Below are 72,089 nucleotides of genomic sequence, written 5' to 3'. Positions count from 1 at the left end.
CCCGATGGGGAAACCCAATACGCATCCCAATAGGGATTCCGTAGACGGATTCCGATGGGGAAACCGAATACGGATCCCGATGGGGAAACCGAATACGGAGCCCGATGGGGAAACCGAATACGGATCCCGATGGGGAAACCGAATACGGATCCCGATGGGGAAACCGAATACGGATCCCGATGGGGAAACCGAATACGCATCCCAATTGGGATTCCGTAGACGGATCCCGATGGGGAAACCGAATACGGATCCCGATGGGGAAACCGAACACGGATCCCGATGGGGAAACCGAATACGCATCCCGATGGGGATTCCGTAGACGGATCCCGATGGGGATTTCGTAGACGGATTCCGATGGGGAAACCGAATACGAATCCCGATGGGGAAACCGAATACGGATCCCGATGGGGAAACCGAATACGGGTCCCAATGGGGAAACCGAATACGGATCCCGATGGGAATTTCGTAGACGGATTCCGATGGGGAAACCGAATACGAATCTCGATGGGGAAACCGAATACGGATCCCGATGGGGAAACCGAATACGGGTCCCAATGGGGAAACCTAATACGGATCCCGATGGGGAAACCGAATACGGATCCCGATGGGGAAACCGAATACGGATCCCGATGGGGAAACCGAATACGGGTCCCAATGGGGAAACCGAATACGCATCCCAATGGGGATTCCGTAGACGGATCCCGATGGGGAAACCGAATACGGATCCCGATGGGGAAACCGAATACGGATCCCGATAACTCAAATCTTCTAAATATTAATTTCTTTAAATTAAATCAAGAATTTTATTATTCTCTTCCGCAATCGTGGGGATGGGAGTGATAGGGCTGCAGATAGCAGAGGTGGGGGACTTGGTGACTAATCCGATGAAACTGTTACTTCTTGAAGCTAATCTTTTTCGTGTTTCTTTCATTCTCTTTTCGCACTATGCATATGACACCATCTATGTACATTGATATCTACATATCTACATTGATCCTACATTGATTCAATGATGTGTGGAGAGCTCATTCCGAATGATCAGTGGACCAGCCTCATCCTAGATGACCATGGCAATGCAAGAAAATTAGTTTTCATTGAAGGAAGTATCACAACACAGGTAACTGCTATTAAATATTTTTGCAGACAATGACAGATGGTGAACATGACGATCCAGTTATGCTGTTATATAGTACTATACGTACATTTAAAATTAACCATCAATCGCAGAAACTATACGAATTATCGCGTATCTCTGTTGTTCATTACATATCAAGTGAAAACCTAATCATATGTTGTCGTGGAATGTTGTGGTTTTAAGATGCTCGATAACCCTGGAGGGACCGTTTTTACTTACCGAGCAGAAAATCATGGGTTTGAACCCAAGCCCTCCCACAACAAAATAAACCGCCATCGCTAGTCTAAAGCGCCGTAATAATAAAAAAAATTACATGTATGTTTAAATAATTTTTAATTTTTAATATAAATGAATATTTAGTATTAAATAATAACAAAATATTTCGTTGATTTACGCCAGTATTTTTTCTGCATGTTCAATAAAATTAGCCGATTATTGTAAACGTTACAACAGACTGTACACTGATAAAATTTCAAAGATTGTTTTTATGTATACCATTTTTGCAATACAAATTATATCTACAAAGCAAAAAAAAAATGTTATATCGATCAATGTAATTCAAGCTGATGTTTGAAATAATGATGTAATAACACAGTCCGCATCGTGCTCTCTTGCCGTGCGGATCTATTTGCTTTTTGCTTAAGGAAGTGTTACTACTACCTAAAGCTACAACAAATTTAAACAGCACTTTTCAGTGCTCAACCTGTAAAAATTTTCTACCTTTTTCAACTCCTCTTATTCCTCTTCGATCCTTGTTTGGACCCTACCCGAGGTAATCCTTCTTGGATATCGATTTGGAAAATTCCTCTTCGATCCTTCAGATTCTTATAGTAATCTGCTTGGAAGTCGATTTGGATAAAAAATTTACTGCCGCCATGGCGCCTAAACGCAAAAGAAAGGGGCAAACTCTTGACCCCCCTTCTGATGAAATTAATTTGAGTAATCAATTTGATTTGCTCACGGATGATGAGAATGATCCATCATCCAAGAAAAATTCTAGTAAACTTTCCCGGCTTAATGCCAAGAAGGAAAAGATTCCCCCTATTGTGATAACCACTACCGATTTCCATGCTCTTCGCATGGAACTTTTGAATTTCGTGAAAGTTAAGTTTTCACTACAAATTGGACGTCGGGGTGAATGCCGTGTATTGGCTGAAACCTTGGACGGATTTAAATGTCTTCTCAAGTATCTTACTGAGAAGAAGCACAAATTTTTTACTTACGACACCAAAACTGAACGTGTGTTCAAGGTTGTCATGAAAGGACTGCCCAGTGGTGAATCCCTGGATCAGATCAAAGATGAACTGGCAAAATTACTTGGAGTTGTGCCACTCCAAGTAATCAAAATGAAAATGAAATCCCGTCCTGGCGATTCGCGCAACGGGATTTCTAATGATTTTTATTTAGTTCACTTCAAGTCTAGTGAACTAAACAACCTTAAGGCCTTAGAAAAAGCTAGCCTTATGCTCCATGTCCGAGTGAAGTGGGAACACTTCAGGAAGACTGGAGGAAATTTTCAAAACCTCACTCAGTGCCGTAAGTGCCAGGGATGGGGTCACGGAACTAAAAATTGCTACATGCCAGCTAAATGCATGAATTGTGGTGATTCCTCTCACGCAAAGGACGACTGTCCTGTGAAGGAAGATCCTAAGAAATTTAAATGTTCAAATTGTGGTGAAAACCACAAATCCAATTTTTGGGAATGTAAGACTCGCAAAGCGATCCTACAATCTCGTTCTAACCGACAGGTAGGAAACGCTCCACGTTTCCGACCAGGTATAAATTCCTCTGCTGTTAACAACGGTCAGCGAGGAACAAATTCTACATTCGTACCCGTAGGTACAAATATCACCCCTGCTTCAAATGTTTCATCTGTACCTACTCCCCTCGCTGCTAACAATGTTCAGCGAGTTAATGGAGCTACCTATGCTGCTATTGCAGCGGGTAGAAATCAAAATACTAACCAACGTTCTAACGGAAATTTTGACAATTTTGACTTAGGAAGCATTACTGCTCCTAAAATGGAATTTTTACAGAATTCATTAATTGACATGATTTCTGATATGCTTAAATCTAACTCCATGTTTGATGCTATTCAAACTGGAGTAAAATTTGCTAATAATATTGTCATGACTTTAAAATTCAGTAATGGATTTTAAAGCATTAAACATTTTAAATTGGAATGCTCGATCTCTTAAAGATAATGAAGACGAGCTATTTAATTTTTTGAGAGTTCATAACGTGCATATTGCCGTTATAACTGAAACTTTCCTTAAACCTGACCATAAGGTTAAGAAGGACGCAAATTACTTGATTTATAGAAATGATCGTCTTGATGGACCCTGTGGTGGCGTTGCCATCATTATTCATAGACGAATCAAGCATAAAATTCTTTCTTCATTTGAAACCAAAGTTTTTGAAACTTTGGGAGTTTCTGTTGAAACAAAATTTGGACAACTTACGTTTATAGCTGCCTATTTGCCATTCCAATGCGTAGGCCAGCAAAAGAATTTTCTCAAGGGTGACCTCCAGAAACTTACCCGTCATAGGTCTAAATTCTTCATTATTGGTGATTTTAATGCAAAACACCGCTCATGGAATAATGCTCAAAGCAATTCCAATGGTAATATTCTGTTTGATGATTGTTCTGCAGGTTATTACACTATTCAATATCCAAACAGCCCAACATGCTTTTCTTCTGCAAGAAATCCCTCAACTATTGATTTGGTCTTAACTGATTCATGTCATCTTTGTAGCCAATTGGTTACCCATGCTGACTTCGGTTCTGATCACCTTCCAGTAACTTTTGAAATATCCCAAGAAATAATTTCTAATCCCAACAGCTTTACTTTCAATTACCATAGAGCTGATTGGGAGCAATATCGAACATTTATGGAATATAACTTCGATCCAAACATTCCTTTGCAAACCAAAGATGAAATTAATTATGCTCTTGAATCTCTGACTACTTCTATAGTTGAAGCAAGAGCAGCCTCAGTACCAAAATGCGAGGTTAAGTTCGATTCAATTATAATAGACGATGATCTTCAGCTCTTGATCCGTCTTAAAAATGTCCGCAGGAGACAATTTCAAAGAACACGCGATCCTGCCATGAAAGTTATCTGGCGGGATTTGCAAAAACAAATTAAAAAGCGATTCTCTGCCCTGAGGAACAAAACTTTTGAAAATAATGTTTCTAAATTAGACCCGAGTTCCAAACCCTTTTGGAAACTCACAAAAATTTTGAAAAAACCTCAAAAGCCAATTCCAGCGCTTAAAGAAGGTGGTAAAATTTTGATCACAAATTTGGAAAAAGCTCAGAAACTTGCTAAGCAATTCGAGAGTTCCCATAATTTCAGTTTGGGTCTTACTAGTCCTATTGAGAATCAGGTTGCTCGGGATTTTCGGAATATTTTCTCTCGGGAAAATATTTTTGATGATTCCTGGGGGACTGATTTGGACGAAGTAAGGTCTATAACTAAAAAGTTTCAAAATATGAAAGCTCCAGGTGATGATGGAATTTTCTATATCCTCATCAAAAAACTCCCAGAGAGTACCTTGTCTTTCCTGGTAAAATTATTTAACAGATGTTTCCATTTGGCATACTTTCCTGATAAATGGAAAAATGCAAAAGTTGTTCCAATTTTGAAGCCGGATAAAAATCCAGCTGAAGCTTCTAGCTACCGTCCAATAAGTTTGCTTTCTTCAATAAGTAAACTTTTTGAAAAAATAATTTTGAATAGAATGATGCTTCACATCAATACGAACTCAATTTTTGCAGATGAGCAGTTTGGATTTCGCCATGGGCATTCAACTACTCATCAACTCTTGAGAGTTACCAATTTAATTCGTTCAAACAAATCTGAAGGCCACTCAACTGGAGTTGCTCTTCTAGACATAAAAAAAAGCATTCGACAGTGTTTGGCATGAAGGTTTGATTGCTAAATTGAAAAAGTTTAATTTTCCACTTTACATTATGAAATTAGTTCAAAATTATTTAACTGACAGAACTCTGCAGGTAAATTATCAAAATTCCAAATCTAATCGACTACCTGTTAGAGCAGGAGTTCCTCAGGGTAGCATTCTTGGGCCTATATTGTATAACATTTTCACTTCGGACCTCCCTGATTTGCCTCAGGGTTGCCACAAATCTTTGTTCGCTGATGACACAGGCATTTCCGCTAAAGGAAAAAGTCTTCGTGTTATTTGCAGCAGACTTCAGAAAAGTTTAGATATTTTCTCTTCTTATTTACAAAAATGGAAGATTTCTCCCAACGCTTCCAAAACTCAACTTATAATATTTCCACATAAGCCCAGGGCTTCCTTTTTGAAACCTAGTAGTAGTCACATAGTCACTATGAACGGAGTTCCAATTTCCTGGTCAAACCAAGTGAAATATCTTGGATTAATACTTGACCAAAAATTAACTTTTAAAGATCACATTGAGGGCATTCAAGCCAAATGTAACAAATATATAAAATGTTTGTATCCTCTTATAAACAGGAAATCCAAACTTTGCCTGACGAATAAACTTCTAATATTTAAACAAGTTTTTAGACCGGCCATGCTTTACGCTGTGCCAATATGGTCTAGTTGTTGCACTACCAGGAAAAAAGCACTTCAAAGGATTCAGAACAAAATTCTGAAGATGATTTTGAAGTTGCCTCCCTGGTACAGTACTACCGAAGTACATAGAATTTCGAATGTTGAGACTTTAGCACAAATGTCCAACAAAATAATTAATAATTTCCGGCAAAAATCGTTACAATCCTCAATTGCAACGATTAATTCCCTTTATACTTAGATAAGATTTAGTTTTAGTTATTTAGTTTTAAGCTATCAATTGTTATACTGACATGCAGGTTTAAAAAACCTGTTTAAAATACTGAATTGCCAAGACAGGAACAATGTAAAAACACTTAGATATATATCATAACAATTAAGGCTGGTAAGTTACTGTAGTAACTGGAGCACCTAGGTTAAAAATGAAATGTAATTTATTTTGAATTTGGAACAAATAAAGAGTTAAAAAAAAAAAAAAAAAAAAAAAAAAAAAAAAAAAAAAAAAATGATGTAATAGCAAAAAACAGATACAATATAACATAAATGGATGTAATTTTGTTCGCAAAATCGATGTACATCGTACAACGTTGTATTACACAACCGATGGATTGACCTGGTTGCAGCAGTTTGGATGTAATATTCAACAACTTTTTTTCTGTGTATGTATCGGACACATACTGAATATGTGTACACATAAAAGCCATGTGTAACCACGCATACTATTCATTTGACTGTGTGCTTCTGGGTGAATTCTGTTTATGTGTCACATATAAATCATGTGGAATTTTACATGGAAATTCGTGTGGAATTCTATTAGCACAAACGAAGTGACAGACGGAGCGGCTCAAAATTTGATTTGACGCACTTACGTTTGAAATTTCCGAGTGTACCTCACGGCAACACTATCTACTCATATGTACTAGCTTAAAGTATATAGTTGATGCTATTGGCCTTGACGGCGAATCTATAGCTCTTTACTCCTATGGTAAAATCCGTAAGCAAACGTCAGACTGTGCGTGAAATTTACTTTCAAAAACGAATAGGTTCGTAAGTGGTGCTGGTGCTGAAGAGTATGAACTGCTGTTGGATGATCAGATTGATTTCGTCCGAGCACTCCGACTGGATGGAACTAAAGAAAAGGACCGGAAAGCACCGGTATCTGAGGCGGAAAGGAAGAAGATGGACATTGAGGAAACGAAGAAATCACTTCCAGTTTTTCCATTCAAGGAGGATCTCATAGCCGCTATAAAAGAACACCAGATTCTTATTATCGAAGGAGAAACGGGTTCGGGAAAAACGACACAGATTCCACAGTATCTCTATGAAGCTGGGTTTACAAACGACGGCAAGAAGATTGGATGTACTCAGCCTCGTCGCGTGGCAGCGATGTCGGTGGCGGCACGTGTTGCACAGGAAATGGGCGTCAAGTTGGGCAACGAAGTTGGTTATAGTATTCGTTTCGAGGATTGCACATCCGAGCGGACTGTCATTAAATACATGACAGATGGTACGTTGCACAGGGAGTTTCTTTCGGAACCGGACCTAGCTTCGTATAGTGTGATGATTATCGATGAAGCTCACGAGCGTACGTTGCACACGGACATTCTGTTTGGATTGGTGAAGGACATTGCGCGGTTTCGGTTGGATTTGAAACTACTGATTTCCAGTGCCACGTTGGATGCGGAAAAGTTTTCGGATTTCTTCGATGATGCGAACATATTCCGTATTCCTGGTCGTCGTTTTCCGGTACGTAGTTAGATTTGACTTGCTTTGTGTTTTGCTGTAAAATCTAACTTTTTCTCTTCTAGGTTGATGTCTTCTACACCAAAGCACCGGAAGCAGATTATATCGATGCATGTGTGGTGTCGGTTCTACAGATTCATGCCACTCAGCCTCTTGGAGACATTCTTGTATTTTTAACTGGTAAGTGGGTCTATTTCTATGCGATGTTAAAAAATTACATTTTTTTTTTCGTTCCAGGACAAGAGGAAATCGAAGCCTGCCAGGAGATGCTCCAGGATCGCGTCAAGCGGTTGGGTTCCAAACTCAAGGAACTACTCATCCTTCCCATTTATGCCAATCTGCCGTCGGACATGCAGGCGAAAATTTTCGATCCAACTCCACCGAACGCCCGGAAAGTCGTACTGGCCACCAACATCGCCGAGACATCACTAACCATCGATAACATAATGTACGTGATCGATCCGGGCTTTGCAAAGCAAAATAATTTTAACTCCAGAACCGGGATGGAGACCCTGATGGTCGTGCCCATTTCGAAAGCGTCTGCCAATCAACGTGCAGGTCGAGCAGGGCGCGTTGCCCCTGGCAAGTGCTTTCGTCTGTACACAGCCTGGGCATACAAACACGAGCTGGAAGACAACACCGTCCCGGAAATTCAGCGCATAAACCTGGGCAATGCCGTGCTAATGCTCAAAGCTCTTGGAATCAACGATTTGCTTCATTTCGATTTCCTCGATCCTCCACCACATGAAACGTTGGTTTTGGCATTGGAGCAACTTTACGCCCTAGGAGCATTGAATCACCACAGTGAACTGACCAAACTTGGACGACGGATGGCGGAATTTGCGGTCGATCCCATGATGGCAAAAATGCTGCTTGCTAGTGAAAAGTACAAATGTTCCGAGGAGGTGGTGGCCATCGCTGCAATGCTATCGGTGAATGGAGCCATCTTCTACCGACCGAAAGATAAAATCATCCACGCAGATACGGCCCGGAAGAACTTCAACCACATGCACGGGGACCACTTGAGTTTGCTGCAGGTCTACAACCAATGGGCCGAATCGGACTACAGCACTCAGTGGTGTTACGAAAATTTCATTCAGTTCCGTTCGATGAAACGAGCTCGCGATGTCCGGGAGCAGCTGGTTGGGTTAATGCAGCGAGTCGAAATCGAAATGGTTTCCAGTCTGCCGGAAACGACCAACATCTGGAAGGCTATTACAGCCGGGTACTTTTATCACGTCGCTCGGCTCTCCAAGGGGGGGTCACTACAAAACGGCCAAGCACAATCAGACGGTGATGATCCATCCGAATTCGGCACTGTTCGAAGAACTGCCTCGTTGGGTGCTGTACCACGAGCTGGTGTTTACGACGAAGGAGTACATGCGGTCGGTGATTGAAATCGAAAGCAAGTGGCTGCTGGAGGCGGCACCGCATTACTACAAACCGAAGGAGCTCGAGGATTCCACCAATAAAAAGATGCCGAAAACGATCGGTCGGGCCACGCTGACCGAGGCGTAGGTTGTGATGAGACGGTTTGGGGTAATTCAAGAGCATTTTTCGCACTATGTATTCAACGGGAATTGTTGTTATTTGCGATGACATTATCCTACCTAGGGTGTTGGGTGTAAATTAGTGATCTTTAGGGACAAATAGGTGAAATATAAGGTTGCTGCAACCATGCTATATTGTATGTCAGTAGAGAGCTTCATAAGGCTAGCCCGTCTAATCCCAGTCGCGCTCCTTTCCGTTTCTTCTGGTCCGGTTAGGTGGATTAGGTATTCTCTGGCACGCCGTAGCCAACTGCAGGGCTGTTACAAGTGTCGCAAATTTTGTGCGGTTTTATAGCTTTTGAAATGCGGATTTTGCGGAAAGCTTATCGACATTGAACACATTTTTTTAAATGATATTTTAGCTTGCCCAACCAACTATTAATAACTTTACTGCTTTACTTCTTTATTAAATAATAGAAGGTCTTTCTAAACGTAGATTTTCCTGGAGTCTTCAAATAATTAGAATCGAAACTTAGTTGAATTAACCCTAAGTGGAACTAATCCGCGCCAAAGCAAATCTGAGATGGCAGTCCACGAATACCTCAGATTTGCGAATTTAGCGTAGTCGTAACAACGCCGTCCTTGACGGGAACTAACAAAGTTTATTCTATTTCAAACAATCGCTGATAGGAAGTTTTTTCGCCAAGTGAATGATGAAATACTCACAATGATTTCACTTTCTAAGATTTATTGCTGTCTCTAATAGCATATGTAGCAAAGCTATACATTATTTTTCTCTCGTCTAAATACCTACTTACTACCAAAAGTGGATGTGTTAATAACACAATCAATGATTAACAATTAAAAAAAAAAACCCTCACTGAATTCAACCATACACAGCAGAACATACAAAATCAAATCTCTCTTTAAAATATGCCCCGACCCGTCCGCTCTAATGCTGCGACCACTGAATCGACTTGATGTCGATACCTTCCTGGACCATCTCCCACAGCGGGGACATCTCTCGGAGTCGAGTCACGTGCTTGATGCACTTTTCAGCTATGTAGTCGATTTCCTCGATGGTGGTAAACCGTCCGATGCCAAAGCGAATCGAGCTGTGAGCCAGATCTTCGTCGGCACCAATCGCACGCAGCACATACGACGGTTCCAGCGAAGCCGAAGTGCAAGTCGACCCACTCGAGAGGGCAACGTCTTTCAGCGCCATCAACAGCGATTCACCCTCAACGTATGCAAACGACAGATTGATACATCCGGGATAAGAATGAACTGGATCGCCATTGCGGATGACTTTCGGTAGCGATGCGAAGATTTGGTCCATCAGGCGTTTCGAGAGGAACTCCATCCATTTGTGATCGTACTCCATTTCACGGCTAGCGATTTCACAGGCTTCCCCCAATCCAACGACCAGTGGAGTCGGAACGGTTCCACTTCGAATGCCACGCTCCTGGCCACCTCCGCTCTGAATGGCTTCCACACGAACTCGAGGACGAATGCGAGTTGAATGCGAGAGGCTCCCAAACATACAAACTTTGCTCTTTCATTATCACGACGTTCTTATGCATAATCTAGTGTGACGTAACGTTGGATCATGCGTAAGAACACCGTGAGAACGAAGGAGTCGACTACATTCTTTCTGCCGCACCTATAGTACCGCACACGGTTCCCGCGCTGACTGTTCCTTACTTTCTCACTCTAATCAAAATTTCCTTCGATGAGTGAGAAAACAGCACCCCGTCAACGCGAGTGAGAACGCGAGTTGCCAGATCATTGCACACAAAACCAACTTGAATTAATTCAAATCAAAAATACTAGCGAACCTGGCGGTGAGCGGCGGAAAGTGGCATAAAATTCTATTACAGAGAACCACCTTATTTTAATTAATTTCTTCGGAGAAAGTCGTCTGTAACTTCGTTTGTGCTATTAGTGTAGTGCCATTAATTTTCGTTTCGTGTGGAAAACCTGGAATTGGGTTGTATACACAGCAAAAAAAATGTAATATCGATCAACGTAATTCAAGCTGATGTATGAAATAATGATGTAATAGCAAAAAGCAGATACAATATTACATCAATAGATGTAATTTTGTTCGCAAAATCGATGTACATCGTACAACGTAATTAAAAATCGATGTACATCGTACAACGTAATTAATATTAATATTACACAACCGATGGAATGACCTCTGTGCAGCTGTTTGGATGTAATATTCAACAACTTTTTTTTCTGTGTAGGTTCGAAAAACAAACAAATTTTTATACATCATCTGAACCTCGATCTGAACGAGCTTCGTTTTTTTAGCACAAATGTATTTTTATTGTTCCCATAGACATTCATCTCGATTTGTAAACCAAGATACGAATTTGTGTTGAATAACTCTGTCGACATCAAAGCAGCCGGACATACTTGATCGGTATTTAATCCGAGGATAATACCGATTGGAGCTTACCGCCATAAGTGATTTAATGAATTCGCTGATTGCGACTCTCTGAAAACTAAATGCACAGGTTTAATACGTCAAACTCATCCTTTGCAACGTCCTCTTGTAACTTGAAAATACAAAATGTCATAATAACGTATAATGACTTCATAATTCCGAAAAAACATGTTTCCGGGCGGAATAAGTTTCATCAAGCCTTATGATGATACACAATATGGGTCACAAGTTTATATAAAATTTAAAGTGTGGTTCGCAATCAGGGAAAGACTGAGATTTAAGAAAGTTCAGTTATAATGTAAATTTTTCATAAATAATGCCAATTTAGAATTCTGTGCTCTAGGACTTTGTTTACCCCCCTGACGATAATAGGTTAAGGTATTGCCGAAGCCAACATATCCCCTATCTAATAACTATTTCTTCGAACTTTTAAGCAGTTTGGATAACAATTTGGCAAACGTATAAGATACTTACTTTACTTTTGCTGGTCCGACGTCCCTCAAGATTTGACCTGTATAACAAAGTTGCGCCAACTAACTCGGTCCCTGACTGCTTGTCTCCAATTTCTCGAGCATCCCACACTTCCTACATCTTGCTCCACTTGGTCTAACCACCTAGCACGCTGTACTTTTCTGCGTCTTGTACCGGCCGGATTTGAGGAAAACACCATTTTTGCGGGATTGTTGTCCGGCATTCCTAAGCACGCGTCGTTCGAAAACTCCCAGTGTTCCTCGAGCATTGTACATTGTCATATTTTTCATGCACAATAATTTTGTTTATTATATATTTGCAGTTCGTCAATTAGGTAGAAGACTGGTAGCCCAAAACTTTCCGCATTTGTGGATCATCCCGATCCACGTCCAAAGTGTCATGCATTATTGACAAATTGGCACAGCGGGTCGATTTAAAGGGAGATCTGGAGGCGCAGCGATCTTATTGTCATGATTGTCTGGTAGTTCACTCAAAAATGCTATAACAATCGCCAAGCTCGCTGTAATGTCACCAAGTGCCTCGTCACCCATGAATAGGCGTCTATGTCAGTGGTCTAACAACTCTTAGCGCGCTAATGGCATAGTTCCCCTGCCGCATAGAGAGTTGCCACAATGATATTAGGTTAGCTAAGGTCAGTTAACTGACTGGTGGGAAACGGGAGCTTAAGCAATGGCTATTCTGTATGCATTTAAGAGATAGTCTACCAGAATGGATGATTTTTTTTTGTACTATTTTATGTTTTCTGATGGTTTCGGTTATGCAAAACATGAGAATTAACTTTTCCAATGCTTCCAATTGTACAAAGCATTAGAGCTAGAAACATGATCTTGTAAACACTACACACCTTAACTGGTAGTTTGCTAAAAAAATGCTACAACAATCGTCAAGCTCGCTGTAATGTCACCAAGTGCCTCGTCACCTACAAATTGGCGCCTATGTCAGTGGTCTAATAACTCTTAGCGCGCTAATGGCATAGTTCCCCTGCCGCATAGAGAGTTGCCGCAATGATATTTGGTTAGCTAAGGTCAGTTATCTGACTGGTGGGAAACGGGAGCTTCAGCATTGACTATTATGTACGCATTTTTATGATGTTATCTAACAACAATGGTGTGTAGTGTTTACACGATCATGTTTCTAATTCTAATGTGTTGTAAATATAATTGAAAGCATTTGAAAAGTAAGATTCTAGTGTTTTGTATATCTAAAAACATTAGTAAACATCTACATTTGAAAACATTCAAACAACGTTTACTTTAAACGTTTTGTACATCTGAAAACATCAGAGAACAACAAACACGAAGTACAATTGAAAACATCCGAACAACGTTTAGTTGTTACGTTGTGTACATCCGAAAACATCCAAAAAACGTTTGGTTCTAGCAACGGGAAACATCTACGTTAGAAAACATCAGAATACATTTACATATAAAAACATCCGATCAACGTTTAGTTCTAACGTTTTTTACATCCGAAAACAACCGAAAAACGTTTGGTTCTAACATCAGGAAACATCTACATTAGAAAACATCAGAATACATTTACATATAAAAAACATCCGAACAACGTTTAGTTCTAACGTTATGTACATCCGAAAACATCCAAAAACGTTTGGTTCTAACATCAGGAAACATCTACATTAGAAAACATCAGAAAACGTTTACATTTAAAAACATCCGAACAACGTTTAGTTCTAACGTTTTTTACATCTCTGAAAACATCCTTAAAACGTTTGGTTCTAATGTCAAAAGATTGAAATTTTTGACGTCAGACCGACATTAGAATGGCAAAATTTTGTTCCAAAATTTCTGATGTATACACCATGTTACGTTGCTTAAATACAACTAAATCATAATGTTTTCTAATGTTTGACATCAGGCATACATTTGATTTCGATGCTGATGTAGACATCAAAATTAAACGTTGGGCTAATGTAAATTTCTATTCGGGATACTAAAGTGGTGAGCCAATTTAAAATCGTTAGTTTCGTATTGATTGTTGGTATTAGTGTGATGAGATCAAATTTGTTCGAGAAAAATCTCTTTTTTTTTTTATTGTTAAGATGCTTAACAACTCCCCTCTTTTACTGTAAATTTCTCAAAAACGATGATTTTTTATTGTTGTGAACCATGAATTTCGTTTTGATTTTATGGTAATGGACAAAAATGTCCAATGTTTTGACAATAAATATCATGGTTACAATGACAATGAAAATCATTGTATTTTTATTGAACTTTTTTTTTTACGGGCGATAAAGCCATAGTCTGTGGGGTATAAAACAAACTACACGGTGTTTCGCGAAAACCCATTGATGGGTATAAAAATACCCATTTCCGCTAAAAGTGCCCCTCCTCATTTAATGGGTAAACTATGGTTTACTCATAAATGGGTAAATGGGTGGTCTGTCAATAAATGGGTGTTTTTTCACCCATTTTCTTATATTGTGTTTACCGTAAAATGGGTGAAAAATACCCATTTTTACAAATGGAGAATGCAAGCGCTCGTTGATGTAAAAATGTTTCTAAAACATTGAAAATAAATGCAGGTGTTCCGCTCAAATTTTTCACGAAACATTATAATACAAATTATCAATTGTATTGACTTATCCGTAAGCCTCTCCAACGTTTTTGATTCTAACATTTTCCGGAGATCGTCTATTTTTGCCAAATATACTGCGGACAGTTAAGTAACTGTTTGCATTGAGGTTTGCATTCCCAACGAGCCGGTGACGGAAATGAGACGATAAAATTTCGAAGTGTTTTTTTCACCCATTAATGGGTAAAAAATATACCCATTATTCAGCCGTGAACTGATTCTTTAAATGGGTATTTTTTCACCCATTTTATGATTTCAAAATTCCCCCATTTTTTGACAGCTGCATACATGGTTTGAAAATGGGTATTTTTTTACCCATTAATGGGTTTTCACGAAACACCGTGTAGTAAAAAGTAAAGTCCTGCAGAGCTTTAGTAAAAAGGTCATTCAGCAGTGAAAAGGTTTGGAGTCGAGCTATATGGGTGTAATCAAGCAATTCGCTACCAACCTTTTAAAAGAGAAGCGAAAAATAATGACAGCAAGGGAGTAATCTCAGGAGTAATTTAATGATGGCCTCTTCGGTAGTGGATAAAATACAGTCTTGTTGTATCAGTTAAGGTGTGTTCGCAAATATAGTTCAGTCAACACTAGTTTTTGAAGGCTAGCTCATGATATTTGGCTAATATCTGTCATGTGATAAATGATATGTGCTTTCTATTTCTGTCACAAATTAGATATGTTACATGAAGTTTCATCGATAGGGACTTGTCTTATAATATAAATATTGCTAAAATTGAGTGTCACTGATCGCAAACAGAAAAATGTGGAACATGATGTGTGATGTTATGCCCACAATCTCGGAGGATAGCATCTCGCAGAGATCATCCCAATTCAGCGGCGAAGATGCAAACTTTGAACAGCTCATGGTATCGATGCTGGATGAACGAGATAAGCTGATGGACAGTCTCAGAGAAGCACAAGAGAGACTTGGAGAGACGGAAAACAAATTACAAGACATCGAAAAGGAAAGAGACAGTCTACATAGACAAATAGCTGCTAATTTACCTCAGGTTAGATTATAATTTTATTCAAATGTTCAATGAACAACCCACACAGTAGTGATTGTTGTTACAGAATTATGTCATGATCAGTTTACATTATAAACTATGCGTGATAGTGGTTGACCTGCCAAAAGTAGTGTTGATTGTCTACCGGCAAATAGATCAATATATTAAAGCAGATTTTGAAAATCAATAATAAACACAACTTAGCGATAAATCTAAAAAAAAGAGTTGTTCAATAGAGGTATAGAAGAAGAATAGAACTATTCTGATAAGGAAATATGTCTGGTACAAATCTGTCAAACTAAGATGTTTTACTAGTGTTTATATCAATACAAGCAAGCAAATATGCTCCATACATCGACACCAGCGCTATTCTCCCTCTATAGTATTGGCTCTATTAGTTTTCAACGTTAATAACTAGTTCACATTGCGTGAGTTTTCAAGAGAAGGATGTGACCACATTCACATTACTGTTAAATAAACAGCACTCTTACACTAACAAAATTCCACACATTTTTATTGACGAATTTCCATGTGAAATTCCACATGATTTTCATCTGACCAAACATAAACTGAATCCACCCAGAAGCACACATGAAATATATGAGTCAAATGAATAGTATGTGTGGTTACACATGGCTTTTATGTGTACACATATTAAGTATGTGTTCGACACATAGATATCATTTGTAGATCACATTGCAAAAAATCATGTGTGGGACACATAAATACAATATTTGAAACTTTTATTAGTGTAGCTATTCTTTTTTGCTTATGGTTTGTTATTGTTTTCGCAACGGATTACCGGACGGATGCAATGTGCGTGGGCCTTTTGGAGCCAAATGTATGCAAGGTAGGCGACGATTATTTGTTTGTGATAGGCACATGCCTGTCTTTAAAATGTTATGTGGTAAGAAAGAAGTAGGTCCAATTTTTACTTACTTTTTAATTGCTTGTTTGCCCATATTTTCATGAAAAATTTATAGAAAAATTACCTAAACATAAGTATAAAAGTAGGACCAGTGACTAAGTACATGAAAATTAAAAGTTTAGTTAAAAAATTTAGCGTAACTAATGACATAACATTCCAGTATAGAAGATGTGTATTTTTTTTTTAATCAAACGTATCATTCTCCGAGTTTAAAAAAAATTTCGGTCTTGGAACACGATTCTACGTTTTTTGATTGACGAATAAATAAATAAAATTTTGCTTACGTTCCACTTATAGTGGTAAGGTCCAACCGGTATTATTCTCAGATTAAATCACGAATGTCGGGCTATCTTGTTGTCGATGTCGATGTTGAACAATACGAGCCTCACAAACATTTGACTGATCCTCCAATCAGGGCCGGTATTCAAAGTTAATGCGAGTTAGAGGTTACCGTGAATAATGGTGGTAAGCTCCAACCGGTATTATCCTCGGATTAAATTCCAATCAAGAATGTCCGGCTGGTTGATGTCGACATCAGAGTTAATCAACACGACTCTATGAAGGACGGACAACCCGCAGGTAGGCGGAACCCGAGTAATAACGGAGGTTTTCGATAAGCTAAATAAAGTCGCGACCGAACTCAAGCGAAATGTGTTTATTTACATATATTCATAAGTACAGTGTGCAAAAAAAAAGAAAAAGATAGCACTCAAGATGCATTGCGACAAAGGTGGTACAAATTCATTTTCTCCGTAGTTCCCTTTTGTAGCAAGGTGTATCATACTCCATCATTCCTCCTGGATGAACACCGAGTCTAGGGTTTCAGTCCGACTTGATAAATGAACTTCTACAATCTCGCTTGGTTAGTGCATCAGCGACCATTTCGTTGGTCCGACAGTACACCAACTTGATATGACTTTCTGTTCAGACAGATCTCGTGTGTAGTGCTTCTTGGTGTCAATGTGTTTAACACGACCACTAGTTCTATCCGACGTCTCAAAACCTCGAATATGATCGTTGATTGTTCTTCGGGTATAGCCAGCTCTGATAATAGCCGCCTTAGCCAAACGGTTTCCTGGCAAGCTAGCGATAGAGCATTGTACTCGGCCTCAAGGGATGAAAGAGCCACAGAACTTTGACCCTTGCTCGCCTAGCCGCTTCCATAGAAAAAGATAAACCCGGTCGTAGACTTTATTGTCCGGCAATCTCCGGCCCAGTCAGAATCGGAGAAGACTTTGAGACACCATCCTTTACCTGTTCCGAATTTCAATCGCCAATCTCTCGTTGTGCTCAAATATTGCAGCACACGTTTCGCTGCACTGCAATCCTTACAACATGGTTCGCTGACTTTTCTCCCAAGCAATCTGACGCTCAAATACTAATCAGGTTGCGCGTTAACGGCCAAGTATAACAACACTCCTACGAGGCTTCGGTACAGCTTTGGATCATCCAACCGCTTAATGTCTTCGTTAGCTGACGTGTATCCAGGATCCATTGGAGTCTTGGATTGCCGACAGTTCTCCATGTTTTACTTACAAAGCAATGTTTCGATGTACGCTGACAACTTTAACGTGTAGAAGCATCCCTCTCTCCCAATCTCAAAGCTCAAAAAATGACGCACGGAGCCTAGCGAAGTAAGGTCGAATTTCTTGCGGAGACTATCATATACCTTGGCTATATCGGACTCACTTGCGCTGCCAATCAACAGGTCGTCAACGTAGACTAAAATGACGACAAACGGCTTCTCATATCGTATGTAGCGACATGGGTCTGCGGCGCTTGACTTGAACTTTAGCTCGGGGAGTACAGAGTGTAATGCTTTGTTCCAGCACCTTGCGGACTGGCGCAGCCCGTATATACTTTTACGAAGTCTACATACCTTTTGCTCGTGCCCCGGAACTGCAAAACCTGGAGGTTGCTGCATATACAGCTCTTCTTCGACGGTCCAGTTTAGGTAGGTCGTTCGAACATCGTACTGCTTCAGAAACAGCTGCTTCTTCCCTGCAACGGCAAACAGTGCACGCAACGTAGCTTGCCGCGTGACTGGTGCCTGCACCTCCGTGAAATCCACATTGAAACACTGTGAATATCCTTGTGCGACAATAGCGGCCTTACGCTTCACTATGCTGCCCGTCTCATCCCGCTTTAGTTTGAAATCCCATTTTGCACCAATAGCCTTCTTGCCCGGTGACAGATCCGATATTTCCCACGTACTGTTCACTTTGTGCGCTTCAATTTCTTCCCGCACACTCAATGCATCACGAAAGTCGCTTGGTTCTTCGCCATGTAGCACTTCTCCAACAATAAAGTCCTCATACCTGCTTGGTAACACAACACGCGTACGCTTATATTGGCGGTCCAACAATGATCCATCTGGCACTTCCAGTTCATCACGCAGTTCTTCAAAGCCAGGAAAGTCATTTTCAACCGTATCTTTTGCATCTATATACACCGATTGACGCTCTTCTTCCTGCGTCTTTCTATCTTCACTCTCCGTCACTGGATTATCCGGATCACTCCACTCATCTAGCTGCATATCCGGAAGCACTCTTGCTTCCTCGCGCTGCTCCGATCCTTTCGGGAATTCCAGAAACTCAGCATCTCGACTAACGACTATACGGTTGGTTTCGACATCAAGATGGCGATGGCAGCCTGAATAGCCCACGAGCACAAACCTCTTCGATCAAGGATCAAACTTCTTGCGGTTGGCGTCTGGTATATGAACATACGCTTCACATCCCAAGATTCAGAGATCCGTCAAGTTTGGTTTGTTGCCTGTCCACAACTCAAATGGCGTCCTATCAACAGCTCACCGAGTTCCACCCCTGCATTGTCGAGGCGCTCATATAAACACTCAATTTCATCGAGATGTTTCTCGACATCACCACCCTCGTACAAATTCTTTGAGCATAACTGCTGTAACAACATTGCCTGGCTACCGATGGTGGCCTTTTCATGGTACACTCGCAAATTTTCCCACATCTGGTGAGCCGTTTCACATTTCTTTACAAAGCGGAGTTGACTGTCCTCGACGAATAGAGCGATGGTAGCTCGCACTTTGATTTCATTTTTCTTCCACTGTGGAAATTCGTCATCGATCTCTTCCGGCTTCGGTTGACCGATCGTATCCAAATCCTCACATTACAGCAAAGATCGCATGCGGAACTTCCAAGAGGCATAATTTCCACTGCCGAGCTTAGCAAACGATGCTTTCCAGCCGTCGACCATATTGTCTTTTCACTTCCGCACTAGGTATCGTGCTGCAACAAATCTCTTCAGAAAGCATACACAGAAACTTCCTGGAATACCAGAACTCCACCGAAACACTTCACTACTTTACACTCTCGGATGACTGGGTCCATAACCTGAAGGACGGACAACCAGCAGGTAGGCTGAACCGGAGTAATAACGGAGGTTTTCGATAAGCTAAATAAAGACGCGACCGAACCAAAGAAGAATACTAAGATGAAATCAGTCTTGGGAAAACACCCACCGGCACTACGAGCCGTGCAAGAATATTGCTCCCCGTTCAAAGCTAACACGCACTCGGTTTCGGTACCTCCTGTCGGCTCGCCACCGATACGAACACGAAACCTGAACGCGGAGCCGGTTTATTCAGCTTGGTGCCGTGCTATGGTTATTCGGTGCGGCTCCGTGCCAGGGTTCGGTGCCAGACAGAATACCGTGCTTCTTTTTCTTCTTTTTCCATTATCGCAGTCTACCTGTAGCTAATTTTTTTTTTCATTTCTTTTCTGATTGACCTTTCCGGCGATACTGTACCTCTTTACTCCTATGGGGAAACCCCACAAACAACTGTAATTCTATGCGTGAAGCATGGCAGGCTGTTCCGTACTCTGTTGCTCAAATGAAAAATATCAAAGGGGCTGTTCATTAACTACGTATACAGTCTTTTGGGATTCTTGACCCCCCTGAAATTTTAAAATTTGTATGGACCGGTTCTTGTTCACCCAGGTCGAAAGAATCGGTATTAGCCTGTGTGTCCATCTACCGTTCTTTGCTGCATCCCACTCCTGCTACCACTTAGCTATCGACACCGTTCTCACCATTTTTCGTACTCATCTAGTTTCTCTCGTCATATTGCACTCGTAGTCCTCCACCAAGGTGATGCCGATTGGGATCATACCGGCGATAACGCATCTGCCTCCATCAAAATGGTTCTGTACGCACTCACGACTCGCATGGACATGAGCCGGAACGTACTGCTCAATTTCCTTTGGTTCTGCTTCGTTTTCAGCGCTTCAATCCAGGCTGGACCTCCGTACCTCAGTATCGATGAGGACACACTACCCAGAAGACGCCTCTTGTTGTTGTTTGGACCAGAATTGTTCGGCATGATTCTGGCTATTGCGTTGATGACCTTTGCCGCCTTCTCGCAAGCATATTCGATGTGGCTGTTAAAGCTTAGCCGGTCGTCGATCATCACTCCCAGATACTTAAGCACGCTCTTCGAAACAATGGTGTGCTCTCCAACGGTGATTTCTGCCCACTGCACTGCTTTGCAGTTACTGACCAACATCACTTCTGTTTTGTGGTGGGCTATCTGCAGCTTCGCTCCTTGCATCAAGTTACCAATCGTATCTATCGCCTCGGCCGCCAGCATTTCCACTTCTTCCAGCGTCTCACCGGTTACCGTCAAGACGACATCGTCCGCAAAGCCAACGATCTCAACTCCTTTGGGCAGCTTGAGCGTCAGCACGCCATTGCACATTCCGTTCCACAGCGTGGGACCTAGAATGGAGCCTTGTGGAACTTCCGCCGTGATTCTAAGCGATTTCTGCCCCGTGTCTGTCCGTCGTGTCTGGCGGTTTTCCGGGCTTCGGCAACAGCACAAGCTTTTGTACCTTCCACCTATCAGGGAACTGACCCTCGTTCAGACATTTCTGCAGCACCATCCTGAACATATCCGGGAACGTCTGGATCGCCGCCTTCAACGCCACGTTGGGAATTCCATCCGGGCCGGGAGCTTTATTCGCCTTCAACCCTTTCTCTGCTGCTATGAGTCCTCGTTGGAGACTTGTTCAACGTTGTCTTCATCTTCCTCGCTATATGGTGTAAGTGGCCATGTCGTTGGGTCATGCTGTGGGAAAACTGCCTTCACGATGACTTTCAGCTTGTTAGGACACATTTCAACCGGCATCGTTGGACCTCTGATCTTCGCCATCGCGACTCGGTATGCGCTGCCCCATGGATTGGCATCGGCATCGTGGCACAGCTTCTTGAAGCTGTTTGACTTGCTCAGCTTTATCTTTCGTTTCAGTGCAGCCCTGGCCTTTCGGAACACCACCCTGCGCTCCTCTCTGTCTGCTTCCGTTCTTGCTCTCTGAGCGCGCCTTCTGGCTAGAAGGTAAGTAGCACGGAGGGTGCTAATTTCCTCGTTCACCAGTAAGCTGGACGCCGCCTGTTCGTTGGCTCCAGTTTTCTCGGCATAGTTGTGTCACATGCCCTTGCTAATGATTCGGTCAACTCGTTCGCGCTTAGGCCCGGGACGCTGCTGAGCTTCGATGAAGAGATCCTTATTGAGTTCCTTCGCCTTCCGCTCGCTTACTTTCGTCCTCCACATTTCCAGCGGTGTTTGCCGATACTGTACCGGATCGCCTGATGGTCTCTATGGGTGTACTCTTCTTGCACTGTCCAGTGCATATTTGCCATTAGCGACGTACTGCAGAAACTGACACGTCGATAATGGATTCCCTACCATTTTTGCGGAAGGTGTGTGTGTGTGTGTGTGTGTGTGTGTGAGTGTGTGTGTGTGTGTGTGTGTGTGTGTGTGTGTGTGTGTGTGTGTGTGTGTATGTGTGTGTGTGTGTGTGTGTGTGTGTGTGTGTGTGTGTGTGTGTGTGTGTGTGTGTGTGTGTGTGTGTATGTGTGTGTGTGTGTGTGTGTGTGTGTGTGTGGGTGCGTGTGTGTGTATGTGTGTGTGTGTGTGCGCATGTGTGTGTATGTGTGTGTGCGTGTGTGTGTGTGTGTGCGTGTGTGTGTGTGTGTGTGTGTGTGTGTGTGTGTGTGTGTGTGTGTGTGTGTGTGTGTTTTTTATACTAAGGTTTAGGAAAGCTTCAAGAAGCCAGGCCTGTTGTGAAGTTGGAACGGTGTGGTATCCACTAGTTGCCTAGTGCAGCTCCACTAAAACCAATTCCTTACTCTCTGCTCTGCCTGGATCCCCCCGGGACCACTGTGAACCGACTACTTCGGGGGGTGGCTGTGCTCATGCACTTGTCGTACTCTCAGCGCTAGCTGGCGTTGCTAGATCGCTGTTCTTCTCTCCATTTACGCTGCAGCTCCGGCATAATATGCGTGACTGCCCTGCTGACGGCATTCCAAGTGCCCTCCTCTCGTCATATTTCAACGACGACACTCTCCACGTTAAGGACGGGCATCTCCGTTCGCACTGCCTCCAACCTTGGACAGTCGAAGACCACATGCTCCGGCGTTTCATCGACGTTGCCACACTCCGGACAGATGGGTGACGCTGCGTGTCCGAACCGATGCAAGTATTTCCTGAAGCAGCCGTGGCCAGACAGGAACTGCGTTAGGTGGAAATTGACTTCTCCGTGTTTTCTGTTCACCCAGGTCGAAAGAATCGGTATTAGTCTATGTGTCCATCTACCGTTCTCCGTCGTGTTCCACTGTTGCCACTTAGCCAATGACTCCACTCTCACAACTTTCCGTACTCTTCCGGCTTATTTCCGCCTGTAGCACTCGCTGTCCTCTGCCAGGGTGATGCCGATAGGGATCATACCGGCGATAACGCATACTGCTTCCGACGAGATGGTTCTGTACGCACTCACGACTCGCTTGGCCATGAGCCGGAACGTACTGCTCAGTTTCCTTTGGTTCTGCTTCGTTTCCAGCGCGTTTCCAGCGGAACCCAGGCTGGACCTCCATATCTCAGTATCGATGATGACACGCTGGCTAGAAGATGCCTCTTGCTACTGCTGGAACCAGCGTTGTTCGGCATGATTCTAGCTATCGCGTTGATGTCCTTCGAAGCCTTCTCACAGGCATATTCGACGTGGCTGTTGAAGTTTAGCCGGTCATTGATCATCACTCCCAGGTATTTTAACGCACGCTTCGAGGCTATGGTGTGCTCCCCGACGGTGATTTCTGCCCGCTGTACCGCTTTACTGACCAATAACACTTCCGTTTTGTGGTGGGCTATCTGCAGCTTCGCTCCTTGCATCCAGTTACCAATCATGTCGATTACCTCGGTTGACAACACTTCCACCTCTTCCAGCGTCTCGCCTGTTACCGTCAAGACGACGTCGTCCGCAAAGCCAACGATCTCAACTCCTTTGGGAAGTTTCAGCGTTAGCACGCCGTTGTACATCCCGTTCCAGAGCGTTGGACCAAGGATGGAGCCTTGTGGAACTCCCGCTGTGATCCTAATTGATCTCAGTCCCATGTCTGTCTCGTAGACCAGAACCCGGTTCTGGAAATAACTCCTCAGGATCCTGCACAGGTAGTCAGGGACCCTCATTCTATGCAGTGCTTCGGCGATGGCCTCCCAGCTGGCGCTGTTGAACGCATTCTTGACGTCGATTGTTATCACGGCGCAATATCGATCTCCGCTCCGCTTCTGTTTGAACGCCTTCTCAGCTCTCTCGACCACTGTCCGAATTGCATCCACCGTCGATCTCCCTTTCCGGAATCCGAACTGCCTCTCCGACAATCCGTGCTCACTCTCGGTGTATTTCGTCAGCCTGTTTAGGGTGATCGTCTCGAAGAGTTTTCCGAGTGTATCCAGCAGGCATATAGGCCTGTACGATGCTGGATCCCCCGGCGGTTTTCCTGGTTTCGGCAGCAACACTAGCTTCTGTATCTTCCACCTGTCAAGGAAGTGACCCTCGTTCAGGCATTTTTGCAGAACCATCCTGAACATGTCCGGGGATGACTGGATCGTCGCTTTCAACGCTACGTTGGGGATTCCATCCGGACCGGGAGCTTTCTTCACCTTCATTCCTTTGGCCACTGCTACGAGTTCCTCGTTGGTGAATTCGACGTTATCTCCCTCTCCTTCTCCGTACGGTGTAGGTGGCCAGTTGGGTCGTGCTTCGGGAAAAATCCTTCCACGATGACTTTCAGCTTCTCTGGGCACATTTCCGCGGGCATCGTTGGACCTCTGATCTTCGCCATCACGACTCGGTATGCGTTGCCCCAGGGGTTGGCATCAGCGTTTCGACACAGCTCCTTAAAACAGTTTGACTTGCTCTGCTTTATCTCTCGTTTAAGTGCGGCCCTGGCCGCTCGAAATACTTCTCTTCGTTCCTCTCTGACTGCTTCCTTTCTTGCGGAGAGTGCTAAGTGCTTCGTTCCACCAGTAGACTGGACGCCGTCTGTTATTTGGCTCCAGTTTCCTCGGCATGGTAGTGTCATATGCTCTCACTAACGTTTCTGTCAGCTCGTCCGCATTTAGATTTGCGAGACTCCTGTCCACACGAAGTGCCTCAACGAACAGATCCTTATCGAAAGCCTTCGTTTTCCACTTTCGGTCACAAGTTCTCGTCCTCCGTACTGCCACAGTATTCCGTTGGCCGATGCCATATCGAAAAGTGCTGCTGGTGCCTTTATTGGCCAGCATAACTTCCAGTTTTGCCATTGGAACATCTGCTTCCCCACTCCACTGCCCAAGCATTGAAGTCTCCTCCGATGACTACCGGTCGTCGTCCGATCAGCTCTTCGGTAAACCCATCCAGCATCTCATGGAACTTCTCCATCGTCCATCTGGGGGGTGCGTAACAACTACACATGAAGATTCCGTTGATTTTGGCGATCACGAAACCTTCGTATGAGCTCGCAACCACTTCTTGAATGGGGTATCTGCCCATAACTTGTATAGCAGCCATCCCAGCTCTATCCGCCACCCAGTTACCGTTATCGGGAGAGACTCGATACAGTTCCGCAATGATTGCAACGTCGCACTTTGTTTTTGTTATCGACTGCCACAACAGTTGCTGAGCAATGTCGCAATGATTGAGGTTTATTTGGGTTACCTCCATTACTGTTAGCCTGCCATCGCCTTTTTGTATGCTAGGCATTTGAAGCCTCCCGTCGTATGATCGTTACCGTCCTCTTTTTTGCAGAGCATACACCTCGGTTGCTTCGTGCAGCCTCTTGCAATATGGCATTTCTCTCCGCATTTCCTGCACAGATCAGATCTGTCAGGGCCATTGCAGTTCCTCGCCTAGTGACCGAATCCCATGCACTTGAAGTATCGCTCCAGTTGCTTGGTAACCCGAGGAGTGGCTTTCAGCGAGCACAATGACCAGCCCGTCTCCAACAGTTTATTCGTTGTAACTGTCGAAAGCCGTATAACCGCCGTTTGCATGCCGCCGTACCCTTCCTCATGCGGATTGACATCGGTTCTGTGGTGATCTAGTCCAGGTCCCTGCACTCAACCACTGTCTCCTGGGATAGAGCTCTTAGGCTCGCCCCTTCGCCAAGAGACTTTTCGACGAGCTCCTTGAAGGCTGAGCTCTTGATGGCAGGATCCTTCTACAGCTCAAAGAGCATCTCGCCTTTCTGGGTGCGCCTGATTTTCACCACGTTATCTCCTAGTTGCTTCAACTCAGGATCCTCTCGAACCTTCCGGAGGAGTGCTGCATACGACGTTTTGTCCTTAGCTTCGACGATCAGAGCATCGCCCTTACTTCGTTCCCGACGAGTCCTGGGTATCTCCTTCTTCTGTTCAGCTTTCTTCTTCACTTTTTTTTCCTTCCGTTTTTTTTCACTTCTCCTTCGGCTTCTCGACGGTACGCCAGCCTTCCTCCTTTCACTTTTTTCAACTCCTCTTCCTCTCCTGGCGTTTCCCTTTTTCTCTTCTCCGAGCGTGGATTTCGAGGTCCCTTTGCCGTCTCCTGTATTTCAGCTGCTGCTTTCTCCTTGGCCTCGATCAGCGCCCTTTCGGCAGTCACGGATCTCGTCCTCAGTGCATCCTGTTCACGTTCGGCAGCAATCATCGCGGATTTGATGCCCGTCACCATTTCCTTTATTGCCTTGTGGACGTTGCTCTTATCCTTGACGAAGTCATGTAGTGCATTGATCCTCCTCCTGACCTCCATCAATTTGGTCTTCCCAAGCTGCAATCCTTCTTGGGGTGTGCTATTGCTGGATTTCGGTGTGAACATCTGGCTTAGCATAAGACCTAGCTCTCCTTGGTGTCCTTGCTGCTCACCTTTTGGCTTACTGCTGCTGCTGGAACTCGCGGTTCAACACTGGTAGTCTCTGCAATATCCCGCTCCTTGCGAACACGTTCGCTCCTCCGTTTCTGGCGTCGTGCAGTCGTCCTTCATATTTTTTTTGGGTTTTCTCATTTTCTTCGTTTTTGTTTTTTTCTCCGTTTTTCTCCATTCTGTTGGGTCCCCCCTCCAGGCCGCTATCTCCACTCGTTGTATGTAGTCGCCTATCGTGATCCCATGGTTATCTATGCAAGCAGGGAGGCCATGCTAATGTTGACACGGTACTTCATGGGGTCATGTTCAGAGCCAGATCGGCGTAAGTCAGGAATGTTACATCTGAGCCTACTACTCACCGACCACCAATTGGTGACGAGTTTTGAACGTATCCGGAGGCCTGCCAAGGTTTTACCGGGACGGGGGCAGCCGCACTATTAGCCCACTCGCCATTTCAAGAAGGTGTCACCCTTCTTTGCTCAGGGAGCAGAATAGCACGACTGTCAGCCCTGTAGCGTGGTATCCAATCCATTGTGCCGTGTCGTGTCCATAGTTCTATGCCGTGTCCAGTATGCCGTTATAAGGATCTTACTGGCAACGATCCTAATGTGCCGGTTGGCACTCCTGCGGGTTGACGAAGCATTTCCTCTATCACCGTGCTATGGTTACCGTGCCAGAGTTCGCGTCGCACCCCCTCACTTTGCTATTGTCGAAAGAACAACATTGCCCAAGCTACACCACGGGGAGGTGTGAGGTATGAACTTGTGCGGACCAGAGCTAGATCAACTCACCGTTTGTAGCCCTGTGTGTGTATGTGTGTATGTCTGTGTGTGTATTCCCTCTAATCCCTGTTGACCGGCAGTGTTAATATGGAAGAAGCGTATTTATGGTCATTGTAGACAGTTTTAGTCCGGGAGTTGGTTTTAGTCCGGGAGTCAGTTTTAGTCTCTCACGCTTCGTATGTCATTCCGTGCTTCACGGGCAATTTCCTTTCTTAGATCGTCCTTGGTTGGTTCTAACATGATTCCGCCTTTTTCGGGTTTTTCTTGTTTTCCGAGGGAGATAAATCCGCATTAATTTCCGTTCCTGGTTCGATGTTGACTCCTTCCACGCTGGTTGTGGTGAAGTCGGTTTCATGTCTACCATCTGTCACTAAATTGCCATGGTGATCTGGGACGAGGCTGATGTGCGAAGTCGCTGGTCCACCGAGCGCTCCGTGTGCGAAAAGAGAATGAAAAAAATACGAAAGGGATCAGTTTCAAGAAGTGACAGATTTATCAGATTCCCCAACTAACCATACTCAAACAAAGTAAGAATATACAATCTATATTACGACTTTATGGTTACTTGGGTACTCATATGGCCGCCAGAATGGGAGATGAGATTACAGCGCTTGCAGAATAAAATAATGCGTTTGATTTTGAGATGTAATAGATTCACTTCCTCAACTTTACAACATTACAATGGTTGTCGGTGAAGCAAAGAATTGTATATTTTACTATGGTGTTCATTTTTAAAGTAGTTAACGGTTTGCTACCTCGATATTTGTGTGATCGAATTGAAAGAGGAAGTGACTTTCATAGATATAATACTAGAAACGCGGTTGAAATAAGAACACCACATTTCTTGACTTGTGCTTCACAAAATTCATTGTATTATAAAGGAATAAATGTTTTCAATTCGATGTCTAGACATATCAAACGTTCAGCAACACTTACAGAATTTAAAAGACACTACGTTTCACACGTTAAAACTGTCTTTTGAACAGTTATCCAGCGATTTTTTTATGAATTGACAAATTATGTATCTTGACGAAGTTATCTCTAACGGATTATTTTATATGGATAGCTGTCATAACGACTTTTATAATAATTATGTAGCACTGCAAAAACTATTTCTGTTCGCCACGATGGTAATGATAGATTTTTAATATTTGATTTAATAGTAGTAGATTTAAAAAAAAGTAGTCTACAAAGGTTTGAGCCTCGCGCTTGTATTACGGATATAGAGGACTGAATTTAACATTTGATAAAACAAAATGCAATTTTGAAGCTTATTTGGAAGATTCCTTGAGTTAGTAGTGTAAGTTTTGTGGCAAATGTTGGGGGTTCGTGAGCATTCCTAACATTGCTGAAAATTATGATAGCATCAGATTGCGGGGTTGCTAGTGTAATAGGATGTTGATTGTTCATTAACTCTTGATTGCTTAAAACTTATGAATATTTTAGTTGGACAAAAAGGCGAGCTAAGAGGTGGACGCCTGAGCTTTTCCACATTTATATCGCTGTGAAGCAACTGTAAACTCTAAAGGGAATTTACATATATCTGTAACTGTAACCAGTTCGATTTTGTTTGCTAACCTGGTTAAAATGTCATATTTAATTATCTTAAAGATAAATCGTCCAGCTCAAACCTTTGTAGGGGTAAGAGGTGGGACCATTAACATCATCTTTCATCGGTTGCGAAGTGAAGTATTTCTGAATGTGATGCGTTATATTCTTTAATGTTTTGATTTTATCCTAACGTTTTCTCAATGTTATATCACTGACAAACAGACACAACACATTGAACATTTATCATTGTAAACCCTTCCGCCATCTGTAGTATACACTAAACAGATGACTGTAGTGTGTAAACGTCAAACGCTAGGGAATTGATTATGTTCATCACAACTGGCGATACTACCAACTAAGAAACATTTAAATTGACCGTTAAAAGCGATTTTGGTGAACGTTTTAAGAGTGTTATGTCCGCTTGTCTGTGATCATACCTTCACTGTCGCAATTTCAGGTAATCTGCGAATGTTCTTGCATTTCTCTCAGGAACTTTTGATCTAACTGCAATTACTCTCTCATACTCGAAATGTGGCACGACCAAATTGGCACAATGACGCCCTATACACTCTCTGATCGAAGCGCAGGGATATTCATAAGTACAGTGTGCAAAAAAAGGAAAATTATAGCACTCAGATGCATAGCAACAAAGATGGTACAAATTCATTTTCTCCTTAGTTCCCTTTTGTAGCAAGGTGTATACGATGTACATCGATTTTGCGAACAAAATTACATCCATTGATGTAGTAGTTATTGTATCTGCTTTTTGCAGCTATTACATCATTATTTCATACATCAGCTTGAATTACTCCAACTCGGATTAACTTTTAATACCGTCCCTGTTTGTATTATCTGCAAAATGTTTGCTTAGAGTGATGGAGTATGATGAGCACCTCGCGAGGCCTCCGGATACGTTCAAAACTCGTCACCAATTGGTGGTTGGTGAGTAGTAGGCTCAGATGTAACATTCCTGACTTACGCCGATCTGGCTCTGAACATGGCCCCCATGAAGGACCGTGTCAACCCTAGCATGGCCTCCCTGCTTGCATAGATAACCATGGGATCACGATTGGCGACTACATACAACGAGTGGAGATAGCGACCCGAAGGGGGGACCCAACAGAATGGAGAAAAACGGAGAAAAAACAAAAAAGAAGAAAATTAGAAAACCCAAAAAAATATGAAGGAAGACGACAAGACGCCAGAAATTGAAAACGGAGGAGTGAACGTGTTTGCAAGGAGCGGGATATTGCAGAGATCACCAGTGTTGAACCTGGTACAATAACTATTACATCAATGGATGTAATTTTGTTCGCAAAATCGATGTACATCGTACAAGTTATATTACACAACCGATGACCATGACCATCTATAAACTTCAGGAAATACTTTTAACCTATTCTACGATTTTTTCTATACATCTAGCCGAAACAAAGTTCCCAAAACTTCCAGTAAGTTCACTAATCGAACGAATCGAAAGTTTTAAGATAAATACTGTACATTTACAATACTCACTGAGCTTCTATAATTTTGGAAAAACTTCAATGAAGTTCCTCGAGCTTCTCAGAATTCCTATAAAGTTCACTGCACTTCTTCAAAGCTCTCTTATTTTTTTTAGAATATCGATGATTTCCTGCGAAAGATCTATTGATTCAACTTTAACGAAGTACCTTGAAGCTTAAAGAGAAGTTTACCACTTAAAAAAAATAATTTCGATTCTATTTTTCTAAAAATATTGGAAAAAAAACTATCGAAAATTAAACAAAAAACACATTTTTTTTCTAATTTTCTAAAGAAAGTTTATGTGCAGAAATAAAATTGTAAGTCATCATAGCATAAAGTTGGACTCAAAATCCCACAAAACATCGACTTTTTCGGTTTTGCTGAGAATCCAATTTATTTTTCATGATGAGATAGAAAACAAATTTTTTGCATGTAATTTTTTTCTATCTAAAGAAGAAACTGATTTTCTTGGATTTTTGATAATTTTTCCCAATTATTTTAGAAAAATAAAAACGTGCCGAGAATATTTGTTTTATTTCTGGGGCGGTAAACATCCGCTTAAAGATGTTTATGATGTTTCTTCGAATAAAACAAAGTTCCCTTAACTTGTATTAGGTTCTTCGAAGTGTTTCAAAAGTTTAGAATAAACATCTAAAAATCCCTTAAGTTTAAAAAAAAAAGTCTTATTAAGTTAAAAAAAAATCCTTGAACTACAAACTTCGCTAACTTTCTCGCTCAATGTTCATCAAAGGGGTCCATTTGGTTCATAATGACATTTTGAAATGCTCAAATTTGACAAAGTCCTTTAACTGAACCTTCTTATAGTTAGCGGACTAGTTATAATATGTTTAAGTTAAAATTTTATCCATTAACGAACTAGATATGGATAATAAAATAAGAAGTATTAATGAATTATGTGATCATCTATTAGCCTACGATTACCGTAATATATGTTTTGAAATGAGTAATAATGATGTTTTGAGGTAGTTTTTGTAAGATTGAAAAACTCAATCATATTGTCATTTCTTACAGTCACTAGATTTCTGCTAAATGCTAGTTCCTAGTGCTACAGGTTTTTAGTACAGGCTCTAGACTCACCCTTTATGATAATGATTAATTCCGTCACGAGTAAAACAATCCCCCAGACTAAAACGTATTTGTTTTAATAAAATTTATGTTTTCCATCATTTCCGAAGTAATGAGCTGAGAGCATCCTACGCATTTTTTTTGTAGGGTAGCCATCACTTCCATAAATCAGTATTAAACAAGAAGTATATAAATAATTGAGTAAATCGATAAATCAATTCATAAAATAAATAAATAGGGGAAATGGATGTAATATTGGCCTAAATTCCCCTAATTTGGGATAAATTCAGCAATCGACTAAATTTTCAATAGTGACCAAAACTATCCATTAGTACCGTCCCAATGACGCGTTCATCTTGATAAAATTGATACATAGCAGATTTTTAGCGATGGACCCAATATTTGATCCATAGGCCAACATTAGAGCAATTTCTCCTACTTGAATAATAAAATAATAAATACATAGATAAATAAATAACTAAAAATAAAAAAATAAACTTATTTCTATTTTGGGTCATAATCATTGAGACCAACACATTGATTGTGATGTATACAACAAAAACATTACAACAACTCTATGTGGAGCCAGAGATTTCTAGGTATTCTAAGACAAAGTTGATTTCTATCACCAGCATAATTTGGCATTTTATTCAATAACTTTCTGATATTTCTACCGTTCACATAGTCTGCACTATGGATGGATGGAAAAATGTTTGATTTACTATATAACGTATTATATATAATATATATCTATATCTTTTAATTATTTTTAGGAGTTTTCGACATTAACAAAAGAATTGACACAAGCACGAGAGGCGCTGCTAGAACGAGATGAAGAGATAGGAGAGCTTAAAGCGGAAAGAAACAACACACGGGTACGTGATGCTCTAGAATAAACCAATTTAATAAATGCATGAGTTAGACGTATGTATATTAGTCAGCAAATAAGCAACAACTTTTTAGATCGGTGAATCTGCTTTTGTAAACAATGACTTCAATCACAAATATCAGCCTTGTATTGTTTAAAGCGAAATAATGCCCCTGTACCTGAGACATGCTCTGCTATGTTTTCCATAATTTAATTCGTTACTCAAATTAGAAATTTGTGGAATATGTACTGGCAAAAAAGAAAATTAAATGAAATATGCATTCATCGTTGCCAATAGATTTGTGATTAGATTTAATAACGTTATTCAACTACTATTTATTTTCAGCTGTTGTTGGAGCACTTGGAATGCTTGGTTTCGAGGCATGAACGATCGTTAAGAATGACAGTAGTTAAAAGACAAGCAGCGTCTCAAAGTGGAGTTTCCAGTGAAGTGGAGGTCCTCAAAGCGCTCAAAAGTCTATTCGAACATCACAAAGCATTAGATGAAAAGGTAATGCTCTAATAAAATAAAAGAATTAATTTAATTCACCTTCTCATAATATTATCGAATGCAAAAAATGTGCACAAGTTGCACAACAAAAAATTTTAAAATCTGTAGGTATTATGAACAGCAATCTTAACGACAACAATGATAATTTCGAATATGGGATCATGTGCTTGCTCACTATTATCTGGTACATTGAAAACAAAACGTACCGGTATAATTTAAATCGCTCTTATGGCTTTCACGGTGACGACCATTCTAATGAATTTGAATGTGAAATATACAATATAGAAGTAAGCCCGAGCAAAGTAAAATAACAACCTGATATCATTTTGAAAACAAGTCTTGTTATTCCAGATATTTATCAAGGATTGTTGCAAGCAAATTTCTTCCATAATACCACTGCCGGCCAGTAGGAGTTAGATTGAATACACACACACACACATACACACAAGTCTTGTTATTCCAGATATCATTTTGTTTTCAGTTTTTATCGCATAACTAATTTAGTTATCAACATCGACTAATTTTGTTATCAGTTATCATGAAAGAATATGAAATTATGCAAGGTTACTTTAAAACTTCAAATATTATCCGCATGGTAAGAAAAAAAAACACACTGCCAATCATCTTTCAAATCAGTTATTTTTTTTTTTTTTATATCCTATGAGTAATTTTATGTTATAATTTGTGTTGTGTTGGCTGCTTATTCAACTATGTTATCATATTCAGTCATCAAATCTTTGCTCGGGAGGTCATTGGAGTAAGGTGAGCAGAGGGCAAAGCAATCAGATTCAACAAGTGATTTTCATATGATTTTAACAGCCATCTGCCTTCACATTCACTTCCACGTGAGAGGTTGAATTTTTGAAAAATAAATAAGTCAAGTCACTAACCGCAGAGCCGTGTTGTTACCTACTTTTTGTTTTCATTGGCTGAGCATACATTCTATATTAAAGATTTCTCAATTGGGTTCTTCAAGGGAGCAAAATGACCAAGCTCTAGCAAAAATGTCAATCATTGTCCATAACAAATAATTATGCAAAGTTTCATACAAATCGGAGAAGGTCACGTTTCCAATTCGTCATTTGGCGTTGAACTGCTCAAGGGTAATTTCTTAAATTCTACTGCACTGGAACTATTGTAAATAAGTTCGATTACATTAACATAAATCAGCACCTTAGCGCCCCTCGCTGGCGGCAAGCTGTCAATTAATTAGATGTGTGTCAAATATCGAAGCTTTAAGTCTTGATACATGAGATCGATACATAATATCGTTGTGCTCAGAAAACGAATCTCTTAAAGATGATAATGTATTAAAATATATATAATTTTCTAAATTCAAGAATCCAATACAATGCTATAGTGATTAAAGGCAAGCAGTCTGAGTCACGTCTTCTTGAGTGACCGAATGGTTTTTGTTTGCTCTTTCCGAGGGGTTTCTACCTACATTGATTTAGTCGTTAGTGGTTTACGCACTTTGACAATTTGCAGTGAATTTAGTAGATTTTTCCTCGCAGCATTGATGATGATGATGATGGTCCCACCTCTTACCCCTACAAAGGTTTGAGCTGGACGAGTTATCTTTAAGATAATTAAATATAAACATTTTAACCAGGTTTGCAAACAAAATCGAGCTGGTTACAATTACAGATATAAATGTCCTGTTAAATATGCTATAGGCATCAACCAAAAACATTTCAAGGGTTAACTAGTTATCAAAAGTCCAAGTATAGTCCTCGACAATACTTCCATTTACACGTGACCTGGGATTTACACGTTTAAGCTTCCGCAGTGCCAGGACTATATCCAAGGAAACGACTTCCAGCCAATCCTTTACTAATTCAGGCTTTTGCCACAAAGCATTCAAATATGGACTCAGATTTCACGCAATATGTTCAGTTTTTCACGAAAAAACGTATTTTCATGGATTTATTTTAGTGCTCTAAAGTTCGATTTCAGCTCACTGAAAAATATGTTTGAATTTTTAAAATCAGACCTGAGTGAATTGATGCGTGAAAATATATTTTATGGAGCACACACAAATTTGGAGAAAAATGAGTTTAAATTCACGAATTTTAATCGGCTGTTCTACCAATGGATTTATGTTTCACCTTTTAAGAAAAAATATTGAATTTTGTAGAACAGACCTGGCTGAATCAATGCGAGAAATCATATGTTTTGAAGCACGCACATTTGTTGAGAAAAACGATTTAAATTCACAAAAAAAAAAATATTTTCTTGAAAATGTTTATTATGCTCTGGTTAGTTGGATTTTATCCCGCTCATTGACAAATATGATTGAATTTTGTAGAACAGACTTGGTTTAAGCTATGCGTGAAAGTAGATTTTTGAAGCATGCACAAAAAGTTTACTACTCAGTATGGTATCTTTAGCTCGATTTTGAATTGATCCTGCTGCCCAGCTAGAAGACTTTTTCAGTGTACAGCTAGAAGATGTATATATTTTATGGACCGCTCCCTTCAAGTTCTGCTGTGGTATATTAAATTTCACGGGCATAGCGGAATTAGGTGGGCTAATGAGCACACGGAGCGAAATGAGCACCCATAATTTTGATAAAACTATGAAATCTTAAATTTTTTCACCTAAGCAAATCCAGTACACAAACCAGAAAGCTTCACTATCAGATAGTGCTGTTGGTATGCGAAGATGAGCTCAAATTCGCGAGAAAAGGCCACAAGAAGTTTGTTTGTAAAAGTTTTGAAATCTTTATTGAAACCTAGTTTTTTTTTTGTTCTAAATAGAATTTGACCACTAGATGGGTTTTGTTGGATGTGGTGTAGAAATGGAGAGAGGAGTTTTAGACATGGAATCGATCTCCTGCAGGTGGCGATTGACCAGAAGCGCGTTGCATGTTATCGCCGGCAGTTGCAGCTTCAATCCACCCTGCTCTCTGCTGCGCGCCAACTGCTGCATCGGGACTCTTGCCGGCAGCCCGCGAAACAGAAAGGGCACCATCGGCGCTGTCAGTTTAACAGTATGTACACATTGTGGTGGAATCACCGACTAGATACCATACATTTGTAGTAATGAAGGTGATCAGCAGTAGTACCAACCGGTGGAAAAAAACGATTTTAAATTGACTCACTACTTGAATAGCCTATTGGTCCCAAATACATCCATAACCGTACCCCATTCTAGTCGAAATTCTAGTACTACACTATGTTTATTTTGATTCACTATGAAAGTTTGACAGATAAAATTCGTGGATTTTCCTTTGTTTCGAGGGGTGCATCGATTAGCTTGGGACCGAAGAGAGTACCAGAACTGAGCCAACAAGTTGAGCACGTTTCTTCGGGACCTTCTGGTCTTATGGTAGTACTTTCTGATAGAGGGTAAGGGAGTACATGCATCCATATAAGTTATGATATGATGGATACTAGAGCATCCCAGTTTATATTCACCATCTGCCGCACTGAGTTTGCAAAAATAACACCCAGCACCTTCACATTCTCTGTGGTCTGCAATCCTGGTATCGCTAGTGGATCCCCATTGATGAACCCGACATCGATAGCCAGCTATTTCCTGCAGATTTAGTTTGCCCCGGCCACGATCTCGAAGCTGCCAAACAGCTGATAAATCAGGTCGATCGTTTGTGTTGAGGTGGCAACCACCGTGATGTCGTCTGCACACGCAACGCGATTCAGTAACTCATGAGAGACCCAATCGAAAGCGTGGTCGAGATCGAAAGAGATCATCTTCTCTTTCTGCTTTCTCACGATCAGTTGGGCCACAGGAGCCTTGAGCGAGAGCGTAGGTTGAAAGATGGATCGATAGGTATTTGCGCACTTTTGCGCGACGCTCAGTACTCGATGTATCAGGAGTATGTGTTCCAGTCGGCTCTTCATCACGCGGAATTGGACGGTACGATCTTGCTGTCTCATCTCTTCTTTACTAACACGATTTTACCATCGGCAAACTCTGAGGGGAGCTCATCCGTCATTGCTTCATTGATAACGAAGTAGAGCCAACAATCAATACGAAACTAACGATTTTAAATTGGCTCACTACTTGACTAGCCTATTGGTCCCAAGCAAACGATTAACGTACCCCATTCTAGTCGAAATTTTAGTACTACACAATGTTTGTTTTGATTCGCTATGAAAGTTTGACAGATAAAATGAGGGATTAGTGGATTTTCCTATGTTTCGAGGGGTGAATCGATTAGCTTGGGACCGAAGAGAGTACCAGAGCTGCGCCAAAAAGTTGACACATTTCTTCGGGTCCTTCTAGTCTTAGAGTTACCACTATGGTAGAGCCCCCGATAGATGACGTCAAAAGGTAAAACTACCGGCAGGGCATCTATGCCCGGTGATTTTCGTTTTTGTGACGTTAGAATGGCGTTTTTCAATTCGCCGATGGTGATTTCTGCCATCACGGCAGCATTGGCTTCGTCGTTTTCGGGTACTGCTCTCTCGGTTTCAAAAACTAAATCTTATCTAAGTATAAAGGGAATTAATCGTTGCAATTGAGGATTGCAACGATTTTTGCCAGAAATTATTAATTATTTTGTTGGACATTTGTTCTAAAGTCTCAACATTCGAAATTCTATGTACCTCGGTAGTACCAACAATCAATACGAAACTAACGATTTTAAATTGGCTCACTACTTGACTAGCCTATTGGTCCCAAGCAAACGATTAACGTACCCCATTCTAGTCGAAATTCTAGTACTACACAATGTTTGTTTTGATTCGCTATGAAAGTTTGACAGATACTATGAGGGGTTATTGGATTTTCCTATGTTTCGAGGGGTGAATCGATTAGCTTGGGACCGAAGAGAGTACCAGAGCTGAGTCAAGCACGAAGCACGTTTCTTCGGGACCTTCTAGTCTTAGAGTTACCTCTATGGTAGTACCAACAATCAATACGAAACTAACGATTTTAAATTGGCTCACCACTTTAGTAGCCTATTGGTCCCAAGCAAACGATTAACGTACCCTATTCTAGTTGAAATTCTATTACTACACTATGTTTGTTTTGATTCGCTATGAAATTTTGACAGATAACATCAGGGGTGTGTGGATTCATTCAGAACATGCAGGGGTGAGTGAAATAGCTTGGGACTGCTTGGGACCGTTGTTCTGGTACTGAGTGAGCCAAAAATAATAATGATTTTCTTCGGGACCCAGTGGTCTTAGAGTTACCTCTATGGTAGTACTGTACCATGGAGGCAACTTCAAAATCATCTTCAGAACTTTGTTCTGAAGCCTTTAAAGTGCTTTTTTCCTGGTAGTGCAACAACTAGACCATATTGGCACAGCGTAAAGCATGGCCGGTCTAAAAACTTGTTAAAATATTAGAAGTTTGTTCGTCAGGCAAAAATTCGATTTCCTGTTTATAAGAGGATACAAACATTTCTTATATTTGTTACATTTGGCTTGAAAGCCCTCAATGTGATCTTTAAAAGTTAATATTTGGTCTAGTACTTCACTAGATATTTCACTTGGTTTGACCAGGAAATTGGAACTCCGTTCATAGTGACTATGTGACTACTACTAGGTTTCAAAGCTCTAGGCTTATGTGGAAATATTATAAGTTGAGTTTTGGAAGCGTTGGGAGAAATCTTCCATTTCTGTAAATAAGAAGAGAACATATCTAAACTTTTCTGCAGTCTGCTGCAAATAACACGAAGACTTCTTCCTTTAGCGGAAATGCCTGTGTTAGCAGCGAACAAAGATTTGTGGCAACCTTGAGGTAAATCAGGGAGGTCTGAAGTGAAAATGTTATACAATATAGGCCCAAGAATGCTACCCTGAGGAACTCCTGCTCTAACAGGTAGTCGTACAGATTTGGATTTTTGATAATTTACCTGTAGAGTTCTGTCAGTTAAATAATTTGGAACTAATTTCATAATATAGAGTGGATTTTTTTTTTCAAATTTAGCAATCAAACCTTCATGCCAAACACTGTCGAATGCTATTTCTATGTCTAGAAGAGCAACTCCAGTTGAGCAGTATTCAGATTTGTTTGAACGAATTAAATTGGTAACTCTTAAGAGTTGATGAGTAGTTGAATGCCCATGGCGAAATCCAAACTGCTCATCTGCAAAAATTGAGTTCGTATTGATGTGAAGCATCATTCTATTTAAAATTACCTTTTCAAAAAGTTTGCTTATTGAAGAAAGCAAACTTATTGGACGGTAGCTAAAAGCTTCAGCTGGATTTTTATTCGGTTTCAAAATTGGAACAACTTTTGCACTTTTCCATTTATCAGGAAAGTATGCCAAATGGAAACGTCTGTTAAATATTTTTACCAAGAAAGACAAGGTAGTACTCTCTGAGAGATTTTTGATGAGGATATAGAAAATTCCAGCATCACTTTCATATTATGATTTTTTTTTAGTTATGACCTTACTTCGTCCGAATCAGTCCCCAAGGAATCATCAAAAATATTTTCCCGTGAGAAAATATTCAGATAATTCCGAGCAACCTGATTCTCAATAGGACTAGTAAGACCCAAACTGAAATTATGGGCAATTGCTCAGCAAGTTTCTGAGCTTTTTCCGAATTTGTGTTAAAAATTTTAACACCTTCTTTAAGCGCTGGAATAGGCTTTTAAGGTTTTTTTCTCCTTATTTTTGTGAGTTTCCAAAAGCGTTTGGAACTCGGGTCTAATTTAGAAATATTATTTTCAAAAGTTTTGTTCCTCAGGGCAGAGAATCGTTTTTTAATTTGTTTTTGCAAACCCCGCCAGATAACTTTCATGGCAGGATCGCGTGTTCTTTGATATTGTCTCCTACGGACATTTTTAAGACGGATCAAGAGCTGAAGATCGTCGTCTATTATAATTAAATGGAATTTAACCTCGCATTTTGGTACTGAGGCAGCTCTTGCTTCAACTATAGAAGTAGTCAGAGATTCAAGAGCATAATTAACATCATCTTTGGGTTGCAAAGGAATGTTTGGATTGAAGCTATGTTTCATAAATGTTCGATATTGCTCCCAATCAGCTCTATGGTAATTGAAAGTAGAGCTGTTGGGATTAGAAATTATTTTTGGGATATTTCAAAAGTTACTGGAAGGTGATCAGAACCGAAGTCAGCATGCGTAACCAATTGGCTACAAAGTTGACATGAATCAGTTAAGACCAAATCAATAGTTGAGGGATTTCTTGCTGAAGAAAAGCATGTTGAGCTGTTTGGATATTGAATAGTGTAATAACCTGCAGGACAATCGTCAAACAGAATATTACCATAGAGGTGCTGATATTACCATTGGAATTGCTTTGAGTATTATTCCATGAGCGGTGTTTTGCATTAAAATAACAAATAATGATGAATTAAGATCTATGACGGGTAAGTTTCTGAAGGTCACCCTTACCAGCCTTAATTGTTATGATATATATCTAAGTGTTTTTAAATTGTTCCTGTCTTGGGAATTCAGTAATTTAAACAAGTTGTATATACCTGCATGTCAGTATAACAATTGACATCTTAAAACTAAAAACTGATACTAAATCTTATCTAAGTATAAAGGGAATTTTTGCATGAAATTATTAATTATTTTGTTGGACATTTGTTCTAAAGTCTCAACATTCGAAATTCTATGTACCTCGGTAGTACTGTACCAGGGAGGCAACTTCTGCTGGCCTTTGCATTGAAATGGCAAATAGGCAGTAGATTATCAAACGTTGAAGTAGCACGATACTCAAGCAATGTGGCTGGGGGACCTCCCACCTTTTACGGAGATGAACTATCCTACGGCTAAAAAATTTCTGAATAAAGCAAAAAAAACAAGCTATAAACGTTAGTTGTCCAAATTTTGTTTCAACAGAAACGCCCAAAGTTTCAAATGAAGAAAGAATTTTATCTTTGATTCGTCTATGAACAATGATGGCAACGCCACCACGAGCTCCATCAAGACGATCATTTCTATAAATGAAATAATTTGCGTCCCTTTTAACCTTATGGTCAGGTTTAAGGAACGTTTCAGTTATAACGGCAATATGCACGTTATGAACTCTCAAAAAGTTAAATAGGTCGTCTTCATTATCTTTAAGAGATCGAGCATTCCAATTTAAAATATTTAATGATTTTAAATCCATTACTGAATTTCAAAGTCATGACAATATTGTGCGCAAATTTTACTCCAGTTTGAATAGCATCAAAGTTTAAAAATTAAAAAAAAATCCGCTAAGCGAACCCCACACGTATCAATATATTGACGCGAAGGGTAATTATTGACAATAATATTGATGATGTGAACACAGAAATATTGTCAATATCGATGTATTGACATCAATATAGAATGTATTGACAATACAATTATTGTCAATAAAAGCAACAGCGTAGGGTTCACTTTAGAATTACGTTGGTTAGTATTTTGATTTGATTGATGCAATAGCAGTACAGGTAGCTCGATTTACTCGCTGAACATTGTTAGCAGCGAGGGGAGCAGGTATAGATGAAGAATTTGAAGCAGGGGTGATATTTGTACCTACGGGTACAAATGTAGAATTTGTTCTTCGCTGACCGTTGTTAACACCTCCCGTCCCTCCCGCTCCCCTCACTCATATCAATCGAAGTAAAGATGCAAACTGATATAAAGTCGGAATTTTTTATCTTATTAGCTCTTGAAATACACTGACCTATTGGTAGTTTATCCACAAGTTGCAAGTAAAAAGCAACTTGGAGAACTTTACGAGAACGATTTAATTTTGCACCAGCGGCACGTTCGAACCGATCAAACAAATCATTGATGCGTTCTATTACCTCTGTGTTGGTGACTATCACAGATACATCATCTGCGTATGCCACCACAAGGTCGGGACCGAGTTGTCGCTCTAGCTCTTGCAGGAACGGGTGGAGGTAGATGACGAAAAGTAGCATCGATAACGGGTCTCCCTGTCGCACCGACCGTTGGATGGGAAAATGCTGCGAAAGATGTCCATTTACAAGCAGCCGAGATGAGGATTGTTCGGCAATTCGTACCAGTGCAGTAAGCCGACAAAATCTGGGTTTATTCCCAGCTGCCGCATGGTTCCGTGAAGGAAGGAAAGGGATACCCGATCAAAAGCGTGATCGAGAAAGTAGCTTATCAGTTTCCCTTTTCGTTTCCTCGCTATCAGCTGTGCATTACGATCTTCCAGAGAAAGAGTGGCTTCGAAGATTGAGTACCCTTCGTTTGAACACTTTTGTACATCACTCAATATGCGGTGAGTCTTCATCACGACCTCGATTCTGCCGAGAATTTTAAAGTCCGCATTCAGAAGGCTGATCGGGCGGTATCCTCGAGCGGTATTTGCCGTTCCTCTCTTTCGTACCAACACGATTACTCCGTTGGCGAATTCAGAGGGAAACTCCGTTGTCATAGCCTCGTTTAATACAAGGTTCAGCTCTCGGTGGATGACGTCGAATGTACGTTGGTAGAATTCGACGGGTAACCCATCGCTTCCCACAGCCTTCCTTTTTGCTGATGTACGAATAGATGACAAAATCTCTGATGTTGTTATCTCAGCCATGCAAGAGTCGTTGCTCTCGTCGTTTTCGGGTACCACTCTCTCGCATTGGAAGGAGTGCTGTGCTTCCTCATTTTCCTCTGTCGCAGTGTATAGCTCTCTGAAGTATCGGAGCAGATGCGTTTCGATTGCTTCGGAAGTGTTTAGAACTTCGTTGTTTTCGCCACACAGCTCTGTGATGACGGTTTTTTTCCTTCGTCTTTCTCCCAGCTGGAAGGTACTTATGCTTTCACCTGCAATAAACGTGTCGTTGATACGCATAAAGTTCTGCGAGAAAGTGCGCTGGTGAGCAAGCATTTTTGCTTTCACACGATTGATGGTGACTATCATCTCTGGATAAGGAAATATCCATCATACACTTGCTGAAGCTGTACATACAGCCGTTGGTGTTGTGCATGAAACTCACTGTATGCCTCGTGAGATTTCCATCAAAAAAAGGACTGGATTTTCGGTTTAGCGTAGGATAACCACCACGTGATCCAGTTCGGAAAATTTCGTCTTTGTCGGGTCACATATTGCCATCTGATCTGGAATTCGTCAACGTTCTCTGCTGTCAGAAGATGGGGACGTAATGACCAATAACCCGCGACCAGGTTCGCGGCCTAGGCTGCCCAAGTAACAAATCTAGAGCTGCTTGGCTATATTCAAAATTTATAAAGGTTTTATTGCAGCTGCAACCATTACCTACAGCTTTATGACGGTCATATACAATGCAAGTCATGAAACATTCTTATAGCTATCTACAAAACCCCTATAAAGCTAATGTAAAAACCAACTGATGCTTATGCTATTTTCACTTATGAAAGGTTTTATGATTGCTCTGAAGTATAAAAAAAGTAATATGAATTGCCCTTATAAAACCAAAAAATAAATCCTTTTGTTGCTTTATAAGTAAGCGCAATAAAACTAGTTGGCCATGAAACAGTTATTTTAAAACAATTATAAGCATTCAGTTGCAACTTGTCAGAAATGTAAATAGGTGGTTTATTTTTACAACATAGAAAAAATCAAAACTTTCCGGTACTTCCAAGTGGAGCTCAAAGAAAATCAACAAAATTGTTGGCATGAGCATGAAAACATTTCGTGTATACGTATACGCGACGTAGTGTGCGTAAGAAAAACGTCAGCAATCTCCATGATTCTTCCGTTCTCGCTCGCATATAGATGGGGTGACACGGTCGAATCTTGGTCGAAATACATGGAATGGTGACAGTCCTAGGGCAAAAAGGTTGAAATCACGTATAACTTTTCATAAAGGTTAATGTACCATTCAAAACTTTTCTAAATGTTTGTAAAATTCATCGGTTGCACCCGTAGAATAGGAATATACATTTGCCCTCAAATAAAAAATTGAATTCAAGTTGAACATTGCATTAGGTCCTAAGTAATATTAACAGATTCTCTTCGTCGACTTTTTCTTTGCATCCCCACGGTCATGTAAAGACATTCCCAGGTATTTTCAGCACATAAATCGATAAAAGAAGCTTTTATCTAGCATCCAATACGACAAACACATCAAGAAACGGTTCTGTGAATAAGTTATTAACGGAAGAGAATCGATCAATGTAACTTAGGACCTAATGCAAAGTTCAGCTTGAATTGCTCTTGTAAAAAGAAAATAGTTCTCGTAATGAAATCATGCATTATGCTTTTCTGTTCTGCTTTCATCCTATGCACACTGGGCCAGGAATGCAACCTAGCGGAACAAAATTAATAACTCCGAAACGAAGCATTTCCGCGACTTGGTGTCTTCGGCAAAATTTCTCGTCATAATAAGGACCATCTATTAACATAAACAAATAGTTCAAAACTCTTTCGCAAATATGGTGTCACAATCTAACTTCTTTCTCTGACGTATATATTGACCAATGTCGTGTTTTCAACCCGGAGAGCAACAAGTCGTCCATCCAAGCTCTTCTCTACATGGGAAAAGCGTATATACTCCTTCAGCGCTATTGCCGTCCCTCGCCTTTGAAGATCCACATTTGCGACGATATTGTAGCCAGGAATGGAGAGCTGCGCGTTCTCTACTTCTTGCAGAAAAACGATGTCGAGATCCATTGTTGTACAAAATGATCGGAGAGCGTTGAGTTTCGTTTCGATGGTAATCGTGTTAATATTTATAGTGGCAACGTTGTAGCTGGTAAACTGATCCATTTGAATAGTTCTGCTCCCGCTCGTCGTCGCTGCCGTCTCGTCGCTTTCTAGTTTGGCGCCGTCCTCTCGGACGTGTGCTGCTGTTGGTTGATATTGCCGACTCGTCTGTCTCGTTGCCATCGGATTTGCCACTGGCAGGTTTGTGAACCACTTCGTCACTAGCAGGAGGTTGTTGACCAGGAGTACTGGACAACGACCTGCTATCCGATGGTTATTTCGAACCTGATATGGGTATGATAGGGGCAGTGGATTTGTTGCAGGTACCGGCATCAGCTACTGCTGCTGCTGCTTCTGCTTCTTCGGCGGCGGACATCTCAATGCCGACGTTTGGTTAATCGGCAACGATGATTTTGGGGCTTGCGGCTTCGCAGAGGTTTTTGCCGGCATTGCTGCTGGCTGTTTCGTCGCATCGGCATACGATTTCTGAACAAGCAGTTTTTTGTTCTGCACACAGGACGCACCGATGTGAATAAATTCTCGGCAGTGTCGGCAGGTTTGACGTTGGCCAAAATAGGACAGAAACGTCGATTCTCCATCGATGAAGACCCACGACTCGATGTTGTGTTTTACGATCATTTTTGCAATCCGAACACCAGTGTAGATACTCGGAAAGGTAAATTGTTGATCACTTCCGCACATCTGCTCTCGCACTGAGATGACGTCACCGTAGGCAGATAAGAATTTGCTGATCGCATCGTCCGACACGTCCTCAGACAGATCAAACATCTTCACCTCCACTGCTCCGTCCTCCAACGTTATTCGCAGGGGGATCTTCTTCCCTCCTTCCACTACCCTTCGTGTTTTCCATCATGTTCTTCGCACACTTTTTGTGCCAGCGCCAAGTCGACGACCTTCACGAAGGCACATCCTAGGCTCCGGCTACACTGTATTCTCAACACTTCACCTGACTTTAAGCCCAGGACAGTTCCAACGAAACTTTGCACTTTCACATAGTCCGGCTTTTTCGGCATCATCGTATAATCTATGCGGAATGTGTTCTCGCGGCGCACCATCGCAGAGTCGTAGAACGTAGGAACACGCAACGGCTCGGCGATGAAAAAACGCAACGAAAAAAAGGAAAGCAAGCTTTTAATCGACTTCCTGGTTTAGCTATAACGTAGACGCGTCTGCTTGGCTCGGAAGTTGAGCGCTAACTGATGTGTTATTCAAAAATTCTCAATCTAATATGTGTAGGAGGAGGACCATTGTATCAACAATCAATTCGAAACTAACGATTTTAAATTGGCTCACTACTTGACTAGCCTATTGGTCCCAAGCAAACGATTAACGTATCCCATTCTAGTCGAAATTCTAGTACTACACTATGTTTGTTTTGATTTGCCATGAAAGGTTGACAGATGAAATGAGGGGTTGAAACCTGGCCTGCAGATTGAGCAATTGTTTTTGAATAATTTATTTGAAAATAACAAAACGATAAGATAAGAAACTCTGAAGTTAGAAATTTGATCGGCCTTTACTTCCATTGATATTTATGAGTGAAGGGGCGAGGGGGAGGGTAACCCCCCCCCCTCACGATCTTCGCATATGAGATAAAACTATTTGCATAATTCATCTGGAAAAGAAGTGAAATTGTGAAATTATTTCAGTTTGGAATCTGACTTCCCTTGGCAGGAAAAGTGATTTTTGGCATTTAATTCGAAACAGCAATCTTTGAACAGCTATAACTTTTTTTTAGAGACATTCTAGCACAGACAAAGGATGGCAAAGTTGTTAGGCATTTCATGAACTATACTTAAACGTGATTAGTGGCATGGTTTAAGCTAAATTGTGGTCCCTAGGAATGAAAATTCAAAAAAAGTAGGTTTTCCTATACTAATTTCCATACAAATTTCAAACGCAATGCGGAAAGCCGGGTTAAAAGCAATCATTCCTAAATTTTGCACAGTTGTTTTGAACGATTGTGCTCAGTGTTCGGAAAATCATTCCCAATCTCATTCATTGAGCCTCCCTGCGAGAATAAACTCGCGTGCGAATGCGGCAAACAAAATTCACGCTTGAGATTCTCATGTATATTCATGCACTCACACTCACAACGCTGAAAAATCATTCCAGCTTAACACTCATAAAACCACTCAAACGTCAATTGATATCATGTCTATGCATGTTGTGTTAGTTTTCCAACCCCTGATGCGCAAACAATAGTAATATCAATGAATAACGCCAAAATAGAAAGCAATGAATTTTTGAACCTGAAAACTCATCGGTGATTTTTGCGACGTTGAATTTTGCTAGGCAAAACTCATAGGCTGATAAACTCATGCATGAGATTTTAGTTTTTGAGTTTTTCCGAACACTGATTGTGCTACATTTTCCCGAATGTCACTTCCCCGAACAATTAAGAGATGAACTAGCCTAAGGCTAAAAATCTCCAAAATAAAGATAAAAAAAAACTTCCCCGAACGCCATTTTCCCGAATACCCATTTTCCCGAATACCCATTTTCCCGAATACCCATTTTCCCGAATGCCGTTTCCCCGGATGTGCCATTTCCCCGAATGCCATATCCCCGAAAAAAAAGTTAGGAAATTTCCAACCCTGATTGCTTATGGCGCAACACCCCTACCAAATATTTTTTCTCGTTTCGCCTCCACAAACGATAATTTAATTAAAATGTTGAAATCTGCATACATTATTTTTCGGTTTAACTTTTCGTCCATAGAAGGTGGCGCTATGCTGTCAGTAGTTGTGAGTGTAAAACTCACAGCATTCCTCGATTCATTTGTCAAATCATATATCTCACAAGTTTTGCCAAATTCCTCGATTTGAATTTATAAAAGAAAAAATCTCGTAAAACTATGTTATCAATTATTAAATCCATCGACCTCACATATTGTCTAAGTTCTAGGAAGAACTGCTCGTTTATAAAAGAAGGAAACATTTCCTCAAAATACATTACCAATTTGTCAAAGCGTCAATCTCACAAGTTTTGAGAAAATTTCAGAAAAAAACATTATAAAAAAGGGAAAAATACGGCCTACGGCTGAAAATCTCGTAACTAAATTTAAAAAGAAGGGAAAATCTCCTAAAAAATATATTAGCAATCTGTCAAATCATCGATATTAGTTTTGCCAAAGTTTTCGAAAGAACTGCTCATGAATAAAAGAAGGTAAAATCACCTAAAAATATATTATCAATTTTTACACTTCCACTTCTAGTACTGCCGCCGTCTAAAACTCTCGCCCCATTGATTTACTTTGAACAGAGTTTTTCCCTTCTTTTAATCATTAGCTGTTCTTTTAAGGTTAATTGTTGCAATATTCAAAGATGTCTTCTTAATGATCGCGAAACCAACCTAAGAAATGTAGTACAGTCAAGGTATTTTATAAATTTTTGGATTTCATTCGAGGAAGTTATATTCGGGAAATGGCATCCGGGGAAATGGGGGTATATGTTTGTATGGGATTCGGGGAAATGGCGTTCGAGGAAGTGACATTCGGGGAAACAACATTCGGGGAAATGTAGCACAATCGTTTTGAACCCAAATGGAACCAAAAATACATTGTTCTGAAAATTGATCAAGATGACCCACTCTAATACACACTGAAACAAATCGACATGTACCGTTTATTGGATCCATCTTATAACATAGCAATGTCAGCAGATTTATTCATTCTATGTGATGATTGATAGATTCCATTGGATTATCACTTAAAAACTATGACTGCGATATGGAATGATTTCTATCGTAATTTCACATACTTAGTATGTACTTGATAAAACTTTGCTTCGAACGTGGTTAGCGATTGGTAAGATGTATATGAATATTGTCTGATATATTTCATGGTGAAAAACTGTAGGTATGTCATGGGTGAGAACAGACATCTAGAAACTAATGGAAAATCATATAAGTTTGCACTATGAGAAAATTCAGTAAAATATACCTGTTTTCATGATGAATATTGCTCACTAAAAGATATATCTTATAGGATAATCATGTATATTTTATTGGAGTTGCTTTAAACGATTTTTGACGTGTCGCGTGTTAACAGCCATGTAGAAACTATTGGACAGTCATTTAAGTTTGCTGTTTAGGAAAACATGTATATCTCATTGGAAGCTTCCTTTGATTTTTGAGGTTTAAAGATTGTAAACAGATCTATCCCAATCATTATATAGTCATATAGATTTGCCAACAGCAAACATTTGTTTTGGCATGGTTTTCTGGGATGACGGGATGACGGATTGTTCCATTAGATAAGGGGTTGCGAAAAAGAATGTATTGAGATCGAAAAAAAAAAATGATTCTACTGCAATATTTACTTTGCTAAGATTATAACTGTAAGCCTTCTACACGGCTAATTCAGATTCCAGCACTAGTACTCGAACTTCATGAACCAGTTCCATGAACTCTTATAATGTAGTCGTTGTTTTATTGCACACAGGACTCACAGGAGCATTAAGAAAGATTTGAATACACGAAACCTCCGAAACGGAGTATAAATTTGTCAGTGTTATTTGTCTTCCTTCTAGCAAAACGAGCATAACGTTGCACTACATTCCATGTGTCGGGAGAGCTGTTCTTGCTTCATGCTAATTGAACGAGCTCAATATTGAAATCAGCCGTGGCCCAGTGGAATCGAGCGCAGACACCGAAATCATTCACACCTCAACAGTTATGGATCGAATCCCAAATCAGCTACAATAAAAAAAAAGACAACTGTGAAAGCTCCCACTGCCTGATGTTTATTTTTCGATTTATTTTTAGAAATCGAATAAATATATGTGTTAAAAGAAGAAGTAAATTTCATGTGATTATCACATAACACTTTACTTCGATTGATTTATGACACATATATTATATTGTGGTGAAAAGTAAAGCTTATGCTTATGGGTTTCAAATCCATTTCAGTTAATTATTATAATTTGACCGATTTTCATTTACAGGGCTGTTACAACAGGCGCGGATTTCGCTAATTTCACGGATTTCGCTATTTTCGCGGATTTGTCGCGGATTTGAACTTTCAGTCGCGAAAATCGCGGAAACATTAAATGATGTCGTGAAAATCGCGAAGGAACTGATGTGCTGTCACAAAAATTGTGGAATTGTAACCTTTCCGTCCCGGATTATTTTGCTGTCATCAATTGTGTTGTTCATTTGGCTCTCAATTTTTTACCGGTTCAAAGCAAACACCATGCAGATAATCGAGAAATGATCTCAATTCCATAAGTCACACCGGATTTACACGGAAAATTCCCTGAAATCTGTCCAACGTGAGACATTTTCATGTTTTTTTTTTAATTTTATTTCCAATATGAACATAGCACTTTTCGTTGTCAAATCATAAACGAATCGTATACATGCGAATAATTGCCATGTATACCGGATATTCTAGGTTCTTCAAATCGTCCAGGAGTTCAGTTGATTTGTTCTACTATATCAACCAAGACTGCAATAATGTCTGTAGTATCGAAATATGTCCAAACAGATTCAAAGTGTTCAATGTGGATCGTGCCTGACCTATTGCTACGTATACAAGATGTTACAGGTACTGAAATCATTCTGGAGATCAGATTATTTTTCTACTACATCACCCAACACCAATTCAATATCTGTAGTATCGAAATATGCCCAAACAAATTTGCAATGTCTATGTGGATCATGTCAATCTATTTCCGTGTATGCCAAATGTTCTAAGACCGGAAATGAACCAGCGTCTGGCTGAAAATCTCCTTAATAAAGACAACCAACCAACCAACCATGTTCTAAGATTTACAAATCGATATGTCGATACTACAGATATTATACAAGTCTTTGTTGATCTAGTAAAACAAATCATCTGAACTGCAGGACGATTTGGAGAACCTAGATCGTCTGGTATACGTGGAAATAATTAAACATTATCCATATAGACACTATGAATATGTTTGCACATATTTCGATACTACAGACTTTATCCCAGTCATGGTTGATTTAGACAGAATGATTTAGAGATCTTATAACACCTGGTATACATAGCAATAGTTCATGCATGATCCAAATAGACACTGTGCATCTGTCTGGAAATATTTCGATACTAAAGACATTGTCCCAATCTCGGTTGATCTAGTAGATCAAATTGTCTGAACTCCAGGACGATTTGACGAACCTGCAACATCTGGATTACTCGGAAATCGATCATTAAATGATCCACATATACACTTTAAATCTGATTGGACATTTTTCGATACTACAGACATTATTGCAGTCTTGGTTGATCTAGTAGAACAAATCAACTGATGTCCAGGACGATTTGGAAAACATATAATTTCCTGTATACATAGTAATAAGTCGTGCATGATCCTAAAAGTCACATATATACGATTCGGTTATGATTTGACATCGAAAAGGTTCATATTCGAAATAAAAAATATCATGAAAATGTCTCAACATTGGACAGACCCCAAGGAATGTAAATACAGAACCGCGACGTGACCAACAAGTGTGACTTATAAAACTCTGGTAATTTCTCGATTATGTGCAGGGTGTTTGGTTTGAATCATTAAAAAATTGAGAAAACTAGAGCCAAATTAACTACAACATTTAGGACAGCAAAATACGTCAGAGACGCAAAGGTTAATTTTCAAAAAAATAATTGCATTTCAAATGAAAATGCATTATTTTTTTAATAATGTTTCATCAAATCTAGGCCGGTATTATTCAATAAAATCTCATAATGTAAGGGTGTTTTATTATGTTCACTAATAACTCAGAATTTAAACTATACATAAATAACTGAAGATGATACAATGTTATTCTTTTATTTTAAATTCAAAGGTTACAAACGATTCTCCTTTAGCTCAGTCGGTAAAGGCGCAGCTACAAAGCAAGTCCATGCTGGAGGCGACTGAGTCCTATTCCCGTCCGGTCTATTAATTTTTCGGGTTGGAAAATTTCTCTACTTCCTTGGGCATAGAAAGCTCTCAATTAAAATGTGAAAGTACTTCAAAGAACACTAAGGCAAAAATCTAATATGCTATAAGCAATTAGCTTGAAATGCCATGTAGTAGTATACAAATGCTATTTTTAAGCAATGAAAACAGTTTTTTTTTGTCGCGGATTAGTATTTGAAGTCGCGGATTTCTTTTGTGAAATCGCGGATTTCGCGGATCAAATTTAGAAAATCTTGTAACAGCCCTGCATTTATCATATGACGATCATATAAAGTTACCAAATTATCAGCATTGTAAATGTATCAGATATTCATATAGAATTTACCTGACACATTTTCAATCATGTCATTTTCAATGGATTATCTTATAGCGCAAATTTATAAGATTTCCACATAACAGGAATATGTCATATTGGTTCAGTGTACATACATACATACAACACACATAACAATACAATATGTTAGAAGAAATCGAAGTACCTACGATTTATTATGCTATGAACATATTGCATTATATACTACTGTACCTTAGCAACCTACGTAGCAACAGTAATTATTGAATCAAAATAAATTCAATAATTACTGCCACTCGAGCCGAGCTTATTTCTTTTACTCTGCGAAAAAGATATGGGCCCAGAACTGGTCATAGCCCGCAATAAGATGCAATCAAGTGAAGTCGGAAGCAGTGCTGGAAATTCCTCCAGAAAAGAAGCCGGAGAGCCGGAAGTAAGAAATGTAGCTGGAGTGCTGACCGCTGGGAACGGACGAATCAGTTGAGTCGGCATGCCGTTTATCGAAAAGCTGAAGGGTCGCGAAAATTACACGACTTGGGCTTTCGCCATAAAAATGACGCTCATTCGCGAGATATCCTGGTGCGCAGTGTCGCCACGGGACGGCCAGGAAGTCGACGGAGAGGTTAGTTTGCGGGTGTTGGCCACCATCTGTTTGAGCCTGGAGACGACAAATTATAGTCTGGTCCAGGACGCGAATGATCCCAAGGAAGCGTGGGAGAAGCTGCGGAATGCTTTTCAGGATAACGGTCTGACGCGAAAAATCGGGTTGCTGAGGAAGCTAACGTCGATCCGGTTGGACAATTGCGGTAGCGTGGAATCGTACGTCGATGAACTGATGTCCACGGCATACAAACTTGCGGGAATTGGGTTCAAGGTCGATGATTAATGGCTTGCTGTGTTGTTGCTGATGGGACTTCCGAAGCATTACGAACCCATGATTATGGGACTTGAGGCACCGTGTACTGCGTTGACGTCTGACGCAGTTAAGGCAATTTTTTTGCAAGACGTAAAGGTGCAAAGCGGACCGAATAATGTCAGCGGAGATGGTGCGTTATACTCTATCCAAATATCGAAGTGTCGTGGTGGCAACGGTGGTTATGCGAAGAAGGATGATACATGCCACAACTGCAAGATGCGAGGGCATTTTGCAGCAAAACGTCCACAGAAGCAAAATCCTCCAAGAACGTTTGGTAAAGCTTTGTGTAGCGTTTTTGCGATAGGCGATGTAAGCGCCTCGGAGTGGTAATTCAATTCTGGTGCCACATGTCATATGTCCCGAAGTGGCAACGATTTTGCGAAACAGCAAGAATTGTCACGCTCTGTGGGAACGGCAAACAACAGCAGCATGAAGTCGATCGCGAACGGACTGGTCAATTTTGAGCTGTGTGAAGGCCGCATCGAAGTTCAAGAAGTGCTGCAAATTCCGGAACTAACCACTAATCTCCTATCGATCACCAAGATTTGTCGGAAAGGATTAACGGTAGTCTTCAATGCGGAGAAATGTGAAGTACTCGAAAGTGATGGCAAAGTCATTGTATCGGGTACACAGGTACGCGGCATGTACATGCTCAATCGGAGGAACGAGTGATCGTTACATACAACGAGCACAAGCATCTGGCACAGAAGACTGGGACACCTCAATCATCAAAGCTTACGAAAGCTGACAACGATGGCAAAAGGTATCGATATGACGAAGTAAACGATCCCCGAATGCATTGCTTGTATCGAGGGTAAGCATGCACGTAATCCATTTCCTTCCAGTGCGTCACGAGCCGAAGGGCTGCTGGATTTAGTCCACTCCGACCTGGTTGGTCCTATCGAGGTCCCTTCACTAGGTGGAAGTCGTTTCATCATGACGTTCATCGACGATGTGAATCGAAAAAGGAAAAATGAAGTATTCGAAACGTACATGAAGTTCAAGTACACGACCGAAACGCAGACCGGGCGGAAGCTGAAAGTTCTGAGGCCGGACAATGGGACCGAATACGTCAATATACCGTTCAGACGCAGCATGGAGAAGGATGGAGTCGTCACCAAAAGACTTGACGAGCCTGCGCTCCCGATGCAATCTGATAGACCATCTGAAGAGCAAGGGTTTAGGCACAGTGTTCGGGCGCACCGATTTCCCTGCGCTTTGGTCAGATAGCGTATAGGGCATCGTTGTGCCAATTTGGTCGTGGCACATTTCGAGTATGAGAGAGTGATTGCAGTTTGCTCAAAAGTGCCTGAGTAAAATGCAAGTATTTTCGATGATTACCCGTAGTTGTTACAGTGAAGATATACACCCATATTCTCGTTTATGTCTGGACGTGTTTATCATACAGAAACATTTTTATTTGATTTTGTGTGGTGCATGGGTTTCGGGCGTGGACGGGCATATTGGTGATAATATTAAGTTTACGTTAGGATAACGTTGAAAAATTGAGATATGTATCGCTTCAGTTTGAGAAGCACTTCACTTTGCAACCGATGAACCATTCTGACGGCCCACATTACCGTGCAGGCGCCGTGTGTTGGCAGGGTCCAATATTGGACAGTTTTATGTTTCTAAAGTACCATCAGTTAAAACTGTATTTTTCAGCTTTATCTCTATACATTCTTAGGTGTTTATTAGAAGATTATCATGGAGGTGTACGCAGATTCAATGAGTAAACGGTAGTAACATTAAGCGGTCCATAGTTGGGCGATGCTGAACTTGTGGTATTTGCACAACATTTCATGTGAGTACCAAAGTAACCATATAACAACAAAATAATTTTAAATGTAGGTGCAGAGTGAGACAATGCCACTGAGATATGGTTAGTTGGGTATTCAGATGAAACTATTACTTTAAAAAACTAATTCACCATGTGCCCCTTCTCGGAACGAGTGTATTGTTGATGGACCTGTTCTACGATTCAATGATGGATTCTGTGATGATGAGTATCACAAAAAAAAGGTAAGAGGTAAAATAAGTAGCACGATCTTCATCGAAATGTAAGTATTATTGACAATAATAATAAAAATCAATTCGTTTATACATTGAAATACTTATATAAAAGAGAAGGTCCAACAGGGCACCTGATTGAAGCGATTTGATAACATTTCGTGGATAAAGGGCGAGCTCTTATCCCCACTCATTGGGGCATCTTCCTCCTGTTTGGGGCTTGTCTTTTTGACCAATTGGCTGATCAAGTTGCTGGAAGGAGATTCTTTATTGTTCCGTAGATGCGTATAGGCGACTTTGCCTATCGATCTACCCAATCCGTTTTTGGCCCTTCATACAGCGACATGTTGTTATTAAGCTTGATCAAGACAAACAGAGAAGAGAGCCCACTGCTGTCGGACTTAGTTTCCGTGCTACAATGGGTGGAAAACCACTATCATCTATCATCAGTGGTTGGGCGCGCCGATTTCCAGGCAAGTATTTCGATTATGTTACTTATAGTTCGTTTACTGGTAAAGTTGTTTCACCCCAGCCCTCACCGATACAATCTGAGATGCTGTCTGATGACCCCGAAGGCTACAAGGAAGCGACCAACAGACCGGACCGTGAACAGTGGATCGCGGCCATGCTTGAAAAAATAGCTGCTTTGGAAGAAAACAAGACGTGGGAGTTGACGAACCTTCCAAGCGATCGTAAGCCTATTCGTAACAAGTGGATCTTCAAAACAAAGCGAGGAGCAACTGATGAAATCGAGCGGTACAAGCATAGAGGTAACTCAAAGACTAGTAGGTCCCAAAGAAACGTGCTCAACTTTTTGGCTTTGATCTGGTACTATCTTCGGTCCCAAGCTAATCGATTCACCCCTCGAAACATTTGAAAATTCAATAACCCCTCATTTTATCTGTCAAACTTTCTTAGCGAATCAAAACAAACATTGTATAGTACTAGAATTTTGACTAAAATGGGGTACGTTAATCGATTTGCTTAGGACCAATAGGCTAGTCAAGTAGTGAGCCAATTTAAAATCGTTAGTTTCATATTGATTGTTGGTACAAGGCTCGTCTGGTCGTGAAAGGGTGCTCGCAGCGGCCAGGCATCGATTTTGACGAAGTGTGTGGTACGGTATTCCACCATCCAATACCATCTGGCGCTGGCAGTGAAGCACGACTTGGATGTGGAGCAGATGGATGCTGTCACCGCGTTCCTTCAAGGGAAGCTAACAGATGAAGTCATCTATATGTACCTACCGGAAGGGTTTGCCGGTAATTCGAAGGAAGTCTGTCTTTTGCGAAAAGCACTATATGGCCGTATGTGGAACAACCAACCAGCTGGATGAAGCGCTGAAGGAGTTTGGACTGCAGCGGTCCAAAGTTGATCCATGCCTGTACTTTCGTCTTACATCTATGTCGGCGATTTATTAATCTTCACCAACAATGCCAAGTTAAAGCGGAAGTTGAAGATGTTCCTTCACAATCGCTTCAAAATGACGGACCTTGGCGAAGCGATTTTCTGTCTCGGATAGAAGATCACACGAGATAGGAAGAACGGAAAGCTGCGGGTAGATCAGGAGCACTACATCGACAGCATTTTGCGACGGTTCAATCTGGCGAACTGTAATTCAGTCTCCACACCAGCGGAGGTTGGTGTCAAACTGGATAGGTCTATTGCACCGACGACGCAAGAAGAGATCAGCGAAATGAAGCAGGTTTCTTACCAGGAGGCAGTTGGTTGTCTGGTGCAGGCGACGCGGTCAGACATCAGTTTTGCGGTCAACCAACTTAGCCAATTCAACAGCAATCCCGGACGTAGCCATTAGAATGCTGTCAAACGCATCATCCGGTACCTGCGAGGTACTAGTTCAGTTCGGCTGTCATACTCAAAGGAGCACTGCGAATATTTAGTTGGCTACACAGTTGCCGATTGGGGAAGAGATCCGGATTCCAGGAAATATACAACCGGTTATGTTTTCACGTTCATGGGAGGAGCGGTGTCTTGGAATGTTAAGCGACAACCAATAGTGGTGCTATCCACATGCGAAGCGGAATGCATCGCGCTTTCCCGCACTACCCAGGAAGCATTATGGTTGCACCATTTCCAGTCACAGATTGTTGGTATGCCTGAGATTTCGATCCGGTGTGATAATCAATCAGCCATCTGTATCGCACGTAATCAAGGCTACAATCCCAGAACCAAACATCTAGACATCAGGTATCATTTCGTCAAAGATGTGCTAGAAAGAGGAGTCGTCGAGAGGACGGTTTCACCAAACCGCTGATGACTGAGAAGCTGGAATAATTCAAGATATTATTAGGATTCTTAGCTTATGCCTTGTTCAGATTGGAGAGTTATAACATGTTATAACGGTTGTCAAATAATTGCAACACAGAAACCACCATCAAGATAGTGCTATAACATGTTATTACTCTGTAGTCTGAACGTACTATTAGGAAAGAGTGTTAGAAGAGATCGAAGTAACCTACGGTTTCCTATGCTATGTACATATTGCCTTGTACATACTACTGTACCTTAGCAACCTACGTAGCAACAGTAGTTGTTGAATCGAAATAAATTTTCACTAGGCTTTAGCCACTCGAGCCGAGCGGACTTATTTCTTTTACTCTGTGAAAATTATCAAAACTATAATCACATCACTTATCAAGGTGAATCCTACTACTACAAACTTAACCTTCTAACAAAATATCCCTCCCGTGATCTTTGTGGGGATACAGATATACTTGGTCTCAAATTCAGCAAAGATCACGCACTAACATTCTCTTCTAATTCCTACACCTGATTGCAAGGACGTGGCCGGCGCCGTTATCGATCCTTAAATATTTGGAGTCACTGAATGTTGTACAGTGAGAATGATCGACCACTCCCAGTCAGTCATTCAGTTGATGAATTGTGCAATTTCATTGGTTCAGATCAATCACAGAGTAGCAGCAAACCATTGATATGTGCAGTTAGTCTAAGCTAAGCTAACATCAACATTATCTGCAAAAATGCAAAGAGTAGCTAAATGTTAAAATAAAACTCACGTCAATAAGTGTTTTCACTGATAGTCCATTTTCTATCGCAAAAAAAAAATCACAGATTTTCGCATAAATGCAAATCCACTATTTTCTTTGTATGTATAGCAAACTCAATTTTATCGATTATTTTGTGAAATATCAGTTTGTGTGTAGAAATATACATGCCAAGTATTGCTAATTTTGCGCCAAAGTAGACTACTGCACTAAAAATAATCCATCAAAAATAAATTTCGCTCATATAAAAAAATCAATAACTTTCAAAGTTCTATCACCAGCATGTCAATATGAAACTCAATTGAAAAATGTAACACTTACATTCAAAATTTTAGTATTTATTATTTAACTGGGTTGAGCAAAAATAATTCTAAGGGTTCTTTTTTTGCGCAGCGGTCTACTTTGATGTAAAATTCACAATATGGTGTGAAAATTAAAGTAGGTTAGGAAAAAACATTAATACGAAAAAGGTTTTTTTGCAAGTCTCTTTAAAAACGCTAACATTCGCAAATTGATAACAAACCTTAGGATCCGTAAAAAAAATATTCCAGGGTCCTGTTACCAGATTTGTCTTGGATGATTTGGAACAAGTTTCACTTTATTTAATTGGAATTTTAGAATTTAATATATGAACGAATATCGCGTAAAAACAGCGTTGAGTGTATACAAACGGCTTGAACAGTTTTCCATTACCATTGGAGTTGTGGTCAGGCGCGATATACCACTAGGGGATTCAAACATGATATCCACTCATGAGGAAAGTTGGGGTCCTAGAATTAGTGAAAGCATGTGCATGGGAAAAATCATTTAAGAATCGCCCCCATATATGTAAAAGGATTCTGGAAGCATCAAAATAATTTTTTTTTTAATTCAATTTACCTTATAATATTTATACTTTAAACTTTCGTTACAGGTTCGGGAACGTTTACGACTTTCATTAGAAAAGAATACTGAGCTTGAAGAAGAGCTATGTCAAGCAAAAGAAGAGGTAAATATTTATTGCAATTTTCAATATGGTGTAGCAATATGTTTTACGAAAAACAAAAATGCTTTTCTGCAATATTAAAACAATGAAATGGTCCTTAAACTTTGAAAAAGCTCTAGAGGTAACTCTAAGACCAGAAGGTCCCGAAGAAACGTGCTCAACGTTTTGGCTCAGCTCTGGTACTCTCTTCGGTCCCAAGCTAATCGCTCCACGAACCCCTCATTTTATCTGTCAAATTTTCATAGCGAATCAAAACAAACATAGTGAAGAAGTAGAATTTCGACTAGAATAGGGTACGCTTATAGATGTACTTGGGACCAATAGGCTAGTCAAGTAGTGAGCCAATTTAAAATCGTTTGTTGTTGATTCCACCGGTTGCTTTTACTACGTAGCTACCCCGTGTTTTTTTTTGTCACAGGAATGGAGATACGGGCAAGCGTCTAGAATAAGATACTAAAAGAAGGTTCTAGAGACAAACCTTCCAAATGACTCTTCTTGATGCATGGTCACTTTTATGTAAATATAATTTAAGTTTCGCAAAGTATTATTAAATTTTTTTTACCATCTATTTTTGTATTTCAATATTAATTATCGTTCACGTTATATATGTACCAATTACATTTGTTCATTTTGTGGAATAATAACAAGTTCACTTAAGTTAAACTGAAATCACTATTACAAATGAAATGGATTGTAAATCCGCATAAAAACGAAACGCTTGCATACAAGCTGCCTTCCAAATTTCTTTTTTACAGCCACTGAAAACGTTCACTGGCTTGTGAGACTCGTTGTAAAGTCCAAGGTTCAAATCCGAACCATTCTCTCTCGTTAAAAAAAAAATCAATCGAACCAGAAATAGATTGAAGCGAGACAGATTAACCAAATGGTATGAGCGAGAAAGAGTTTCAATCGGCTCAAGATCGTAGTTGATGAGTTTTGTCGTTTAAAAAGGTAGTTAATTACTTCGGTAATTAACGTGCTTCCGGCCGCGAAGACTATGATCACGATTTGATCTGAGGGTTTTTGCAACGTCCACTCGTCCATTTAGTCTTGGACCGTAAAAGTGGCGAGAGTGCGTGAAATAGTTCTTGTGTCGCGGTGTGTTTAAATTGGTATATTAATTATAGTTATTAAAATGTGAGAAGTCTTGTGATTGAATTTAATGTTACTTTTCGTTTCCTTCGCATAGCCTGAAAGTTCAGCAGCTAGGTCAAAGTTGACGTGCGGTCAAATTTTTGTGTGTGTGTTCGTATAGAGAAAAGGTAATTCGTGGATAATTGTTTTGTGTGGAGATTGTTTGTTAACGCGTCGAACAGCCGTTCGCCGACTTTTTATTTACGATTCGCTTCTAGCGATACACGGCACACCGCATCTTTAGTTAGACGCTACTCTCGACCCCACGCTTCTGCGTGAGGGGAAAGCCGGAAGAGAACAAACCGTTCTGACTGAGCGGCCATTTAGCCATTCCCGCCACACGTGTAAAAACACTGACGTTCCCCAACGTCGTCTGCAGCGCCGATCCATTTCGACCGAGTTCAGTACCAGTTTCGAGACCACGCATCGACTGGGAATTTCCGCAGCATCATTGCCGATCGCGGCATTTCGGGCGATAGCCACAATACCGCCGCAAACCAGCCGGTATCTGCTTTGCCGACCAATTCATCGTGCAGCTGTTTCGGTACCGTGAGTAAAACAAACAATTAATCAAACCATGCGCATGCGTTAACTACACCATACACACCACGAAAGAAGAGCTCGATGAGCAAAAATAACTAGCGATCACTAGAATAAATCCGCACACAGTAGGGAAACTAAAGAAGAAGAAACACGAATATGAAAACCTAGGTTATACAATTAAATAAACTTACTTAAATGTTTTAAAGTAGTTTACCCCAATAAATGTTCATTCGTTAAATGTTAAAATTTTCCATGTAAATTAATTTTTGGTTTCGAGAGTTCTCACATTTCGCGTCGTTCTACATTTTTGTTGTTGTGTTTTTTTACGCTAGGTTAGACTGCCTGGGGAATCAGTCTCGATCGGTGGGGATTTATTTGATAAGTGAGTTCCTCCGGTGATGATACTGGTGAGTGACGTTTTCGTGAGAAGGTAGAACGACCGGTAGCAACAATCATTCTACTTTCGCGATTGAGGCGACCTCTACTTGTGGAGAATCTTGATCCATCATACCATTTGAGTCTTCTGTTTCGTTCTCAATTTTAAATTTTTGGTTCTGATTGAAACAAACCCGCCTAACGGCGCCGGTGGTGTAGTGGTAAGCGTGATAACCTCTCACCCCAGCAGGCCTGGGTTCAATCCCAGTCGGCGCCGCCGGGATGTTCTGAGGCATAACATCTCTGATCACGCCTTCCTTCGGATGGGAAGTGAAGCCGTTGGTCCCCGGTTCATGAGTTGATGGGTCGATAGGTAGGATCCAGGTGTGGGAGCTGCCTTCCTGTGGCACGTCGGTAGCATTGGTGCTCAGCACGGAAAACAAGATCGACGGAAAAAACAAACCAAAGGAAAAAAAAAAAAGAAACAAACCAACCCTGAGGTCGGGTTTCTAGCCGGGCTAAGATTTTGTGACGAGCAACGAATTAGGTATAGGAAAAACGTCACGATAGCCGTCAAATTCGTCGGTGGCTCTGAATGCGTTTGCTACCAAATGGATTAGTCGATAAAGGTACATTCTCTCCATGGAAATCAAATGCTCTAGTTGCTTTCCGGTAAGAGGCTGGCACAATTTGTAACTGGCGCTTTTGCGCTAAAGAGAAACGCTTCAAATCAAGAACTGTCTCCTCGTCATTAATCACCCTGATGTACTCCGTTGCCGCAGTTGGTCTCCCAAAAACATTTTCCATCCAGCGTAAAAAGTGCCCAGCCAGCTGCGTCCCATCAAAGGAACAACATCTTGTTCGCAACGTAGACTTACCAAAAACTGCCTATGAAAGTCTCCTAGCTGTACCGACACCTCACCCTTTCCTAAAACTTTCAGTTTTTTTACCATCGATAACAACTAGACGCTTGCTGCATGCCTTAACAGAAAGATTCCTAAAGTTACGCAGAAACAGATCCTCAATCGGATAGAACTCAATTTTTGAGAAGCGAGGATGAAACAAGAGGTTGTGGTAGCTCGTTTGGGCCGAAGACAAGAACTTACACCAAGTAGGTTAAATTTCCGAAGCAGAAGTAAAGGGTGTCCACGATGAAATTGCCACACACAAAATTGATTCGCAAAATTCGAGTTTTCATCCGATTGCCATCAAATTTTCAGGGATTGAGAAATAACTATTAAACTTCATTTTCCCATTTTACTCGTATTTTATTTACAGTCCATACGCAAATGCCCGCACCTTGGCCTTAACCCCGGCCATAAGATTCTGCACAACCTGTGAATCAACCGTTTTTTGCATGTAAACCCATACTTTCTTCAGTTCCTCGACTGTCTTCACTACCCTAGGTCGTTTAAGAAGGTGCTGCTTCATAATCGCCCAGTACTTCTCGATGGGGCGGAGCTCCGGAGTGTTGGGAGGGTTGAACATTTTCGGCACGAAATTGACCTTATTGTCCGCATACCACTTCAGCACGTCCTTGGAGTAGTGGCATGAGGCCAAATCCGGCCAGAAGATTGTTGGGACGTTGTGGGCCTTCAGGAGAGGAAGCAGCCGCTTCTGGAGGCACTCTTTTATGTACACCTGTCCGTTCATCGTGTCCTGGGTCACGAAAGGTGCACTCCGCTTCCCGCACGTGCAGATGGCTTGCCAAACCAGGAATTTCTTCGCAAATTTGGACATCTTCTGAGTGCGGACATGCTCCGGAACGCTGAACTTATCCTTGGCCGTAAAAAACAGGTTGCCGGGGATCTGTTTGAAGTCGGCCTTCACATATGTTTCGTCGTCCATGATGCAGCATTCAACTTTCGTCAGCATGTTGAGGTACAACTTCCTGGCACGGGTTTTGGCGGACTTGTTCTGCTTCTCGTCGCGATTAGGGGCCTTTTGTACCTTGAACGTTCGAAGCCCAGCCTTAGTTTTGGCCTTCTGGACAAAACTTCGGCTTAGGTGCAGCTTCTTAGCCACATCCCTAACGGAGGCGTTCGGATTTCGGTTGAAGGCCCCAACTACGCGGTTGTGATTTTTGGTGTTGTACGGAATACTTTTTCCTTCACTTCTGGGCTTCCGATCGGTGGTCAACCGTTCCTCGAACCGCTTAATCACTCGCGACACCGTGGAATTCGCGATTCCCAACGTTTTAGCGATGGAACGATGCGAGAGATCCTTGTTCTCGTGATGAATGCGCAAGATTTTTTCACGCACGAGCTGTTCTTTCGACTCCATTTCCGCGAGTTTTGATCACAGGACTTTAAAACTTGCAGTATGTAAATAATGCACTATGAACTAAATCCACCCAAATTTTCATTAAATTCTACCCAACGGTTAAAAAGTTAGAGCAATTTCATAGTGTGGCAATTTCATCGTGGACACCCTTTAGAAGTTGGAGTGACAGCAGAAATCGATCATTTTCTTTTAGAAACAGAAGTGGTGGAAGATATGGCTATAGAAGAAACATTAATTTCGATAAAGAGTTTTTATATTCGTATTGCACGAAGAAAGGTCATGTCAGGAAGTATTGTCATAAGCTCAAAAACAAAATTCCTCGCAAATTCAAATCCAGTGTAAAGTTTATTGATTCACCTAAACCTACCGATTCAGGAACTTCAGGATTATTCAAGCGGCTAAAGGAGAATATGCAGATGAAGATTCTCCTTGTTTATTGATTTCAACTGTAAACAAAATTGTACCTTTTTATGTTGATTTAAAAATTGAAAACAAAAGAATAACTAGGCTGCGGATCAGTGGAAAGTGTAATTTCTGAAGGCCGACGCACAATGCATACGTTTTCGGGTTTTTTGACAGATAATGCATGGGCTAATTTAATGCTATGTATCACATCGGAGAATTTTTTTTTCATAACGCTGCTTAAATTTTTTCGTTATTTGTTTGTACTTAAGGTCCTTTAAACTCTGTCCGGGAAACACAAGTTTAAGCTGAGAAAACACTTCAGTCCCACAAACCGCCAAGAACGAAGTATTATATATTATATTCTAAATACTGCGAAAACGGAATGGTTCCTGGGATAAAAGGTACTAAGGCTGGATTGATAGACATCCTTGTGGCAAAAAAATAATGGAAATATTAAAAAAATGCAAATATATATTGGGATTTTTAATCTTAAAGAAAAATATATACATTTTTGTATAAACGCAATGCAAATAAAATAATATTGGCCTCAGAAAAATTATCACATACCATCACATATAAGAAATTAAAATCACCATTCACACAACTACCCTAGTCGTGGAAAAAAATCACAAGTGCAGCCAAAAAACAAAAACTGGCTAACACTTCTTCTTCTTCGCATTTCAAGCTTATTGCATATCGCATATAAGCTTATTGCGTGCTCTCAACATAGTGTTCTGATGCACTTCCACATGTATTAATTGAGAGCTTTCGATGCCTGTACCATTTTTGCATTGGTAATTGTGTGGCAAGTTCAATCATCCTTCTATGCCCAGGGAAGTCGAGAGATTTTCCAACCCGAAAAATTCCTAGACCGCACCGGGAATCGAACCCAGCCACCTCCAGCATGGTCTTGCTTTGTAGCTGCGCCTTTACCGACTGAGCTAAGGGAGGCCCTAACACTTACAGCAAGTAAAAATGTTTGATCCTCAGTGCAACGTCGCAACAAGCAGCAATCCTCACCAACAGCAGCAAACTCCTTCCAGCAGCAGCAGCAAAACTCAGCAACAGCAACAACTACTCATAATCCAACAGGTCGATGAACTTTCACCACACTTATGCCTGATATTTCTTGGATATTCAAATGCAAGGTTGCAAATATTCATTTCAGTTAAAACAAAGTTTTTTTTTAAATTATGAAATAATTAGATGCCATGATCATATTTTGAATTGGTAGGATACAAGAAGAGGTTGCAAAGAATGTGTTTGACATATTAAACCTGGTTATTTCACTTCATGAGAGTCACAATCAGCGATTTTTCACAAACTCACTAACTCACTCACTCACTCACTCACTCAGCGATCAGAAAATCGCTGATTATGACTCATAGAATGCAAAATTTACAGGTTTTATATTTTAAACGCATACTTTGTAACCTCTTCTTGTAAGTTACAAGTAAAACATACCATCATACCATCTTTTGGTTTTATTATTCCGAAAAACATTATTTTAGCTGAAATGAGTATTTGCAACCTTGTTCAAAAGGCCAATAACCTTTGACGGCAATGCACAAACATGCATATACACCATGCCGGTTGCACTCAATGGAATAGCAATTGGAAGCTCACAGGACTCACTCGACCCAACACCGTCAAATCACACTTCAAACACTTTACTGCAAGTGTTCACCCAGCGGCATCGTCTCCTGGTGCTCACTACTGTATGAACAAAAGGAGACAGACAAAATGGTGTAGCAAACTGCTTTTTATATGCACACAAAAGAAAATTGCTTAATTGTTGGCTATCAAAATGGTGAATTTCTCTAAATGTGCGATTCTCTACAAATTTCTATCTTCAATAGTTTAAGGTCACCGCACTTTGCAATATTGTTCGAATCAGACAAAAAGAAATTTTACAAATGTACTGCCTGACGAACAGAAATTGGTCGAGAAAAAAGAAAACTACGCCACTCATAAAAATTGATTCAACCAGCAATAGGATAAAACTGAAAAAAAATCTTACAATCTACTGTAGGCCACGCACGAAAATTGCCAGGAAATAGATCCACTTTCACACGCGAACTTACTTCGCACTTGAACTCACTGTACAAAACTCACTTTATCCTCGTCGCCACTGATATAATTTTAGTGTTAAGCCGGTGATTGTAATATAAAATACAACTGGTTTCGTCTTCAGTCAAACTACTTCCGATCGGTTTATTTCACCTATTCCTTTGCATTACTTACCTCGGGACCCGAGCTATACGCTCTCTTACTCTCTCGACTCTCATCCATTCGAAGGTAGCGGTCTGTTTTGCCTCACTACAAAACATCGAAATGGCATTGCCTACTGCACCGTTACACTGCTCAATGGATTCCAAACCAGGTTTTGTTTACTCTCCTGACAGTTGAGTTTATTTGGCTGCGATATCATACGGCACTGGTCATTTGAAGTTTATTATTTTATTGATGAACTTAGTATCTGTACTTATTGGACATTTTCTCTTCTACAACTTTGCCAGGCCCACTTTTTGATAGAACTGCAAGATAATTGGTTACATCCAAATGAGCTCAAATTTTGGGAGGATAATCAGAACCTTATTTAAAATCAGTTAATCGAGAGATTAATCGATATTTTGAACCACCCTAATATAGAGTGAATCTTAAAATATAGCATCATAAAATTGCTTAGTTTAACGACTTTTCAGTCTCTAACGACTGCGATGTAATCTGTAATCGTCCAATTTGAGAAAAAAAAAAAAAACAATTTAAAAATATACATTTCTGATTTTTTGGCAATTGAGCGAGTTGGAGCGAAATTTATATCTTGAACCACCCTACTATGGAAACATAACAAGGGACATCTATTAAGTATGACACGCTCAAGAAATGGCTTGGAAAACCTTGGCAAGTCATGTAAGCATCAATTTCGCATGGCATATTTGATGGGTACTCTCTTAAGCGCAGGGGAGAACCTATTTCTTGCACGAGGATGTTACTACAAAATCGAGCGCTAAACGTGATTGTTTACCCCTTGCTAAATTAAAGGAGAAATTTACAGCCCCGAAAATATGTTTTTTTTTTCGGTACGTTTTATTTTTCTTAAAATATTGGAAAAAATATTTAAAATCCAAGAATATCAGTTTTTTCTTAGACTTTAAAAAAAAATTTACACGTAAAAATATTTTTAATATAACGTCATAAAAAAACGTGATTCTCAGCTAAACCGGAAGATCAATGTTTTGTGTTTCATAGAGTGCAATATTAAGCCATTAGAACATAAAAAGAATTATATTTTTTTTTTCTAGTTTTCTTTTTTTTGAAAAATCAAAAAATAATTATTTTTTGGAGCGGTAAACTGCTCATAAAAGCATAACTGTCTCATATGAATAGGAAATCAAGCAAAGATGGGACAATTATGCTAGTATCGGCAGTAAACTTTCCTTTAAATAGAGTCAAAGCCGTTTCCATTCTATCAATTGCTGGATAAAAGATCTACAATAAGGGTCATAGCGATTTAAATTTTGAATATTTATTACGCACGTTCAATGTGAGTGGAATGCAGTTTAAAGAATGATTAGCTTAAGTCTGGATTTACTGAAATTCGAGTAAATGTTACCCAAATAAACAGCTCAAAGTCGGGTAAATAAAATTTCAATATATATGGGTACATTCATCAATTTGTACTAGTAATTTGAATCAAATAAAAGTCAAAGCGCGCAACGCGAGTACCACTTTAACATACCATGGCCTTGTTTGGATTGTGTCTAAAATAGACTCTGAGCAATTTTATACAAATACCGAAATTATATACAATGATTCAAATGTAAGATTAAAAAACCCGAATTTATCCACCTATGGTGTGATTAGACATTTCTTACTTATTCAAGTTTATTTATTTTATTGTCATTATCAGTGACCAAGCCCCCCACCCCCGTGTCATCCAGAGACGCTACGCCACTGCCTGGGGGTACCCGGAATATATCCGGGTGTAGTCTATTTGGTGAGGCTACCAATCACCTTATCATCGTATTTTAATGTGATTTAATGGGTTTTAATTCAATTAATATTCAAGCAACTTCCCCGGGGTACCCGGAACATGTCCAAGTGTGTCCAATGTGGTCTGGAACACTTAACACGACTTGCATTGATCTTATTTTTGAATTCTGTAGTAATTTGATGTGTCGCATGATGGTTTTGATACGTTTTCGGTTAAATCCAGCGTGAAGGCCCATATTCACCGGATCTTATTCCGGCCATATCTCCGGAACCGGTTCACCGATTCCAAAACCGTTCAATAGCGTTCAATGGGACCTATCATTTGGCGCCGAGTTTGTCCAAATCGGTTGAGCGGTTGCTGAGAAACGTGAGCGCATTCATTTCGTTACATACACACACACATACACACGTACACACACACACACACACACACACACACACACACACACACACACACACACACACACACACAGACATGTTCCGATCTCGTCGAGCTGAGTCGAATGGTATATGACACTCGGCCCTCCGGGCCTCGGATCGATAGTCGGTTTTTCAAGTGATATCTATACCCTTCTTTGTAAGAAGGGTAAAAAGTACGATTAAGAATGTTTCATCAAAATTGTACATTTTTTTTATTTTAATAAATGGGTAAAGGATATTAAATAAACGAAAAAATCTTTGTACTTAAAAAAAATACTTTTTATGGTTTTTTAGATGTTCATTTCATATACCTACTTTTTATGTGTTTTGAATTTAAAATGTGTTCACAGAGGATTTTCGATACATTCCGTTTGCATAGCATTGGTATTTTTTAGTTATAGTAACGCAGCGTTATCAAAGCTTTCCTTGCGTCACTGCTGATTATGATTTTACGCATGCATAAAATTTTCCAGTAAACTAATTGTTCTTTCAACTGTACTACCCATAATCGCATATCAGTCCCATATGGATAGGAAATCAAGCAAAGATGGGACTGATATGCGATTATGGGTAGTGTAAGTCGGGTCTATAACATTGCTTTAATGTGTATTGTATGGAATATAACATACATTCATATTAAAAATATATGATGTATAATTTATGTAATATATGTAGAAGAGACGGGCACAAGGTTCAGTTATCGCCGTTACCCTCTTCCTTGTGGCCATGAACGGAGTTTTCGGAGGACTGTCGAAAAATGTTTACTTTTTCGTATATGCTGATGATGTACTTATCGTAACTACCGGCCCAACAGCAGCACGTAACAGGAGCAAGGCCCAGGCAGCAGTCTCCGCTGTAGCCAGGTGGGCCAGCACGGTAGGTTTCCAGCTTTCGGCCACCAAAAGCGTCAGGTGCCACGTGTGTCCATCCCGGCACCGTGTCAGCGGGCCACCTATTAAAGTTCAAAGCCAGCCCATACCACTGAAGAAGACGGTCCGTATTCTGGGGGTACTTGTTGGCCAGTCCCTCAATTTCGAGCAGCACTTTAAGGCGATCAAGAACGACTGCCGCACTAGGATCAACTTGATCCGCACCATCTCTCGCCCCCACCGGTCTAAAAATCGCGACACTCGTTTCCGGGTTTCAATAGCCATGATTTCCATTAGATTGCCTTATGAAACGAGCCAAAATCAATCAACTGAATGCACTATGTATTTCATACGACAACCTTATGAAATTTGAAATTTTAAACTTTTAAAATATACATATTCAGTTAGGAGAAATGACGGCTTCGGCATGACAGACTATTTTCGGTAACCCAAATTGAAACACTATTTTCACTGGATTTTCTTACGAAAACACTTCGCTGAATGCATGCAAACGATTCTTTATGCTTTCAGCTTCAATTTGACTATATTTTTACCACTGAGAAAAAGCAATCTAGCAGGGTTTTCTTGAAATGAAACACACGCACTACAAATTGTAGCTGATTTCGAGTTGCCGATAATAGAACAGCAGATTTACATACAGTTCAAATGGAACGGTTGCCGAAGAAAAACTGGTTGCTGACAATACTCGCTCTCACTAGAGAAGATTGGAGCTTTGTAAAAGCGTTTCAAAACAGTTTTTGACAATTCTTTCGACTGAAATTGTTAAAGCAGCTGGCAGCAAAAGATTGTAAACAAACCAATACTGCATATGTGTGCGTTCTATAGAGAAAAAGGCTATAGAAAGAAGGTCGCTGCTTAGGTTGCAGAGAATACGTAAATTCCCCTATATGAATTTCAAAATGACTGATTTTAAAATTCAACATTTTTAATGTCGATCTCAATTTGTATGAACTCTATACAAATTTGAATCCCCAAATAATTAGATATCTTATCACCTGTATTTCTATACGGCTTCTATTTTTTAATTCATTATATACACCGAAATCTTATTATATAAATTATATACACCGAAAGGTTGATTATCGAAGATGCCACAATTTAGGTCATATTTCCATGGTATATTCTGCAAAAATTGAAAAAAAGTGTAAAATGATAATAATAATTTTAGTTGTTCCGCTTGTGAACTTACACACCAGTTTCGATGGGTTGAGAGTCTCGGTTATGCCAATAGATTGGATCTTTGCTATACCTGGCAGTATCCTAAATAATGAATAAAGCAAAACCAAAAGTTATGTTTATAAACATACCTATAATAGAATATAAATGAAATTTATAACCTGTTAAAAACCAGCTTGCTTAGCTTGACAGAAACTGCCGACGCTCTCAGGATGAGAAACATGAACGGTTCCACTGTCTGTTTTTTCGTGGCTCGTGTTACGTTATCTAGACACTGTTTAGAATGCGAATATCTAGTTTTCTTCAATATCTAGATTTTCACACAAATATTTACGTTTCTTCTACGCCAGCTAATTATGCAGGACCACAGCTGCTTAGTATCAACTTCCGGTTGAACTGCTCCGATTGCGATAGACAGTTCGTTCTCGCTAAATGTTATTAATTGGTTGGTCGTGATTTTCGCTCCTGAATGTACCTTCCATTTTATTTATTAAATAAATTGAAAACAATTATTTTAACTTACATCTGAATAATTCCAAGTTGACTCCGGGTGCTCCGTTCAAAAAATCTGCGATGAGCTTAAGTTCGTCTACTACGCTAGGCGCCCTTTTTGGTATTTGCATATGTGACAGCATTGAATCTCATAAAGCGCGTCAATGAAAATCCAATGTAAGTATGACGTAAGAAAATCTTACATTGTTATAAAGATAATCATAGGTAATATATGGAAAGCATAGTTGCCTTATGAATTCAAGATTTTGAATGTTTGTGCAGCTTCATAAGGCGGAACTTAAGAATTTTGCTAGTCTAGTTGCCCGAGTGTACTGTACGGTCTTGAGATGACGTGCATCGCCACCGAGGGGGGCGACACATCTAAATCTCAATTCTAGATGCTCAACAAATCACACACTTCGAAAAATCTTCTTTGATTTCTCGCATCTATTTGCATCGCGCATCATCTTTTTGCAGGAAATCTTCAAAATCGTCATCAATCTTCTTAATACCTTCTCAGCGTGCGCGCAGCTAACCTCAGCAAAACACAATTTTTCCTGCATCGTAGATAGAGTCGCCCCCCTCGATCGCCACCGAGGGAGGCGACTCTATCTACGTGTATATTTCATATAACCACGCTGGGCTATACAACAACATTTACAGTATTGGACAAAATAAATCATACGCTCAACCCAAAAAAGTATATTACATCATATTTTTGCTTTTTTGCACGCAATTTCAGCAGTATATTCAGAAAAGTCCAAGTATTTCTCATGGTGCATTCAATTAGCTGAATGAAAATTGTTATAATATTCTGCTATTTATGTTACAAATTTAAATACATATATGCGCATTTTGTGCTTGGACAAAATAAATCATACACTCCTAAGATTTTATATTTTAGCCATCGAATAAAAACAAAATCTGAAGATTTGGCATCACGACGTAATATTTGACAGTTCTTGTTCCGGGAAGCGTGCACATCGCACCATTGTGTTTTGTTTGCGTCATTTGAAAAGTGAAAAATGTCGCCGGAATGACTGGTCTTCTGGAAACGAGTTGAGGATGAGAGCAAATTTGAGTTGACGCCTTAAGGAACCATACATACAAAAGACGGTTAAACACGGAGGCGGAAATATCATGGTATGGGGAGCATTTGCGTGGTCCCGGTGTTGGAAGCTTGGCTCATATAAAGGGAATAATGACTGCAGATGTGTACATTGACTTGTTAAGTGAAAATCTGGAAGTTTCGCTACTGAAAACTAGCCTGGAATCCAATTACATTTTCCAACAAGATAATGACCCAAAGCACACAGCGAAGAAAACAACGGGATTTTTCAAATCAAATCGGATCAAAACGCTGGAACGGCCCCAATCTCCCGATCACAACCCAATTGAGAATTTGTGGTCTTAGATGTGGTAGAAAGTCATACAATATATTGAATATTCCATACCTGCACAGTTTTAGCGAAAAACATACAGAAGTGTTGCAGAACAAACCATTATTGTATGTTTGAATCTACCTGATATATCGAGCTCCAAAGAAAAATTATATGGGTGTATGATTTATTTTGTCCAGTACTGTAGGCCCTTTTAACTTTCTTTTGGCTAACGGTACATCTCTACCGGGCGGGGGATTACCCCCTACGGTGGAGCTCCGATCTCAACAAAACCCTACCTAACTTTGATGTACCAGATTGTTTTTTTGCTCGTTGCCTGTATTGTTAGTCTT

General features: G+C 40.4%; 1 protein-coding gene, 1 long non-coding RNA gene and 1 pseudogene across 3 annotated transcripts; 2 read left to right on the top strand and 1 right to left on the bottom strand.

The window, feature by feature from the left end:
• LOC135712503 (probable pre-mRNA-splicing factor ATP-dependent RNA helicase mog-4) overlaps positions 1–9,031 on the top strand; it is an 11,218-nt pseudogene extending 2,187 nt beyond the window's left edge.
• Positions 9,032–9,775: 744 nt separating this feature from the next.
• LOC135712500 (cysteine desulfurase-like) lies at positions 9,776–10,752 on the bottom strand. The gene has a single exon (XM_065235450.1). It carries the CDS (start codon positions 10,472–10,474, stop codon positions 9,884–9,886), a length of 591 nt encoding a protein of 196 aa, XP_065091522.1. The 5' UTR covers positions 10,475–10,752; the 3' UTR covers positions 9,776–9,883.
• Positions 10,753–14,955: 4,203 nt separating this feature from the next.
• On the top strand, positions 14,956–58,668 carry LOC135712501 (uncharacterized). 2 transcript variants are annotated; one of them, XR_010518644.1, is made up of 5 exons: positions 14,956–15,028; positions 15,145–15,480; positions 32,288–32,389; positions 32,729–32,893; positions 58,572–58,668. It is a non-coding gene; the product is annotated as an uncharacterized LOC135712501 (long non-coding RNA). The 2 variants fall into 2 exon arrangements; XR_010518643.1 differs by having other exon boundaries at positions 14,962–15,480.
• The last annotated feature ends 13,421 nt before the right edge of the window (positions 58,669–72,089 follow it).

Source organism: Ochlerotatus camptorhynchus, unplaced genomic scaffold, assembly GCF_037179485.1.
Source record: "Ochlerotatus camptorhynchus isolate MF236.1 unplaced genomic scaffold, CSIRO-AGI_Acam_v1.1 ptg000487l, whole genome shotgun sequence".
In the NCBI taxonomy this organism is placed as follows: domain Eukaryota; kingdom Metazoa; phylum Arthropoda; class Insecta; order Diptera; family Culicidae; genus Ochlerotatus; species Ochlerotatus camptorhynchus.
Note: the sequence above shows the minus strand (reverse complement) of the source record. Positions and strands in the feature narration are given on the sequence as shown.

Coding starts and splice junctions, on each gene's coding strand:
- LOC135712500 (XM_065235450.1), bottom strand. CDS start 10,474: ATGTTTGGGAGCCTCTCGCATTCAACTCGCATTCGTCCTCGAGTTCGT.